Source organism: Capsicum annuum, chromosome 1 (assembly GCF_002878395.1).
Source record: "Capsicum annuum cultivar UCD-10X-F1 chromosome 1, UCD10Xv1.1, whole genome shotgun sequence".
Taxonomy (NCBI): Eukaryota; Viridiplantae; Streptophyta; class Magnoliopsida; order Solanales; family Solanaceae; genus Capsicum; species Capsicum annuum.
In genome coordinates this window covers 253,317,520-253,389,608 of record NC_061111.1, presented here as the reverse complement: position 1 = coordinate 253,389,608, position 72,089 = coordinate 253,317,520, and the positions used below count along the sequence as shown (strand labels likewise).

Sequence of the window (72,089 nt, the reverse complement as noted above, 5' to 3'; positions counted from 1 at the left end):
AGTATACAAGTCGTGATCGTCCGTAACTAGTGGTGCATTCTCAATCTCTCTTTTGGCATATGCACGTGCCTCATCTGGAGTCAAAGATGCTATATATCTCTGGAATATTAATATAGTAAAAAAAAAAAATAGTAAGACGGCAAATGAATTCGGTTATATTTTGTAAGGAATATATGCACAATGAAAGACTTACCAGCATATGGTTGGACGAGTTTCTAACAGGTGAAGAAGTAGAAATAACTTTATCTACTGCATTCACATGCTTCCTACGTTTCTGCTGTGTCGAAACTTGCTCTCGTCTTTCCAGAACTTGCAGTCTTTGACTCAGTCCGTCTGTAGAGTTGAGTGAAACAACTACAGGGACATGCCGACTAATGCTAAACCGGCTATCTGGACTCACTGGAAGTTCCATTAAGTTCTTTTCATGATTCGAACTTTGAGAAGATGAAACCTCCTAATATGGGAAGAGGATCCATTCAGTAAGAGGATAAGGAAGTGAAGAAATTTGAAACATTACCCTAAACACAGTCAAAATAGCACCAGTGAAAAACATTTTCTTCCAGTCAATTCTGAATAACAGAATAACAGTAGTATTTTTTTTGCAATAATTTCCTCATCGTCATCCTGCTGCAAAAAATAGAGATACTTCTGCACATCCATTTTCAGTCCCTTAGGCAGCGTAAAAAGTCCATTTCATATCTCCAATATGCTCCAAGGCTCAAACAGGGAGATCTGTGAACGAAAGTTTAATTTTAAACAAAATCTCAGCTGCTTTATTGATGTGAAGTAGTAACACGCTCAACCACGGACAAAGGTCAAATATGAATAAATTGTCAATGTAGATGCATGTCCCTTAAGCAAAAGGTCGGGGGTACGATCCCCGCCTCTGGCGAATGGAGCAAATTCTGTGGTCAATTCCCTACCACTTAAAACTTTGTTGTTAAACCACTAAGATTGAATTGTCTGTACATGTCGGAGAGCAGAACATAAGTGCTATGCTCTCCCGGCTCCAATTCAAGCAAGCGGCTGGCTACCTCACTTGCATATTCAATATCAGCACAAGATCGACAAGTACCAAGCAGAGTGCTCAAAACCATAGTATCAGAATCATAGAATTCGCCTAACAAAAGAATTCCAAACAATGGATCTTTTCCTCTTGCCTTGTTTTAACATAGTTGAAGCACTTTGTTCTCAAGAATCAGCATTAGCTTCCATCGATATCTCTACCTAAATCAACAATTACATATTCAAAATGTTCAACACTTTGAAATGAAAGAAGAAAAAGGAGCACATGAATAGTAGTTCATGAGCAAAATTAAGAACAAACAGGCAAAATTTTCTTCTTTCGAAACAAAAAATCCAACCACCCCTTCAACACTATCATCCCAGTAACAGAGAGTAAAAATCAGAACTCAATTGGCTGGAGAAGTTGATCGAACAGAATAGATTGAGAAGAAAAAGAGAAAAAAAAAAAAAACGAAAGAGAGACAGAAACAGATCAGGTGACTCACCGGAGAAGTTGACAGATGTTGGGAATTGTTGGCCGGAACTTGGCTGCTGTTGGCCGGAGCCTGGGTGGTATTGGCCGGAGTTTGGGTGGGCGTAGCCATTGCAATTGGGTGAAGGCTGAAGCTGCGTACTATTATCACCCTTTTTTGCAAATTGGGTTTTAGGGTTTATTTATCCATAAATTATCCATAGTTTGGGTGGATAATATGGGTCAGTGCATTTTAAATCCATTCTGAATGGATTGGATGGATATCCATTTTTTAAATCCATTTTGCCACTTCTATTCTCACGACTGTCGATTGTGAAAATCTTGGGAAATCCAAAAAAAAAAACAGGCAGTTCACAGTTTTATAGTAACAACAACAATAACATACTAAGCATATTCTCACAAAGTGGGGTCAGGGGAGGAAGCATATTCTCACAAAATGGGGTCAGGGAGGAAAAGTGTACGCAGTCTATCGATAAAGTAGAGAGGTTGTTTTCAAATTTCGAGGACAAAAATAGTATAATAAACATCATAAAACAAAAAACAAACAACAAAACGCGATAAAACCCAACAGGTCATACCAAAAACAAGACACCTACCGAGCAGTACTATAAACTACCTACCCGCAATCACAAATATCAACAACACACCACGAACTAGAAAGTACAAGAAACACGCATAGCACTACGACTACCGTACGGCTACAAACAAAGCATCCCACCCTACTAGCAAGGACGCATTCCCACCTATTACCCCCTCTACCCTAATATGTGCTCTCCACAGCTTCCTAATCACCTCTATATCATTTTCTAATCACATTACTTCAATATTTTTTCTCCTTCCATAGTCAACCTCTCACACCTTCGAATTGGGGCATCCACACATCACATGCCCAAACCATCTCAATCTTACTTTCCGCATCTTGTCTTCTACCGACGTTGCTCTCATCTCCTCTCGAATAATCTCATTTCTAATTATATCTCTCCTAGTAAGTCCACACATCCAATGCAACATCCTCATCTCCGTCACCTTCAATTTTTGGACGTGAGAGCTCTTGACTGGCCAACATTCTGCTCCATACAATATGTCGGCAGGACTGACACTCTGTTTAAGTTTAGGAGGCACCTTCTTATCACACAATACTCTAGAAGCAAGCCTCCATTTCAAAATTCGCTATTTTCCGACAGCTCATGTAGTTGGAATGTAGTCGAAAAATAGGGAGTTTCCGACTACTTTCCGACTGTTTAGTGATAGTCGGGAAAAACCTTGTCGGAAATATATTTCTGACTACTACTATCGAAAATTTTCGACTACCCTAGTTGCAAAAATGAAATTATAGAATTATATAAAAAAAATAATATTCTGACCAGTGTAGTCGGAAGTTTAATGAAATAATAAAAAATAATTACTTAATAATTATAAAGTTTCCGACTAATGTAGTCGGAATAGTAATTAATAATTATTTAATAAATAAAAATTATTTGACTACTTTAGTCGGAAGATTAATAAATAATAATTATTATATTATCATTTTCCGACTAAAGTAGTCGGAATATTTTATTTATTAAATAATTATTTCAAAATAGTAATCAATAATTATTTAATAAATAAAATATTTTCGACTATTTTAGTCGGAAGTTTAATAAATAATAATTATTATATTATCATTTTCCGATTAAAGTAGTCGGAATATTTTATTTATTAAATAATTATTTTGAAATAGTAATTAATAATTATTTAATAAATAAAACTTTTTCGACTAAAATAGCCGGAAGTTTAATAATGAATTATTTAATATATAATTTTTTCCGACTACTGTAGTTGAAAAAGGATAATATAATTATTTTCTCCGACAAATGTAGTCAGTAAATAATAAAATTATTTTGTTTTACTCCGACCACTGTAGTCGGAATATCTTCTCATTTTACAACCACTAAGAGCACACCTAATGCATTTCTCAAAAGTAAAATTTAAAAATTACAAATACAATAAAAAATTAAAAATTCAACCACTTTAAAATATCCAAAACAAACAAGTTAAATAGTTTAAACATTTCAAGACAAGTATAAGTCTAAACGTCACAATCCAAAACAAACACTAATTCTAATAGTTTAAGTCTACACATCACAATCATAAACAAGAACCAAAAACGACAATCTAATCATTTGATTCACTATCTTCCTCATCCTCAAATACTTGAGGCATATGCTTCTTGAATAGCGCCTCAAACTTGACAAATTTGGCATCACTAGTTGCACACTGCTGCGTCAACTCTTCAATTTTATTTTTCATCGCTTCCAATTCTTCCGCATTTTGCTAAATAAAAGCGGAGTTGGGCAACATTGGGAAAGAACTACTCGAGGATTGGTTAACTCCAAGCCCGTGGGTTTTACCCTTCTTTCGACCACCTACCACAGTTTTCAATTTTCTAGTCATATCAGCAGGCGATGGTTGGACCATGGTACCATCCTCTAAAGCAGGTTGAGTTTGACGACGCCAATCTTCAATGCTTTTTTGAAATCCTTCCAGAAAGAAAAATAATTGTCTTTATGTAAACAAGCTAAGTTGAATAATAAGAAAATAATATATATAAAAGTTAGTATCTTACATATGCAGCCTTAGCACGAGGTTCGACCCATTCTGCTCTTGTACTGTCCGACTTTTTCTTCTTATGCGTCTCTTTGAAGGATTTAGGTTTAGAAAGAGGTACATCTACTCCCCCATTTAGGAATTTCTGCAAAATTTTACCCATGACGAAACAAATTATTTTAAAAAATAGACCAACTTCGACTATAGCATGAAACAGTAGAAGAACACGTATTTACGGATTTATAAATAGTTTATCTTAAGTCTGCACAAGAATCAGCATATGGAAAAACATCAGTGGGTAAAGGAACTATCAGAGAATCCTTCAAACAGAAGTACATACATCCTGCTGGTGCTTCTGTTTCTCTGCATCAATTGGAGTATATGTACAATCGATTGTTCTGCACAAATCTACCGATATAATAGTGATCCTACTATTGGATCGAAACTTGACTGAATCTTGATTGATAACAAGTTACTAAACTAAATGCAGCTAAATTCATCTGTTTCATACACAATGAAAGAATGTGTATGAAACAGAAAACACAAAAGCAGTCAGCAACTTACATAGATGTCAAAGACAAATCATTAATGTGGTTTAACCTTACAAAAGTCATCATCAGGCAAGCTTTCAATCAAATTTACCCCTGCTAAGAAGAATCCTCGTTTGAAGGACTGTAGCGAACAATCCCAATGCAAATTCCCATAGTAAATGCCCTTAACTTTGCAGGGCGCGCCGCATACTTGGAGCAGGAGTAGGTGGAAATACTTTGCATATTAAAAGCTAAGGAACTTTGGAGCCAAATATTAAAATGTGCAATACGGAGCAGCACAGCAAGCACAATGTAGAACTTTAGAATGACCAAAAGTTATAACTTATTTCCACCACCAAATATAATTTCACAGTTCTAAAAGTAATGATACTAGCACAGATGAAAAAATATGAGTGCCATATGCTACTATAAGTAACAGGTTTCACTAATAAGTTATAACATGGCATAATACATAAACATGCCCTTTAACTTGGTATTTACCTAAGTCAAGCCAAGTATGCAAAGGACATTCTTAATAAGACAATGATGATGTGTGGATCTGCCATTCATACTCCAACATCATAGAAAAATGATTTCCACCTGCACAACTTCACATGTAGATGCTTTTGACTACATGAGCATTGTTGGTGCACTGTGCACTCTAATGTCTCTGAGTAACGTATCCTGATCTAACATATGTTGTCAACAAAGTGTTTCAATTATTCATACTCCAACAACTATACGTTGGCAAGGACTGAAACATATATACGATACCTACCTGGAACCATCAACTTTGGCATACGCGTTATGTCCAGATCTTTCTTGAATATTGTTGGAATCTTTGATACAGATTAGTTAGGGTGCGCTATTACTTGGACGTCTATTACAGGTCTGTATTATTGGGAGTTTACTTTATCTCCTGTTCATCTAACAAACAACATACTATAGCTTGATCGAGCGCTGAAGAAGAATATTATGCTTTAGCTTCTCTTGCAGCTGAAATAATACGGACTCTTCATTTACTGTGAAACCTTGGAGTATATATTGATTTTTCTCCTGTGTTGTAGTCTGATAACATCAGTGTGTCGCACCACACACACAATCCAATCTTCATGGCTCAAACAAAACATGTTGAACTAGACTACCACTTTGATCGTGAGGAGGTTTTTCCTAGGGCAATGATTACCAAATATATCCTGCCCTGAACATTTCTATTGCCGTGTAATAAAATAGTAAAAATGAGGATAATCAAAACAAAGGTAGAACCAAAGATGTTGTATCAAAGACAGGTCACATTGCAAAACAGTAGAATTTCTCAACAATAATCATTTTAGGCATTCAGATTTCTTAGCACCTGAGGAGAAAGACTTGTTGCTTAATTTGGAGAAAAGGAGTCACACTGAAGAGGGCATAGTTTAACAGAAAATACTTTTCTGTTGGAATGAAATAAAGGAGGAAATGGATAAAAGGGTTGAACAAGAATAGTACCAGTCTTCTTTGGTGGGTAGTGGAACTCATCGAAGCTCCGGTGTGCAGCAAGCCAGCCGTTTCAGACTCTTGATTTACCTTTGCCTGTTCCCTCTTCGCCTTATATTCAGGAGTGTCCCATAATATCAACAGCTTAGACCACACTTCTTCATTCAACCATTTAGGTTTTACCGGTTTCCGGGCCTCATTCAAGTGTTCTTTGATTGGTAGAGCTGCTTCCAACCGAAAAACATTACCTTTTGATGCCATTGATTTTCTTTACTAACCACCTGAAAAAGAAAGAACAACCAAATTTAAGAATAGTCATGTTTGTTTGAAAACAATGTTAACAGACTCTCCATAGTCATGTTTGTTTGATTCACCAGAACTTAGTAACTACCTTTAACATAAACCTTTTTTTTTTCACTTTTGAACCTTGCAACAAAATCAACACAGTACTACTTCTCATATTGCATGAAGCACCAGAACATTTACACATTACTAGAAATTCTAGTGTTATAATCACTGTTGGAACTGAAATAGGATCTCCTATTCGGAATTTCTAGTGTTATTACTTTCTAATGCTAACTAAGCCCTTCCTTAGCATCTCTATCATTTTAAAAAATCACTGGCATCTCCTTTTCTCCTAGAAGCAGCAAGCAAGAACAGAACCTCATGATCAGTTAAAAAGATATCCAGTAAATAGCTGAAACAACCCTGCAAGAGGTGTAAAAGTGAGGCAACCTTGTTGTGTTGTGGTATGTTGGTTGATAACAATTATAATGATTTAGGATAAATTTTCTTTTTAAGGAGTGACAAGTTCCTCATATCATTGTTCACTCATGTTATTTGGTGTATATGAAGAGATAAGACTGATGGTCAACAAACATGAAGTTGCACCAACAATAATAAGAAACTCATAGTGGTAATGAGGCATACATAAATCAACCTGTTATTGAGCCCCAGGCCATTAGATATTCACCCTCTACCCATTAATTATCAGACAGATGAAGCAACTGTCATAAATTCCTCATGCACGCACAACAAGTACACTCTCTCTTCCTCCTCATCCTCTTCTTTTCTTTACAACTAACCTGTTCGTCCGAGTTTTGGGGGCTTATGTGGATGATATGGCTTAGGTCCTATTAGCCTAGACTTACAAGTGCTACTATCAATAGCTAATACTGATGATGATAACTATCAAGAAGTTGCAAACCTAAGAAAATGCTTATAGACAAAAATGTTAAAGGTAAAGACACTTTACAGCTACACAAGACAGGAGAAAAGCTGACAACTCTAGATGTAGCATACTCTGCGGCCATTCACTTAATCCAAATACAGAAAGATAGCTGGACACCTCTCTAATTAGGAAGAGTGCAACTTTTATTTTTGGAGTTTTTGGCAATTTGCATTTGCACAGTTCATGGAATTATCACTCCCTTTTTTCCTTTCAACTAATGATGTAGTAAGGACAGTCACTATCATCCTTTTAGTCAGATTATTTAACTTGCATTATGTCCTTTATTTTTACTTTGTAAAACATTAGCCTGAGATAAGCTTAAATGGAGCATGCCGGTCCCTGAGGATTCATATAGACGACCCCAACTTGTTTGGATCCACGACGCAATTTTGTTGATTTGTCTGCATTATGCAATAAATAGTTCTGGTTGGATGCTTGCTTCAGTTGTAATGATTTGGTTCCTTTAAAAGGAGTTAAGGGCAACTATGCACCAAATCTGCAGCTACAAGTGAAAAGTTCATCAAAAGTATCTTATCCACACTCTAGTTACACAATGAAGGCTGTATTCTTATTTAAAAGATGGTGGCAACGGGGCAGTTACCAGCTGACTCTGTTGTTCCTCTTAGGGGTGGCAAACGGGTGGATTGTATTGGATGGAATTTGAATGGGTTAAATATGGATCGAGCAAAAATGGTTTGGATTGTAATCCGCTCATATAAATATGGATAAATATGGATTTGATCAAATATTAATTGGGTAAAAATGGTTCCAACCCACTTTATCATATCAATTTGACTTTTTTCTCGTTTCTTTTTTTTTTTAAAGTTTTTTCTTTTTAGTTTTTTTTTTCCTCTCTATTCTATATATAGACTCTTTTTTTCTTTTTTTTTTTTTTATTTTTTTTTTTTTTTCTCTCTTCTATTTCTACCTTTTGCTTCTCTTTCTTTTTTTTCTTTTCCTTTTTAGTCTCCTTTTTTACTAGTTTTTATTTTTTTTTATTTTTACTTCTTTCACTTTTTTTTCTTTTTTGGTTTTATTTTATATTTTATATTTTTTTCATTTTCAAATAACATGATTAAGTCGAGTACAAATTATGAATGATGACTGAGATATCATAACCATTCAGAATATTTGTATTCATCCTCATTTTTTTTTTCTTTTTCCTTTTCTCCTTTTTCATTATTTTTTTCTTTCTAATTTTTTTGTATTTTTTCTTTACTATTTTTCTCTCTCTTCTATCTCTAACTTCTACCTCTCTTTCTTCTTCTTTTTTCTTTATTGTTTTTTTTTATTTTTGATTTTCTTCTTTTTTTTATGATAACGAAAATATCATAAACGCATATTGATTTATATTCGTCCAACATTTATAATTTTTGTAAGTACACTCAAGTGGACTCCACCTAATGAATAGATACAGAGATAGTATTCAGAAAGATCTTGAAATTACATTCGTCAAACCAAATATCTTTAGCAATCGTAAGAAATACACAAATCAAGGTTTCTACGTACTTCCTGCCTTGCCTGACCTTGAGTTCCTCGCTTCGTTCCTTACTTTTGCTCTAGCGAGAACTCTAAGATCAGGGAGTTAGAAGTCGGATTTGAAGCTGGACTTTCCCATAAATCGAAGGATATGTGGATCCTCAGCCATATATGAAATGGAATAAAGATGGACCGAGCTTACTTAATACAATTGTATATTTGTATTTGTTTATTAGATTTCAAGCTCATATTTGTATTTATAGTTTGCACCGTCATATATATTTTATATAATTCGCACTTATATTTTATATATATTGATAAAAATTATATTTTATTGATATAAATTGAATAATACAAATAAAAATAATAAAATTATGCAAATACAATTGCTAAATTATACAAATACAAATGTTACATTTGTATCAAATGATACATGTTTATACAACTTGAACCATACGCATACTAATGATACTTGTTTATATACAAATATAAATGATAAATTTGATATACAAATACTAATGACACATTTGCATTGAATGATATATTGTATATTTATATATTTTAATCTCAAGAAAATATAATTAATTCATATACTTATTTGTATATAAATACAAATGATAAATTGTACATATTGACAACTAAACTATTCAAATACAAATAATAAATTTATTTGAAATATATAGTATGATACAAATAAATTTAAAGTAAAAAAATATGTAAAATATAAAATGCAATGACAAAAAAAAAAAGATGAGGAAAAGGATATAAAAAAAAGAATAAAAATGACAAAAATGACGAACCAAGAATGAAAAAGGTGGAAATGAAAATACAAAAAAAAAATGCGAAGAAAAAATAAATAAAATTAAAAAAAAATTGATGAAAAATAAGAAAGAAAAAAGTGTAAGAAACGAGTAAAAAATAAGTGAAAAAAATAAAAAAATGAAAAAGAAAAAAAGAAAGAAAAAATAGTAAAAGAAAGGAAAAAAAAAGAAATAAAAAATAGAAAAAATAATAATAAAGGGGAGAGACTATATATAGAGTATATTTAATTGATAAGAGATGCTATGAATTGTATAGGCTAAATGGAATAATTAGAAGCTTATATTTATTAACCCATGTAGGTCTCAAGCGAATACGAATGATAAAATAAGAATGAGAAAAGAGAAAATGAAAAAAAAAAATAAAGAAAAAGAAATAAAAATAAAAATAAAAAAATAGATGAAAAGATGAGAAAGAAAAAAAGAAATTATAAGAAACGAGTAAAAAAATAAAAAAAATGCAAAAGAAAAAAAGTAAATTAAAGGGAAAAATAAAAATAAAAAAGAAGAAAAGAAACTAGAAAAGAAGAAAAAAATAAAATTTAAAGTATAGGTGGGTGATCTCTATGTTTAAATGGGTACCCATATTTTACCCATTTTGTCTATATTTGTTTGAGCTTTTAAAATGAGTTGAAGTCCATATTTACCCATTTGAAATATGAGTGATCCAATTCAATAAATATAAGTTAAATGGACTCTTTTCACAAATATGAGCTGAAATTGTCATCCCTAACTGCAGTGGTCGAAAATATATATTTAATAATTTATTTATTTTATTATTATTTTTTCCGACTATAGTGGTCGGAAATATATATTTAATAATTTACTTATTTGATTATTTATATTTTCGACTACAGTGGTCGGAAATATATTGCTAATAATTTATTTAAATAATTATTTAATTTCTGTATATATATAAGGGTATGATTATATATTTAGTCATATATTTATTTAGCTATTAGTATTTCTGACTATAGTGGTCAGATATTGTAACGCCCCGAATCTAGTACCTGGAACACTACACGATGCTCATGACCCTGAAGGACCACAAGCTAACCCATGACTGATATCTGTACCTGTACTCTTCATAACATACCGTATATAATGCGGAAATGAAGGCTGAAAGGCCACAAGGTTCAAACTGAATAAAACGTCTGATAAAACAATGTCTGAAAATGGTATAACATTACCCAAAACTGATAAAAACTGTCTGACATGTTATAGTCTGAAAGCCTTTAACTATACTGAATAAGGAGTTGAAGGAACATGTCTCCAACTAACTCTAAAATACAGAAAATGAACTAAATGCGAAAATACTGAAATGATAAGTGTCCTCGAGTGATGAGGACTCACCATTAGTCTGTCTGCTAAAAATCTGGAATACTACTGCTGCTCTGGAGCTCGTGTCTCTGAACCTATGGCATATAAAAAACCATAGCGTGAATGCGTCAGTACGACTGAATGTACTGAGTATGCAAGTGAGGTAAACTGAATGCAAAGGGTTTGTATGCATGAACAATGCTAACTAACTGACTAATATGAACGTGAGAATACATACATGCATAAGTAACTGTAACTCAACTCGCGATGATACTGACTACTGAGTCTGAATACTCACAACATGAGTTTGTCAATACTAAGATACTAAATGACTGAGTTTACTGATGTTGATATCTGAGTCACTAATAAGTGAGGAACTGATATTGTATTACTGAATACTGAGAGACTGATACTATATTACTGATAAATGAATGATTGTTTCTGACATTTCTGATTATAAAGAACTGGTCTGATTGACTGTATCTGATAGTATTGAAACTGAATACTGATAACATGAGTTACTAATAACTGATATAATTGATATAACTATGATGATCGATATAACCGATATAACTGATACTGAGCGACTGTGTTTGACAATCTAATTTCTGATAGAACTATCTGAGTTCTATACTGAACTGAGTTGACTATATCTGACAGTCCTGAATCTGAAGAACTATCTGAGTTTTTTTACTGGAACTGAGACATTGAGAGGTAATCATCTAACCGAACTGCCCCGGAACTGAACTAGTGGGGTCCAACCTGTACCCTAGCTGGAAGGGTGTCAATACTGTGCCACATGTAAAGACAAACTGTGAGTAAACCCTTTTTTCTGTTTCGGGAGCTCTTTCCGTCTACCCCTACTGTTAGGAGAACTTGAATGAGATGTGTTAGCCCTATATGTAGGGACATCTCAACCTACGCTGGCTACGTAGTTATGGAACAGAAGGATTGCTTCTAAGGATCACACCCTCCACTAAATAACAAGTGAGTCCTCATCCTTGGGTTCACTCAGTGCTGAATCTTACTCCCAACTGAATAGATATTAAACTGATTAATTGAACAGAACTAATAAAAAAAGTATTATTTAGCTGAGCTGAACTGAGTTCACTGAGTTCCGTTGACTGACAGAAATATTACTGAGATTTGATGATAGACTGAGAGTATCGATATTATGGAGATTAATGGGAATACTGAGATTACTAAGTACCGAGATCACTGAGATTACTGAACTACTGATATTTATGAGATTTTTGAGATTATTGAGTTTTCCTGAGTCGCATGACTGACTGAGTTCTATGGATCATTGCTTGACTGAGAGTATCATGAAAACATGACACTAGCTCTAGGCACACAGCTATAGTTTTCGGATACAAGTACCCCAGGACTCGATAGAATGAAACTGACACAACTTGACACTCTTGAACATATGACTAGAGTTCACAATTCATCATATAATAGTTGGGGAATATTGCATGAGGCACTTGATTTCCATAATCTAATACATGGATAAGGGAGCACATAAGCATGACTTGTCTACATGCTTCTAATATCATGAACATTTCATCAAGCAAGCTTAATGCAAAATCAATAATATGGGAGTCATGTTAAACATAAGTAAATTTGCATGTATTTAGCATTTAAACCACAATTGGGCCATTATACATGATTTTTAGTATACTAGGCATTTTGTTAAACACCTTGCATGCACAATCTAGGGCATAGGTATGATCATCAATTAATTATAATATGATTCCACAATTTATCTCCATTGCATGGATTTCAATCCTATCCTAACATGGTTTCATGAAAACATGATAAAGATTAAATCTTGGGAGTCATGCAACCATCACAACATGAACACAATCCATTCACAACATAAATATCATGATATATAAGTTAAAAGTGGATTCTTGAACTTCATGGATTAAAGGGATCCATGAATAAAAATTATGCATACCTCAGTTCTTGATTTAATGAAGATTGATGGAGAGATTCTTGAAAATTGATGGTGGAATTTGCTTGAACTTGAATCCCCCAATTGAAATCCTTGCTTGTTCATGAGAGGATTTTGAGAGAAGTGACTATATTTTGGTGTAAATGAGGGTTAATTTCGTGTTTTAGACTTATATAAGGGTGGGAAGACACGGAGTGTAATGCTGAAAACTGGGCTAAAAGGCTATGGGAGGGGAGATGCCCTGCTTATACCCCCGGTCTATCCTGGGCGGCGCCTGCTTAAACCGGTGGTCTAAGCGAGGCTGTGCGGGCTCATAGCCTTTTGCTACTGGTTTGAAAAAACAAATGTGCCCTTACGCTATCCAAAAAATTCTAAAACTTACCCGAGGTGTACTACGACCTTGCCCCATCTCAACGCAACTTGAAAATCTAAAAACAAGAGTCAAAAAGGTCATCAAATAAATCCCCAAAGTTCGAAGGCTTAAAATAAGGCTAAGTCTCAAACACTTAGCTAAATTTTCTAAGTGTTGGGATCTCTTATGGAGCTTTACTAGATGAATTTGATAAGCGATTCTGTGGGGTCTGACAATATCTCCCCCTTGGGAATATTCGTCCTCGAATGAGGCTGACTGAGAAGGGAGAAAGATCAACTGAAGTATGTACAAGACATACACTACTGAAACATGATTTCTTAACTGATATGGCTGATAAGCTAAATATAAATCATACGGAACATGCATATCTGATGCATGGATAATTGATTCATGAATGTAGGACTAAGTGTTCTTATGAACTGAGTTTCTCAAAAATGAGAATGCATATCTGATGCACAACTGATAAGCTGAATCCATACATATCTGATGCATGATTATATAACTGAACTGATACATGGATGCATGACTGAAAGTACTGATAAGTTGATCATGCATATCTAATGCGTGAATACATGACCAAACTGACTCATGAACATACGACTGAACATGTAATGGTAAAGGTACCAAATTTGAACTGAAAACTGAGCATGGAATTGAATACCAAGTTGGTAATAGTAGTTTAATCATGGAACTGAGTAGGTTCAGGAAAAGCTGCTATGCAAACTGAAAAGTACTAATGAACCCATGTTTATACCAAAAGTATACATGTACGGGAATATGTGAACATGAACGATACTAGAACGTGATGCATGGATTGAATTTCGTGAATTGAACTGAGCCCTAAAATACATGGCTCACGACTGAGATTGGAACTTAAGGGTCAACCTATGAGTACCCCCTACTTGAAACTGGATTCATTACGTGAAGAGGGAATATGATGCTTATGTTATGAAAGTTCGGAGAATTATAGCGTATCTCCCCCTTGGGACACTAGGTCCCTCAAAGAATTCTGACTTGACTGAGTTACTGAGGAATGACTGGAGCGATGTACAAAGCACCTAGGATCTGAATCATGACTGATTATCTGAGATCTGAAACCAAAGCATGATACATAAACTGAGTTAAGCTTTATATCTACATGATTGGTTCATCTTAGAATGGTTTCATTCATGAGATTTTGGATAGTGCGAATAGATAGAAAGATGGGAAACCAAACTGTACGAACTTTTCTGACTGACTGCTAGACTGAAGTACTGAATGTTTAAACTAATTCCCTACTGGCTAACTCATCTGATCCGCTGACTGATTGATGGTTAAGTACTGGGTATGTAAGATTAGACGACACTGAGTTTGAATAATTGTACTGAGAATATAAAGTCTTTGTGAACATGAGAAAGGGACTAACTGAGTAGCATCAGATAGCTAAGCATGAATTCATCAAATACTGTATTATCTGAGAATGCAAGACCAGGCGGATAACATGATTCAAAAATATTTTGTAAGCTGAGGTACTGAAGCACTGATGGCATGCATGACTAATAACTACACGCCATGGTCAAGCAAACCTAAAATTGAACGGTGGTACTGATCTGATTTTGTAGCTGAGGCTGAGACTGACACTATGTCTATGACTGTAGTAGAGGCTTTATCTAAGTCTATAATTGAGACTCATACAGGAACTGAATGTTGGTCTCTGATAATTTAATATGATAGCTAAGGTTTAGGCTGATACTAAAGTACTGAATACTAAATCTGTGATTGAGTCCCGATATCCACTTGAGGAAAATTGACATATATCAAGAATTCAATGCTCAAATAAATACCATATCAAGCTCGACACTCGACTAAGGCCTGAGTAATGGAATACCAACATTATGGATTTATCAAAAGATTTAAACTGAGGGTTTACATGATGTAATCTGAGCTTGACTAATCACTAGAAGTGGAGCATGAGTTATGTGGGCTGAACATACGGTAAAACATGACATGAGTGTGTGAGTCAAGAGCTGCATGACCTGAGTCTGGGATTTTTGAGTTCACGGAACATGATTCGTGATACTGAATGAACTGGAACTCCTCATACTAAGAACTTGTAACACACATTATTCTATGAGAGGTGTGAGGACATAAGTTATGTTCATGGAACTGAAATGTGAAGCATGCGTAGGTAATGTGATGACTGGGGTACAAAATATTTGCACTGAGAAGAATAGGTCGGGAATCATCTTCCCATATTAATTTTCTACACATACTAGAACTAGAACTAGATTCTGAAGGCCTGACTTTCTGACCCTAAAGTTTAACTGCTATGCAGGGCTACAACAGAAAAGAAACTCATGAATATAATGAGACAAAAGAAAACAAACATGTAAATGGGAGGTCTTTAATATACCAGTGACTGCATCAGGACTTTTCTGATCCTGTCGGGACTGAAGTGTATTGAGTCCATTTGGGCATTTCCCTCTGTTAGAACTGGAATTAGCACCCTGCTGTTTCGAGTGACCGAACTGAGCTGAAGAATGACCATGCTGACTTCGAGGACCAGGTTTAGGACAATCTCGGACCTTGTGACCTGCTTCGCCATATTCGAAACACACATTACTGCCGACTCTACACCCACCCTTATGATACTTACCACAAGTCTGACAGAGGGGATGGGTAAGAACTCTACTCTCACTACCCTGGGCCTTGGAGCCTAGCATACTAGCTGAAGAGAAAACTGGGACTGAAGACTTCTGACTAAATTGAGGATGATTACCACCTCCTGACCTTGACTGATTGAAATTAAAGCTACCTATTCTAGCTCTCTTATTTTCTCTCTCTTTATTTTTAAGCTTTTGCTCCTCAATCTTTTGAGCATGGACCATCAACCTAGACAAGTCCATATCACTAATCAACATCGCAGTCCAACACTTCTTAACCACTCTACCTGATACCCTAGACACAAACTTATTTATTCAGGATCTGCTATCTGCTACTACATGGGGAGCATACCTGGCTAACTGAGTGAACTTAAGGAAGTATTCTTTTACGCTCATGGTACCTTGTCTGAGATTGATGAACTCTAACACTTTGGCCTCTTTCTGCTCTAGAGAAAAGAACCTATCTAAGAAAGTCGTAGCAAACTCTTCCCACTCTATGGGCTCTGTATCTGCACCCTGACTACCCTCCACTGGTTATACCATGTATGGGCTACATCTTGAAGCTGATAGGTGGCTAACTCTACACTTTCACTAGAAGTCACTCCCATTATGTATGTGACTTTCTGAACCTAGTCGAGGAACTCTAGTGGATCCTTTTCGGACTTAGAACTAGAGAATAGAGAAGGATTCATTCGGGTAAAGTCCCAAATCCTGGCTGCAGCAGAATTGGCCATTGGGTTGGCCGGAATAGTGGATGGTTGTTCATTTTGAGCTGCAACTGAACTGCCTAGAGTGGTGAATGCAGTCCTGAATTCTGCATGAGAGACGTGCTCATCTAGAGGATCTTTCTGGACTGGCAGAGGTGCTGAATAATTTCCATTTCCCCCTTTGTTAATCATTTTGGGAGGCATGATCTATAAACGAAGGGAAGAAGTCGATTAGATTAAGAGCTTAACTAGAGCTTATGCTTACTGGCACGACATGAATATTGAAAGAAGAGAACTATTCCTAGAACATCTCATAGCCTCCTGCACATAAGTGTGGTGTACAACAAACGTACAAGACTCTACTAGATGCGGCTTTTCAGACTTCCTAGGACACTGTTGAACCTTAGGCTCTACTACCAAGTTTGTAACGCCTCGAATCTGGTACCCGAAATACTACAGGGTGCTCATGACCCCGAAGGAGCACAAGCTAACCCATGACTGATATTTGTACCTGTACATTGCATAACATACTGTATATAATGTGGAAATAAAAGCTGAAAGGCCACAAGGTTCAAACTGAATAAAACATCTGATAAAACAATGTCTAAAAATGGTATAACATTACCCAAAACTGATAAAAACTGTCTGACATGTTATAGTCTGAAAGCCTCTAACTATACTGAATAAGGAGTTGAAGGAACATGTCTCCAACTAACTCCAAAATACTAAAAATGAACTAAATACGGAAATACTGAAATGATAAGTGTCCTTGAGTGATGAGGACTCACCACTAGTCTGTTTGCTGAAAATCTGGAATACTACTGTTGCTCTAGAGCTTTTGTCTTTGAACCTATGGTATATAAACACCATAGCGAGAATGCATCAGTACGACTGAATGTACTGAGTATGCAAGTGAGGTAGGATGAATGCAAAGGGTTTATATACATGAACAATGCTAACTGACTGACTAATATAAATATGAGAATATATGCATAAGTAATTGTAACTCAACTCGTGATGATACTGACTACTGAGTTTAAATAATCACAACATGAGTTTGCTAATACTAAGATACTGAATGACTGATTTTACTGATGTTGATATCTGAGTTACTAATAAGTGAGGAACTGGTACTGTATTACTGAATACTGAGAGGCTGATACTATATTACTGATAAAGAAATGAATGTTTCTGACAGTTCTGATTATGAAGAACTGGTCTGATTGACTATATTTGACAGTCCTGAAATTGAACACTGATAACATGAGTTACTAATAACTGATATAACTGTGATGATCGGTATAACCGATATAATTGATACTGAGTGACTGTGTTTGACAGTCTAAGTTCTGATGGAACTATCTGAGTTCCGTACCGATACTGGAACTAAGACTATGGGAGGTAATCATCCAACTGACATGCCCCGGAACTGAACTGGTGAGGTCCAACCTATACCCCAGCTGGAAGGGTGTCAATACCGTGCCACGGGTAAAGACAAACTGTGAGTAAACCTTTTTTATGTTTGGAGAGCTCTTTCCGTCTATCCTTGCTGTTAGGAGAACTCGAATGAGATGTATTAGCCCTATGTGTAGGGACATCTCAACCTACGCTGGCTACGTAGTTCTAGAACACAAGGATTGCTTTTAAGGATTACACCCTCCACTGAATAACAGGTGAGTCCCCATCCTTGGGTTCACTCAGTGCTGAATCCTACTCCCAACTTAATAGACACTAAACTAATTAACTGAACAGAACTGATACAAAAGGTATTGTTTAGCTGAGCTGAACTGAGTTCACTGAGTTTCGTTAACTGACGAAAATATTACTGAGATCTGATGACTGACTGAAAGTATTGAGATTATGGAGATTAATGGGAATACTGAGGTTACTGAGATTACTGAGTACCGAGATCACTGAGATTACTGAACTACTGAGATTTCTGAGATTACTGACCGTAAAAGAGCACAAAATATAATTTTTATATATTTGTTACAACTGAGAATAAATTATTGATATTCATCCTTACTTTAGGATTTAATCAATTTATTTTATATTTTTAATATTTTAATAATTTTTTCTATTCTTATCTATTTATTAGTTTACAAACATTTTCACACGTACATGACATCACATTTTTATAACATTTTTCAAATTAATTACATTTTTTTTATTTTCAACATTCTTTACATTTCTTTATAATTACAAATCAATTTCTATATTTTTACAGTCTGCGAAAGCTGAGTCAAACCAATTATTTCAATACAAGTGTAATGATAATTTGGTGCTTGTCACATTAATACAAATAGTATTTGTTGATATCCAATTTTGTCCATCCTTTCTATTAATTCATTTTTCTTGAGCTTTCAAATTAATAGTAAGTTGAATATTTTATATTTCACCGTTATTTTAATTTATTACTATTTTTTACCGTTCTTATTTATGCAATACTATTATTACTAATTCTAAAATACTAATGTGTTATCAATAATACTGTTATTATTTTATTTTATTTTATTTTTAAAATCGACCGTTGTTACTTTATTTATTTTTAGTATCATATCTATTAAAGTAGTCATGCATGCATTAAATTTTCGTAATTCTTAAATATTATTATTTAAAGTACATTAAGCTAGCTATTAAATTAGAAGCTCAAAATAGATCAATTTAAAATTGGAAAGGACGCAAATAATAAATTGATAGAAACATAGATATGACTAGTAATAATGTGAGGTTTAGACTTTAAAATAGCATGAAAGATCCGTTCTTATTTCTTTTAGAATAACCTTTTTTTTCAAACATTTTTAAGTCAAGAGAAAATTTTTCCTTTCTTTTCTTTATGTCATCTCAAGAAAAAAAAAAGGTATTTTTTAATTTGTTAAATACTGCATTTGTCAAAAGAGGATCTTTAATTATTTTTTTTTTGTATTGGTCAGCTTTTGCAACCATGTCCTAATTCAAGTTCCCACCTACCACAATAATAACACAACACAACCAAGCTTGGTTGACCTAGTGGTTAGCGATCGATTCCCGCCTTGTGCATGCAGCATCCAATTGGCCAGCGGCAAACCCTTAAATGGAGCTCAGATCCGTGGAGGATTAGTTCTTGTCCTGTCGGGCTGGGGGATACCTTGGGAAACCAACAAAAAAAACACAACACATACATTACACGCTCCACCCCCAACAGTTATATACAAACACTACATGTTCTCACATGAAGGACAGACACTTGGAAGGGAGACATTGATCAGATCTTCATTTCTTCTTACAAAACACACATAAACATACACTACAAAACACCAAGACTAACACACATGAAAAATAAATACACAGATGCCTATTACACAATTTTTTTTTTTCAATTTAAGCTTTTACTTTCTCTATAGGTCTAAAACATTAATAGTTTATCCGTTCTCCGACAGCCACATCGTCAGAGAACCAACGCCAACCACAAGCTACACGAGCTCCAATTGGCGACAGCCACCACATGCCATCAACCACCACCGCTATCACCAACACACAAAACACCACCATCAACCAGCCGCAACCCTCTTTCCTCCGACCAATGGGAAATTGACCAAATTTCCCTTGAAGACACGGAGGTGTAATGCTAAAAACTGGGCCAAAAGGCTATGGGAGGGGCGGCGCCCTGCTTAGACCCCCGGTCTATCTTGGGCAGCGCCCTGCTTAGACCGGTGGTCTAATCGAGGCTGCACGGGCTCATAGCCTTTTACTACTGGTTTGAAAATCCAAACGTGCCCTTATGCTATCCGAAAAATTTCAAAACTTACCCGAGGTGTACGATGACCTTGGTCCATCACAATGCAACTTGAAAATCCAAAAACGAAGGTCAGAAAGGTCGCCAAATAAATCTCTGAAGTTTGAAGGCTTAAAATGAGGCTAAGTCTCAAACACTTAGCTAAACTTTCTAAGTGTTGGGATCTCTCATGGAGCTTTACGAGCTGAATTTGATAAGCGATTTTGCGGGGTCTTATAGATATATATATATATATATATAATAATTTATTTATTTTATTATTTATATTTCTGACTACAGCAGTCAGAAATACATTGGTAATAATTTATTTAAATAATTATTTAATTTTTGTATAAGGGTCTGATTATATATTTATTAATATATTTATTTAATTATTTATATTCCGACAACAACAGTCGGAATATATATTTTCCAAAATTTACCGCCAAATATTCTGACTATTGTAGTTAAAAATAGTATTGGAAAAATATTTTATAAAAAAATAATAAAAAGTAAATATTCCGACAAAAGTAGTCGAAAATTTGCGACTACTTTTTTTCAGTCAGAACGTTTTGTTGGAAAATAGCAAATTTTTTATAGTGCCATAATAAGGTGAGTCAACATCCTTGTCAATCTTTCCATTCCTCTCTATCATAGTTCACGTATTTATAGCACATCAAGTATTTTCTCAACAAGAAAAACAAAAGTTATTTCTCTTTGTTTAACAACCGGTAAATTGGATGAACCCCCCCTCTATCACTGTCACGACCCAAATTGGGGCCTGACCGTGATGAGCATTTCGAACGATGGAGGCCCGAAACATCCCTATCTGTCTGGTAATCATGCACCTAATTCATATGATCAAAGTAATGCGGAAAAACACAATAATTCGGAAACATGGTCATAAATATGAATAGAAACAATAACGGGGAGATAAGGTTCCCTCAACATCAATTAACCTCTAAACAACTGTCTGCGGAAATATCTAACAAATGACTGAGTCAAGTAACCGTATATAAACTGGGACAAGGCCCCCAGTAGACCCAAAAACTGAATATAAGATAAAAGGACTGGAGGACATAAGACCTTCCGAAACATAGAAGGCTCACCACTTGTTTCTACAGCTCTGTCCAAAAGATCTACTGATTCTCTTGACCCCTAGATTGGGCCTCTGAACCTAAAAGGTTGGAGAGGGGAGGGGGTTAGCACAAAAGTACTGGCACGCAAAGATATCAAAACAAAACATAATATTTTTACAAAATATAGTTGAGAGTCATTATAAAGCAATTTCGTATCAAATCATTAGAAAGCACATGGGTGTAATGTAATAGTTTTTCTCAACAATAATGAAATGCAACTGAGCTAGGTGGAATACCCTACATAATTTACACCAACTATCTAACCTCGGTTGCCGCCGAGATTAGAGTATAGGTGAGGGAGAGACTCACAAGATCACATAGCATGGTGTCTCGACCCAATGGTAGTGCCCAAGATCACTTAACCCGTGCTCCTACCTATAGTCCCAATTTGGGAAGGACATGATGTCAAGTACACAAGATCACTTAGCCTGGTACCAATATTCCGTGACGGCAAACACATTTTCCAGCGATGAGCCCTTATATCTCAAACGCCTTCTTCAAGCATCCACCTTTCTCATGTAAAATCAATGCATTCAAATTTCATCTTATTCAATCACATATCGTATTCTGAAGGGTATCGTCATACCCGACTTGCAAGTCATCAATATTACATCCACATATGCATAATCATGCAAAAACCAAGGTGCTTCATCATTTACAAGTGGTGAACAATATTTATTTTAAATTCATACTCTCTTTTGTTAATCACAATACAATATGCAGTATCGAAACATTGTCATGGGAATTTGAAAATAATTTATCATTCATATTTATCAAACTTCCATGGAAAATCTCAAATCACATATACATGGTTTCAACCATTGAAGTATATAGGCAAACAATTCCCATGACATAAAGAAAATGACTTATAAATAATATTGAAAGCAAGTTATTAGCATTTGATTGAAAGCCCCCATTCAAAAGCATGCATGTTCATAAAAACTACACCCATGAAATTTTAGGATAACCCCACGTACCTCTATTTCCAAGGATAATAGATGTTTCTTGGAGCTTGCGGATTGGTGATTCCGAATATGTAATTATCTTTGAAAACCTATGGTCAAATCCTGAACTATTTGGGTTTTTATTTTGAAACATTAAAGAGAATATTTGAGCACTTTTGATGAATGAATATGTATTTTGGGGTCCTTGGAACTAAATCTCGTGTTTTAGGGCTAATTAAGGGTGGAAAAGGACCACTTTGTCCCCAACATGGAGTGTTTAAGTCACTAGAATTCTTTACATAGGCGTCGCCCATCCCATTGCCTATGTTCACATAGGCTCCACCTAGGCTATCACCTATGTTTACATAGGCACTGCCTAGGCTATCGCCTATGTTTACATAGGCGTCGCCTAGGCTATTGCCTATGCTTTCCAGTGGCCATGGGCGATTGGTTAGGCGACGCTTATCACTTTGAAAGGCCATAACTTCTTGATCGGGTGTCGGATTTTGTATCGTTGAAAAGCTAACTCAAATACCTATCATTTGACACATAATAGGCTTCCTAATTCGACATATACAGAGAGTTATGGTCGATGGAAGCTGACACACTTTACAACGTCCACTAAAACTTAGTCGATCAAAATAGTTTCAACTCGTCCTTGAATTGAAGGCCCTTTATGGTCTAAATTCAAGCTTGAGTGGATTCACATGCCACACAATAATTAACAGGCCTTATCGGCATAGGATTTTATGGCTTCGGGATTAACAACGCATCAAAATCATGGTCTATATTGTAGCCCGAATTGCGGGGCGTTACATTATCCCCCTCTTAGGATCATTCATCCCTGAATGATGATGCGGGACATAGACAGACATGATTTCAAGAATAATAAAGGACTAGGAAAGATAAGATAGGAATAGTACCTTCTGCTCCTCCTTCATCGAAGCAAACAAATTGGGATATCTAATTCTCATGTCATATTCTGACTCCTAAGTTGCTTCTTCGACTTTCTGATTCCTCCACAGTACCTTTACTGAGGCTATCTCTTTGCTCCTCAGCTTTCGAACTTGGCAATCTAAAATTTCAACGGGCTCTTCTTCGTAAGACAAGGAGTCTATCACTTTGACACCCTCTACTGGCAATACCATAGAATGATCTCCAATGCATTTCTTCAACATGGATACATGGAATACCAGATGAATCGAACCCAAACTTGCAGGGAATTCTAACTCATATGCAACTGTACCAATCTTTTTCAAAATCTAATATGGCCCTACATAACTAGGGCTTAATTTACCCCTTTTTCCAAACCGCATAACTCCTTTCATAGGAGAAACCTTGAGAAACACCTAATCACCAATTTCAAACTCTAGTTCTCTTCTCCGAACATCAGCATAGGACTTCTGATGACTCTGAGCAGTCTTGAGTCATTCTCTAATGATCTTCATTTTCTCTATCACCTGATGAACAAGATCAGGCCTATAAAACTGAGTATTACCCACTTTATACCATCCTATCGGAGACCTACATCTCTTCCTATACAAAGCCTCAAAAGGGGCCATCTTGATGCTGGCATGGTAGCTATTATAGTAAGCAAATTCAACCAGTGGCAGGTGATCTACCCAACTACCTTTGAAATCAATGACACATACCCTCAACATATTTTCGAGGGTTTGAATGGTACGCTCAGCTTGCCCATCCATCTGAGGGTGGAAAGCTGTGCTCAAATTCACTTGTGTACCTAAACCCTTCTGAAAAGATCTCCAGAACTGGGATGAAAACTCCGTACCTCTATCACATATAATGGACACGGGTGCCCCATGCAATCGAACTATCTCCTCAATGTAAATATTAGCATAAACCTCTCCCGAATAATTAGTCCTCACAGGTAAAAAGTGGGTTGACTTGGTCAATCGATCCACAATCACCCATATAGAATCATACTGATTTCGGGATCTCGGAAGTCCTGTAATGAAGTCCATGTTTATCATCTCCCACTTCTATAAAGGCAGGGCTATCTCTTGGGAAGTACCACCTGGCCTCATATGTTCTACCTTCATTTGTTGACAGTTCAAACACTTGGACACAAAATCAGCTACATCACGTTTCATGTTATTCCACCAATACAAGGTTTTTAGATAATGGTACATCTTAGTAGAGCGTGGGTGAATGACATACCTCAAAGTGTGCACCTCATTAAGGATTGTTTCTCGTAGCCCATCGACATTCGGAATGCACAACCTACCATGAAATCTCATAATACCATCACCACCAATTTCAAATGACATAACCTTTTGTTGACCCACATACTTCTTGATTTTCTTCAAGATAGGATCTTCAATCTGCTTCTCCTTAACTTCAGCACAAAGAGATGACTTAGCTAACTCATGAACAATCACCCCTCCATCTTTGGAATCTAAGAGTCGCTATCCCAGATTTACAATGTGGTAAATATCCTTTATCATCTCTTTCTTTCCTTCTTCTACATGAGAAAGGCTGCCCATAGACAACCTGCTGAGGGCGTCGGCTACGACATTTGCCTTACCCGGATGGTAATGCAGACTCATATTATAGTCTTTTAAAAGCTCCATCCAATACCTCTACCTGAGGTTTAATTCTTTCTGTGAGAAAACATACTATAAACTCTTATGGTCGGTATAAATATCAACATGCACTCCATAGAGACAGTGCCTCCAGATTCTAAGTACAAACACCACGGCTGCTAACTCCAAGTCATGAGTAGGGTAATTACGCTCATGCACCTTTAACTGCCTAGATGCATAAGCTATCACCTTACCACGTTGCATCAAAACACAACCAAGTACTACACGGGACGCATCATAATAAACCACAAAATCATCTACACCCTCGGGAAGGGTCAAAACAGGAGCAGTAGTCAGCTTGTCCTTCAACTTCTCAAAACTATTTTCACACAAGTCAGACCATGCAAACTTCATCTTTTTCTGAGTCAGTTTAGTAAGCGGAGCAGCTATGGAAGAAAAACTTTCTACAAACCTTCTGTAATACCCCGCCAAACCCAAGAAGCTCCGAATATCGGTTGGAGTCGTGGGTTTGGGCCATTTTCTCACTGCTTCAACTTTCTGAGGATCCACTCTTATCCCATCATTGGACACAATATGCCCCAGGAAGGCAATAACATCTAAACAGAATTCACACTTAGAAAATTTGGTATACAACTGATGATCCTTAAGGGTCTGAAGAATAATTCGAAGGTGATTGGAGTGATCCTCTTTACTCTTAGAATAGATCAGAATATCATCAATAAATACAATGACGAACAAGTCAAGAAACTGATGGAACACTTTATTCATACGATCCATGAAGGCTGCAGGGGCGTTAGTCAACCCGAAGGACATGACTAGAAATTTATAGTGACCATATCGGGTTCGAAAGTCTGTCTTGGGTATGTCTGACTCCCTAACTTTCAACTGATGATAACCCGAACAAAGGTCTATTTTTGAAAAACACTTGGCACCCTGAAGCTGGTCAAAAAGGTCATCAATCCTAGGAAGAGGATAGTTATTTTTAATCATGACCTTATTCAACTGACGATAGTCTATGCACATCCAAAAGGACCCATCCTTCTTTCGCATGAAGAGCACGGGTGCACCCCATGGGAAAACACTAGGACGAATAAAACCTTTGTCTAGGAGGTCTACAAGCTGTTCCTTTAACTTCTTTAGTTCCACGGGAGCCATTCTATATGGAGAAATAAAAATAGGATGAGTGTCTGGCAACACATCAATTCCAAAATCTATCTCCCTATCAGGGGCTATCCCTAGGAGATCTTCGGGAAAGACTTCTGGGAATTCATTCACTATAGGGAATGACTGCAGAGGAAGGTTTTCAACTTTTGAATTTTTTACTCAGATTAGTTGATACATATAACCTTTGGAGATAAGCTTTCGGGCTCTAAGATAAGAGATAAAGTGACCTCTAGGTTCCACAAAACTCCTTGCCCATACAATTGGTGTCTCATTCGGGAAAGAAAAAGTGACCTTTCGAGTTCTACAATCAAGGGTGGCATAATATGAATGGATCCAGTCCATCCCAAGGATGGCATCAAAATCTATCATATCTAGTTCTATAAGGTCTGCCATAGTTTCCCTACTATGAATAGACACGACACAATTTCTATATACCCTTCTAGCAATAACAGAATCACCTACATGAGTAGAAACAGAGAAGGGTTCTACAATAACTTCGAGTTCAAACCCAAAATCAACAGCCACATAAGGGGTCACATAAGATAAAGTAGACTCGGGATCAAGCAATACATAAAAATCACGAGAAAAGATTCATAACATACCGGTGACAACATCTAGTGAAGCTTTCGCCTCTTGGTGGTTAATCAAAGAATATAACTGGTTGCGACCGCTTCCGATAACTGAAGCGGCACCCTTAGGAAAAGGAACTGTGGAGGCGGCTTGGTACTTAGCCCCCTCTCCCCTTCCCCTCCCGCATTTACTCCAGCAGAAGGACAATCTCTCTGAAGGTGACCCACTTTGCCACAAGTATAGCAGTTTCTCCCCTCAAACCAGCACTTCCCTAGATGATTCCTTCTGCAAACCTTACACTATGGATAAATACGATACTGCTGGTCCACACTGCCCTGAGACTGTGTACCTAGAGCTTTGGACCCATGAGTAGTCTGAAAAATCTGAGTTTGTCTATCTGTCGGTGGTCTGAGTGCTGGGGCGCTGGCTGCTGACTGTGCATTATTCCAAAATTTCTTCTTCTTCGACCACTTATTACCCCAGTTACCACTCTGCAGCTGACTCTGGTGCTAGTTCGCAAATCTAGCTTTCTTATCCTGTCTGTCTTTCTCTCTAGATTCAGCAATCTTTTTCTTCTTCTCTTCCACCTACTACATATGAACAGTCAGTCCAGCAAAGTCTAACTCCTTATTCAACATAGCCCTCTGGCACTCAAGTACCAGGTTATCAGCAAGGCCAGATGCAAATTTCCTCATCTGGGCTCTTATATTACTAGTCAACTCTGGTGCATTGCGGGCTAGTTTATTAAACTTCAAAGTGTACTCCTGGACACTCATACTGCCCTGCTTCAGATTCATAAACTCTTCCGCTTTGGTATCCCTCAACTCCAGAGGAAAGAATCTATCAAGAAAAGCTTCCACAAATTTGCCCCAAACTGTGGGCTCAGCACTTTCACCTTTTGTATCTTCCCAGTCGGCATACCACTGATTTGGAATATCCTTGAGTTGATAAGTTTCTAGTTCCACCCCTTCAACCTCATCCATATGCATCACCTTAAAGATCTTTTCCATCTCATCCACGAACACCTGTGGATCTTCCTTCACATTGGTGCCGGTGAATTTAGGTGGGTTCATCTTTATGAAATATCCGACTCTAGTAGCCTCAGATGTAACAGATGCAGACCCAACACCTTCCGATCATTGAGCCTAGTTAGCTACTAACTGTGTCAACATATAAATGGACCATCTGAATTCTGCATTTGAAATATCTCCTTGAGCAGTTGGGGTACGATTGGCATTAGTCTGTGAAGCCCGAGGTGGACTGGTCGGGACTCCTGAAGTAGGGAAAAATTTTGGAGTGTGAGCCCTGCTATGGGTCCACATCCCATGGGTGGGACACACCTCATTTGCCTGAGCATTCTGATCGATGATACGACGTGGTGGCATAACTCTGTTTCTGAAACACAAGTGATCATTGATTAAGGGACAGTTCAGACTCTAAAGCAAACATTTCCTAAATGCTTAGCAGTCTCCTTCTTATAAGTGTGGCGCGCTACACACCCATAAAAAAGACTATACCTAACGCGATTTCGCAGACACCCTGGGACCATGAACCATGCTTTGATACCAAGCTTATCACGACCCGAATTGGGGCCTGGCCGTGATGAGCATTTCGAACCATGGAGGCCCGAAACATCCCTATCTGTCTGGTAATCATGTACCTAATTCATATGATCAAAGTAATGCAGAAAAACACAATAATTCAAAAACATGGTCATAAATATAAAAAGAAACAATAATGGGGAGATAAGGTTCCCTCAACATCAATTAACCTCTAAACAACTGTCTGCGAAAATCTCTAACAAATGACTGAGTCAAGTAACCGTACATAAACTAGGACAAGGCCCCCAGTAGACCTTAAAACTAAATATAAGATAAAAGGACTACAGGACATAAGACCTTCTGAAACATAAAAGGCTCACCACTTGTCTCTACAGCTCAGTGTGAAAGATCTATTGATTCTCTTGACCCCTAGACTGGGCCTCTGAACCTGAGAGGTTGGAGAAGGGAGGAGGTCAGCATAAAAGTACTGGAACATAGAACTATCAAAACAAAACATTAAATTTTTACAAAATATAGTTGAGAGTCATTATAAAGCAATTTCATATCAAATCATTAGAAAGCACATGGGTGTAATGAAATAATTTTTCTCAACAATAATGAAATGCAACTGAGCTAGGTGGAATACCCTATATACTTTACACCAACTATCTAACCTCGGCTGCCGCCGAGATTAGAGTATAAGTGAGGGAGAGATACACAAGATCACATAGCATGGTGTCTCGACCCAATGGTAGTGCCCAAGATCACTTAGCCCGGGCTCCTACCTATAGTCCCAATTTGGGAATGACATGAACTCAAGTACACAGGATCACTTAGCCTGGTACCAATATTTCGTGTCGGCAAACACGTTTTCTAGTGATGAGCCCTTATATCTCAAACGCCTTCTTCGGGCATCCACCTTTCTCATGTAAAATCAGTGTATTTAAATTTCATCTTATTCAATCACATATCGTATTCTGAAGGGTATCGTCATACCCGACTTGCAAGTCATCAATATCACATCCTCATATGCATAATCATGTAAAAACCAAGGTGCTTCATCATTTACAAGTGGTGAACAATATTTATTTCAAATTCATGCTCTCTTTTGTTGATCACAATACAATATGGAGTATTGAAACATTATCATGGGAATTTGAAAGTAATTTATTATTTATATTTATCAAACTTCCATGGAAAATCTCAAATCACATATGCATGGTTTCAACCATTGAAGTATATAGGCAAACATTTCCCGTGACATAAAGAAAATGACTTAGAAATCATATTGAAAGCAAGTTATTAGCATTTGATTGAAAAACCCCATTTAAAAGCATGCATGTTCATAAAAGCTACACCCATGAGATTTTTGGATAATAGATATTTCTTGAAGCTTGCGGAGTGGTGATTCCGAATATGTAATTATCTTTGAAAACCTACGGTCAAATCGTGAACTATTTGGGTTTTTATTTTGAAACCCTAAGGAGAACCTTTGAGCACTTTTGATGAATGAATATGTATTTTGGGGTCCTTGGAACTAAATCTCGTGTTTTAGGGCTAAGTAAGGGTGGAAAAGGACCACTTTGTCCCCAACACGGAGTGTTTAAGTCACTAGAATTCTTTACATAGGCGCCGGCCATCCCATTGCCTATGTTCACATAAGCTCTGCCTAAGCTATCGCCTATGTTTACCTAGGAGCTGCCTAGGCTATCGCCTATGTTTACATAGGCGCCGCCTAGGCTATTGCCTATGCTTTCCAGTGGCCATGGGCGATTGGTTAGGCGATGTTTATCACTTTGAAAGGCCATAACTTCTTGCTCAGGTGTTGGATTTTAGCCAAATTGGTATCGTTGGAAAGCTAACTCGAATACCTATCATTTGACATGTAGAAGGCTTTCTAATTTGACATATACAGAGATTTATGGTCAATGGAATCTGACACACTTTACAACGTCCACTAAAACTTAGTCGATCGAAATAGTTTCAACTCGTCCTTGAGTTGAAGGCCCTCTATGGTCTAAATTCAAGCTTGAGTGGATTCACATGCCACACAATAATTAACATGCCGTATCGTCATAGAATTTTATGGCTTCAGGATTAACAACTCATCGAAATCATGGGTTATATTGTAGCCCAAATTGCGGGGCGTTACAATCACTGATTGCCAATAAAATAAATTTTACACAGAAAGAAGTCAGACAAGATAAATCATAAGAATAATTGTTGCCAACCAATTAATAATTATGAAGTTTGCACTTAAAGTATTTGTTCTTACTACATAAGATTGACATAAGAAACTAGTCATTTAACCACAAGGGTTGTTGTGGTGGTTCAGCATCTCACACCTTAAGCAAAAGGTCAGGGGTTCGATCCCCACCTCTAGTGAATGGAAAAAACTCTGTGGACAGTTCCCTACCACTTAGTACGCTGACAATAGGAACAGAGGATTAATCTCATGGCTGCCGGCTGTGGGGATACCTTGGGAAACCTAAAAAAAAAAAAAAGAAACCCGTCATTTGAAACATTATGACATAAACAAACCAGAAGAAAGAAAGAAAATTATGGAGGGAATAAGGAAGGAATAAAAATTAAGGGAAAGACAATCTAAAGAAAATCTAGAAGCACTTGCACATTGGAAGAAAGGACTCTGGAAAATGACAACTAAGCAGCAAAAATTGTAATTAACTCAAGTCAATCACTGAAAAAACAAGAGATAAGCATCCAGTATCCCCCTCGAATTATGGCCAAAGTTGTTATGATACACTCCAACTTCACAGGTCAAAGGTGCCACGCCACGTCAGCTAGAAAGATTGACAAGAATATGCTAAAATTTAGTTTGGGGGTAATAGGCTTCCCATGAAGTTGGAGTGTGTCGTAGCAAATTTGGTCATATTCTCAGGGTACTAGATGTTTTACTCCAAAAACAACATATGTACCTACTGTTTACAATAATTTCATTGACATAGAAAAATAAAGAAAGGATAGCTTATTTATTGTGCCCTGAGAACAACAACAAAAAAAAAACCTGGTGTAATTCTATAGGATTGTGCCCAGAGAAAATATACAAATATAAGGTACCACCAACTAAAGAAGTTACCTTGCTTATCATACAATATGCAACCTTCGGTTTTTACACTTTCAACTTACAAATGAGCAAGAGCTAGCAACCCCTACAACAATAATTGTCCTCAATTCTAAGCAAATTGGGGTCAATTATTTGAATCCTCACTTATACATGTCACTACATTTAAGCTCATTTCAACCCAATATTATTAAGAAAAAAGGAAAGTATTGGAAGTTCTATATGCATAATACATAAACAGACTCTCAAACTTGACGTCAACTGGAAAGTAAGTCCTCCAACTTTGAGTACGCATATCTAGACACCTCAGTTCGTCTCCGCTTGGTCAATTGTACACTCCAACTTACAAAATGAACATTTAGACACCTCCGAAATTTATGTATCATGTCAGCATCGTATCTCGACAAAATATAGTTGGGACGAGTTAGAGTGTTTAGTTGCCAATTGAGGCAAAATTGAGATGCCTGGTTGTCTGGATGTGCACTCACAAAGTTGGAGTGCTTAATTTCGCATTGAGGCCAAGTTTTAGTGTCCGTTTATGTATTATGACTTCTATATATATTCCGTTGGCATACAAAACCAAAAACAATATATCAGTGTAATCCCACAAGTGGGGTTTGGGAAAGGTTGAGCATGCACAGACCTTACCCCTAACCTTGGGAGATAGAGAGGTTGTTTATGATAGACCTCCGCTCAATAAAAAGCATATCAAAGCAGATACTATAGAAAGCATGATAAAGCAAAGCATCTCTACTAGCAAATTCTACCGGCAGATTTTCAAAAAAAAAAAAAATAGTGACCCATGATTGTGCCTTAAAACTTTCTACCAAATTATCAAGAGAGAAAGACAAAACTCCTTCCATATGTAATCAAGAAGAGGTAACAACAACATATCCAGCATCAATCCCACACAGTGGGGTGTAGGGAGAGTAGAGTGTATGCAGATCTTACTCTACCTCAGAGGTAAAGAGGTTATTTCCGATAGACTCTGTGCAAGAAAAATAGTCTTAAAAAAGTAACAAATAGTAACAGTAGATAGTAACAAGACAGTAACTACAACAAAATAAAATGATAGTCGAAGTACAAGAAATAACATGTAGTAACAGAAATCAAAGGACAAGCAACAACAGTAGCAATACTCCAACTACTACCTACTAACCTTCTACGTTAATATATGCCCTCCCCAAACTTCTATCTAAAGTCATATCCTTGATAAGCTGAAACTGTGTCATGTCCAGTCTAATCATCTCCCCCAATAAGAGGTAAAAGATAAAATAAAGAAACAAAGTGTTGGCTAGATTGATGCTACCTCCAGCTTCTTAAGTACAAAAATTGTGCCAAACTAATGCTACAAGCTTCTAGAATCTTATAAAGATCAAATCTTTGGGGTTGTTTGGTTGGAAAATTGTTATCCTGCGATAACTAATACCGATATTAGTTATTCAGGGGTTACCCGGAATAACTTATCCCACCATGTATATGGGATAGTTATCCCATCACTATAGGAAAAATGATGGAATAAGTTATTCCACCATGGATTAATCCCTCCAACCAAACAAGGGATTTAAGTGATCTTTTACTTTATCCCGGGATAACTTATCACTTGAATTACTTATACCTCACACCAAACAACCCTAGTGTTTTCTGAATCCAAGAACCTCAAGGCTACTATATAGCAGATTGTTTCATCAACATTCATACAAAAATATAATGTAAAATCACTAAAAATTGAAATTATCAAACAAAAGGGTAATTAAAACTTCATATATATTACTCCCTATGTTCCAATTTATGCAACACAGTCAATGAAGTAAGGTTGAGCACCATGAGGTCTCATGTTCAATTCCCAACCGAGACAAACACTAGGTGATTTCTTTCCATCTGTTCTGGCGTTGTTGAATAGAGTTACCTGATAGCTGTTGCTGGTGGAAGGTGGCAGGTATCCGTGGAATTAGTCGAGGTGCACGCAAGCTGATTCAGACACCACGGTTATCAAAACAAAAAATTATGCGATACAGTTCAAATTTTGACATTTGATTTTGACAATAAATTTGAAATTATCACTGGAATTTGAAATTATCAAACAAAGGGTAATTAAAACTCCATATACATTGCTCTTTATTTCCAAATTATATGGTCACAATTCAAATTTCGAGAGTCATATAGTTTAATTTTGATAGTAAATTCGAACATGAAATTTTCAAAGTTTTGGTAACAAAATTTACATAAAATCAAGGAAGCTCTATTTTCCAATTTATGCAGCTCATTTCAAATTTCAAGAGTCAAACAGTTTAATATTGACCGTAAATTCCAACACTAAATCTTTAAATTATTTAAAATATACAATATTTAAAAACTAACTAAATAATACTGCAAGTCACAACAACATACTAAGTGAAATTCCATAAATGAAGTATGATAATTTGATAATTTAAAACATTAAAAAATATAGAGAAAATACCTAATTACTCCCCTAACTATGCCCAAAAAGGTTATGACACACTTCAACTTAAAGGGGGTCCTATTACCCTGAACTAATTAAAAATGTAATTTTGACACTCTTAGTGCCTACATGGCACACACGTGTACCTACATGGGCACTTAATATCTCCCAATTTGTTCTATATTCATTTCTTCTTCTTTTTTCAAAATTTTTTTATTCAATAATTACTTCTTCTCCTTTCACCACCAAAATCTCTACATTAGAAAATAAACAATGGTGTGTGTGAGAGAAAATTTTGTATGATTATGAACTTGACAATAGTGTGTGCGTTAGGGGTGGGTTGGGGTGGTGGTGGAGATGAAAGAATGATCTGTGTTTGCTCATATGAAGAAGAAAAAGAAGCAGCAAAGCAAGAAGCTGCCAAGTGTGTTACACACAGCGAAAAAGTATTTAAAATGTTGTTTTTTAATGGGTTCAAGGGTTCAGATAACAAACATGTAAGTAGGAGTATCCACTTTACAAACTGGACCAAGTACAAGGGTCCACCGAGCTATTTTGGCTCTAGAACTATGGCCAATGTTGCTATGACACACTCCAACTTTACGGGGTTCTATTACCCTTTCCCCAACCCCCGAACTCATTTTTAGCGTATTTTGTCACTTTTTTGCATTGACGTGGTACCTTCGTTGCATAAAATGGAGCCCGCTTCAAAGGCTCCACGTCGGCTAAAAAGTTTGAGAAAAATAAGCTAAAATTTAGTCAAAAGGCATCATAGATGTTTCTTTTTGGTAGGGACTTAAAGTTAATGTATGGTCAGACTTTAGCCCATAGTCTTCTAAAGATAACCTTCTTTGTTTTTTTCTGTTTATGTTTGTGTGGTTGTTGGTGTTCTGTAGTGGATGGGCACGTTCAATTATTAACAATCTTGTTACACGTAGGTGGAGTTCGAAGTTGAAGATTATTGTAACACCCCGCATTTTGGGGTGTTATAAAAACCATGATTTCGATGCATTGATAATCTCAAAGCCATAAATCCTATGCCAATATGGCATGTTAATTATTTGCGTAGTATGTCAATCCATTCAATCTTGAATTTAGACCATAGAGGTCCTTCAACTCAAGGTCGAGTTGAAACTATTTCGATCGATTAAGTTTTAATGGACGTTGTAATTTGTGCCAGCTTCTATCAACCATAAATCTCTATATATGTCGAATTAGAGAGCCTACTATGTGTCAAATGATAGATCTTCGAGTTAGCTTTCCAACGATAACAATTTTGCTAAAATCCGTCTCCCGAGCAAGAAGTTATGGCCTTTCAAAGTAGTAGGCGGCGCCTATATAAGACAGTGCCTATTTAAAGGTTTCAGATGACTTAAACACTCCGTTTTGGGGGGAAAATGGTCCTTTTCCACCCTTACTTAGCCCTAAACACGAAATTCAGTTCTTAAAGACTCCAAAATACACCTCCATTCATCAAAATTGTTCAAAAAACTCTTTCTAGGATTTCAAAATAAAAACCCAAGCAACTCAAGATTCAACCGTGGGTTTTAGAAACTAATTGCATATTTGGAATCCTCTCAAAGTAGGCTTCAAGAAGCATCTATCATATTCGCATATAGAGGTACGTGGAGTTATCTCAAAAATCTTATGGACTTTAAAAATTCATGTTTTCAAATGGGGGTTTTGAAGTACGAATATGATTATGTTTAAATGTTTTATGATATTGATTTGGCCCTTAGGCCTACTCCCAAAGTGATTTTCTATATGATATATGTATATGCATGTATTCCCAAAAGATGTTAACTTGAGAGCATGGATGGTATGGAATCCCTCTCTTGATGTGAATTTGTTTTAAATGTTCATATGATGTAAATTGTTTAAAAACATCTTGAAAAGCATGACATGAAATATTTTGAGAATTGATATGATTTTGACTTGAAAACGAGAGAGCTATTTGTGTTGAAACATGTTGAATACAATGGTTGAATGAGAAGAATGATGTGATATTGATGCCTTGCAAGTTGGGTATGAAGATACCCTACAGAATATGATATGTGATTGAATGAGATGAAATTTGAATGCATTGATTTTTCATGAGATAGGTGGATGCCCGAAGAAGGCGTTTGAGTGTAAGGGCTCATCACTGGAAACCGTGTCTGCCGACATGGGAATTCGGTACCCTTCTTTGTGATCTTGCATACCTTACTTTATGTCATTCCCAAATTGGGACTATGGTTAGGAGCTCTTCTTTGTGATCTTGTGCACTACCATTAGGTCGAGACACCTTGCTGTGTGATCTTGTGTGTCTTTTCCTCACTTATACTCTAATCTCGGCAGCAACCGAGATTTGACAGTTGGTGTAAATGTGATATGTAGGGTATTCCACCTAGCTTAGCTCATTGCATTGTTGTTGAAAACAATTACATCACACCCATGTGTTTTCAAGTGATTTGATATAAAATTGCTTTATAATGGCTCTCAACTATATTTTATAAAAATATTATGTTTTGTTTTGATATCTCTACGTACCAGTACTTTTGTATTGACCCCCTTCCTTCCCAGGTTCGGAGGTACAGTCTAGGGGTCCAGAAAATTAGTTGATTTCCTCAGACAAATTTGCAGAGTCACTTGGTGAGCCGCAGAGTCACTTGGTGAGCCTTCCATATTTCGGAAGGCTGATATCTGGCAGTTTCATTTATCATTTATTAGTTTTGGGTCTACTCGGGTCCTTGTCCCAGTTTTTAGATAGATATTTGTTTCAGTTCATGTAGTAGAGATTTCGCAGATAATTTTAGAGATGTTGATTGAGATTGTGGGACATTGTTTCCCCATTATTGTTCGCATATGATTCTTGACCATGTTTCTGTTATATTGTGTATCTTCCGCATTTCTTTTATCATATGAATTATGTGCATGATTACCAAACAGATAGGAGTGTTTCGGGCTTTATGGTTTGGAATACTCGTCACGGCCAGAGCCCTAGCTCGAGTCGTGATAAATTTTGTATCAAAGCAGGATTTATAGTCCCAAGGTGTCTGCAAAATTGCGTCGGGTAGAGTCTTATTTATGGGTGTGTAGCGCGCCACACTTATAAGCAGGAGGCTACCAGGCATTTAGGAATGTCTCTCTTTCTTTATGTTCTAGTTCTTGCAATAGAGTTAGAATGTTCCTCTTTCATACTTAAATTTGTGCTATGGTGTCGCCCATACGAAAGTAACAGTCATCCCAATTATTTTCTTACTCGGACATTCTCAGACATGTCTCATCATTGGGTCGATTCAAGTACAGAAGTTTAAAGTCTAAATGGTATGGTTCGTTCTGATCGAATCATATAAGATTTCTACAAGGACTTGAGAAGAGTTCGTTAGTGCTTCAGAGTGTGTTGGTTCTAGTGTGAACCTTGATTTTTATGAAATCGTGCTTTTCAGCCTGCAGTATTAAGTGTATTCAGTTCTTTTCAGAACTTATGTTGCCAATGTCATGCTTCAGAGGTAATAAGGTGTAGCAGAATGTTAGAACTGTATTTTCACCTGAATAGTAGTGTGTGTTAAAGTGTTGTTGTCATGATCTATTGGTAATGAAATTAGACCAAGAAGTTAGTGATGTGAAGTCACAGAGTAAGAAGTCAGAGTGAGGATGATTTACCCCTTTATAATGATAAACTAATTTGGTAGCTAGCAACATGTGTGGATGGTATGGTAGTCCATGGAGGAAGTGTTTAACTTAGATTTTTATCTATACAAAGTAAGATGTGTATTCTCAAATTATGGAATATTGTGTGACAAGTTTCTATCTCTTGAAAATATTTTATCATTGTGTTGACGAAACTAAAAAGTCTAGTGAAGTCGTGTGGGGCTCTTTCGATTCACTAGCATAGCTGTCTTGTCATCTATCTCATTTTCTTGTTCAAAATACAAAACCAAAGTCTAGTGAAGTCGTGTGAGGCCTGTTTCGATTCACTAGCAACTTGTTGTCCAACTTGTTGTTCTTTCGTTGGTTTAATATATGTATGGCTGAATCTGTTTGCATGAGATTGATTTGGTAAAGAGGTAATTCGTCCTTGTGAGTTAGTTTAGTATAAGGTAGAGAAGGAGTTGTTAGTCAGGGTGATTTGTTGGTTGCTTGAATGTGAAAATAGCTATATTAGCGAGTAAGTTATGATTATAGACTCATGGTTGTTTGAGGAATTTGAAGGCAGTCTAAATGTATGATTGAGTGAGTAAGTATGAGGTGAGAAATCCGTATAAGTAGAGAAGATTGTATGAGGTTATAATATCATATTAAGATTGATCATGTCTATTATATGACTTTACCCCTTGACCTTTTTTTCATTGGTAGTTGTAAACTAGTGCTATTTGTGAGAAGGTATGTAGTAGATTTTTGAGATATTTGGGTAGAATGTCCCAATTTGATGGATTAGTATATTTATATTATGTTGCATTCTTCATTGGTGGTAGATGATTGATACTAAACTATAGGCTTGAATTTAAATGGTGTGATGGTAAATAGTGGCAAGAGTTTGATGATGTATGTTTTGTGGGATTAAATTAGTAGGCTTGAGGTGCTGAAATAGTACATGCTAATGGATTATGATAAGGAAAACTGTTAGGTCATGATCGATTGTTGTTGTTATGAAGTTCTAGTGTACTAGTGTTTCTTGATGTTTATTTCATGGTTTCCAAGTGAGAATCATCCGTAAGGTTGGGTTGTAAAATCATTTTTAGCACTAGACATTAATTTTGAACAATTGAAGTTCATAAAGGTGGATGTCATGATTTCTTGATCAATGATGTTAGTTATATGAAAGTGATCTAATAGGCTTGAACGGTGTATGAAATGTCTTAAGTTTAAATTGATTCGTAATGAAGTATAATGTTGTAGGTATGATGTAGAAGTATGCCTAAGGTGACATGAGGTTGCGGCATTCTTTCTAAGGCTATTACTTGTTGTGCGTGGCTAGTGGTACCATTGAATTGTTAAGTGGAGAAAGATTAGTTGGATGGTATATGGTGATCTAAATATTCGTGTTAAGTGTTAGCATCCAAGCTTGAGTTTTGAAGGTTGAATCGATAGAAATAAGTATTGGTGGCTTTGGAAAGATAGAGTGTATCCCAGAAGGTAGTCATTCGGGTTAAGTCTACGATATGCATGTATTATCATTTTTTTTCTTCCAGATCCTAAAGTGCAGTAAGTGTAGTTCAGTTAGAATCTGGTAAGGGATCTCCCAAACTCTAGATGATGACTTGAAGCTAAGGGGGAGATGATAGAACGAATGACCAAGTAAGGCTCTCAGATTCTAGTTGTGATGTAGTATGGTTTAGAACATCAGAAAGTAAGGGTGAATCTTAAGCCATTCCTATCTCAGTATCTTTCAGTGATCCCAATACATACTCATGCCTTACATGTCAGTTCAATAATCGTAGTTCATGAGCATGCTTGTGATAGAGAATCATGTACTCTTCCTGTTCTAAAATAAAGAGTTCCAATTCATTCAGTAGTTGGAATTACATTCCATATGTTACAAACTCCAAATTGAGGTCATGCAGCTCATGAAATATATGTTTGTGCCCTATAGTATGCTCAGTCTCCATAACTCATGTTTTACGCCAAATGATTGGCGAGATTCAGCTTATAGCTATGAATACCCTAAATTCAGAGTGCTTTGATAAATCCCAAATGTTGATTTGATATTCCTCGTGCCTTAGTTAAGTGTTAAGTTTCATATAATACCCTTCTATTCTTCAAAAGCTTATGTTTTAGCCTTTTGTGACTCCTTCTTATGTGAGGATGGTTGTAAGGAGTAAATGTTTTCCTGTTGATAAAAAGCATAGTATGCTTGTTTTAGATAAGGCCTTAAGTGTTAAGTAAGTTTGGGGCCAAATCTTTGATATATGGATGGTTAGTGAGAATTTGTGTGTGTATGTTCTTGGGGTAGCGCATGGGAGTTATATTGATAGTGGTTTAGAGAATATGTGAAGTATGCCCTTATGGATGTTTGCCTTAGAGGTCATATGTGATTATAAAGATAGGCTTGAATGACATGTTGGGATTTAAGTGGAGGGACACAATATGCTCTAGTAAATCCATAGTAAGAGTTCAGAGCTGGTCATTGAAGTGGTAAGGCATGTTATGCTTAGGATGTGATCTTTAAAGGAGGTATAGAATGTGGCATCATATGGTGTAGAATAATAGCGTGGTGTAGCATGTTGTATTTTTGTGACTTAGAGTTAGGCTTGATCGTGGTGTAAGGATTAAGCTATTTTAGACATTAGTAAAAAAAAAGTATATTGTCAATGCTCATATGAGAATTTTAAGCTGAATTGAATGAATATGATATTTATAGGAATAGTATGGTTAAGGGATATTCGAGAAGTGTGCTAAGCTTGAAAGTAAGAAGTTGTATTGCCAAAGGTCTGGTAATTCTATCCTAATTTAGGAGTTATATGTCTATATTCCATACTACAGAGTGGTGTCATTGTGATGATTCCTTAGTGGGTGTCTTGTGTAATCCATACCCAAGATTTATGGCTCCCTATTACCGCTAGAATTTCTTTGGAGAATTGTGCTGAAGAGATACTCCAGTTAAGTATGAGGGTGTAGTATAATTCAGTCTGTATGGACAATAAGTCAGTTTAGCAGTCAGATTCTCATGACTTGTTTTCTCGTCTTTGCACTTATTCATGCTACTCGAAATCTCATACATGCTATTATTCCAAGGTAGAGTATACCAGTAGTTACGAATATAGCCTAATTCATGCATCATGCATTAAATTCAGATTCCAGATGTTCAGTTATGATTCAATTCGTAGGTTCCCTGTGCATCGCCTCAGTTTTCCGAGTATCTTAGTGAATTGAGTATTCATAGAGGGATATAGGATCCCAAGGGGGAGATACCCCATTCAGCTGCATGCATAGATTCTTATTACAAGCTTCGCACCAGTTATCATTGCGTATTCAGTCATACGTCATACGTCAGTTTAGTCAGATATGCATGCATTAGAAATGCATGTTATATAGAAAAGTTCAGCTTATCAGTGTATTCCGTTCCGCATTCATGAGAACAACTTAGTAACAAATCCATGTATCAGATATGCACGTTCAGTATAAGAATTTAGAACATCAGTAGTTCCAGTCTTATAGTCATGTTTCAGATCAGTGCATTCTTTCTTAGAGAAACATATCATGTCCGTGTTATTCCATACCTCTAAGCTTCAATATGTTCCTATCCATCATTCGAGGACGAATGATCCTAAGGGGGAGATAATGTAACACCCCGCATTTCGGGGTGTTATAAAAACCATGATTTCGATGCGTTGATAATCCCGAAGCCATAAATCCTATGCCAATATGACATGTTAATTATTTGCGTAGTATGTGAATCTATTCAAGCTTGAATTTAGACCATAGAGGTCCTTCAACTCAAGGACGAGTTGAAACTATTTCAATCGATTAAGTTTTAGTGGACGTTGTAATTTGTGTCAGCTTCTATCGACCATAACTCTCTGTATATGTCGAAATAGAGAGCCTACTATGTGTCAAATGATAGGTCTTCGAGTTAGCTTTCCAACGATACCAATTTTGCTAAAATCTGGCACCCGAGCAAGAAGTTATGGCCTTTTAAAGTAGTAGGCGGCGCCTATATAAACATAGGCGATAACATAGGTGGCACCTATGTAAACATAGGCGATAGCATAGGCAGCACCTATGTAAAGGTTTCAGGTGACTTCAACACTCCGTTTTTGGGGGGAAATGGTCCTTTTCCACCCTTACTTAGCCCTAAACACGAAATTCAGTTCCCAAAGACTCCAAAATACACCTTCATTCATCAAAATTGTTCAAGAACTCTCTGTAGGGTTTCAAAATAAAAACCCAAGCAACTCAAGATTCAATCGTGGGTTTTAGAAACTAATTGCATATTTGGAATCCTCTCAACTTAGTCTTCAAGAAGCACCTATCATATTTGCATAGAGGTACGTGGGGTTATCTCAAAAATCTCATGGGCTTTAAAAATTCATATTTTCAAATGGGGGTTTTGAAATTGCGAATATGATTATGTTTTAAACGTTTTATGATATTGATTTGGCCCTTAGGCCTACTCCCAAAGTGATTTGCTATATGATATATGTATATGTGTGTCTTCCCAAAAGATGTTAACTTGAGAGCATGAATGATATGGAATCCCTCTCTTAATGTGAATTTGTTTTAAATGTTCATATGATGTAAATTGTTTGAAAACATCTTGAAAAGCATGACATGAAATGTTTTGAGAATTGACATGATTTTGACTTCAAAATGAGAGAGCTATTTGTGTTGAAACATGTTGAATACAATGGTTGAATGAGAAGAATGAGTTGATATTGATGGCTTGCAAGTCGGGTATGACGATACCTTACAGAATATGATATGTGATTGAATGAGATAAAATTTGAATGCATTAATTTTTCATGAGATAGGTGGATGCCCAAAGAAGGCGTTTGAGTGTAAGGTCTCATCGCTGGAAACCGTGTTTGTCGACATGGGAATTCGGTACCCTTCTTTGTGATCTTGCGTACCTGACTTTATGTCATTCCCAAATTGGGACTATGGTTAGGAGCCCTGCTTTGTGATCTTGTGCACTACCATTGGGTCGAGACACCCTGATGTGTGATCTTGTGTGTCTTTCTCTCACTTATACTCTAATCTCGGCGGCAACCGAGGTTTGACAGTTGGTGTAAATGTGATATGTAGGGCATTCCACCCAACTCAGCTGCATTGCATTGTTGTTGAAAACAATTACATTACGCCCCTGTGTTTTCAAGTGATTTGATATGAAATTGCTTTATAATGGCTCTCAACTATATTTTATAAAAATATTATGTTTTGTTTTGATATCTCTGCGTACCAGTACTTTTGTATTGACCCCCTTCCCTCCCAGGTTCGGAGGCACAGTCTAGGGGTCCAAAAAATCAGTTGATTTCCTCAAACAGATTCGCAGAGTCACTTGGTGAGCCTTCTATATTTCGGAAGGCCTGATATCTGGCAGTTTCATTTATCATTATTAGTTTTGGGTCAACTGGGGACCTTGTCCCAATTTTCAGATAGATATTTGTTTCAATTCATGTAGTAGAGATTTCGCAGACGATTTTAGAGATGTTGATTGAGATTGTGGGACATTGTTTCCCCATTATTGTTCGCATATGATTCTTGGCCATATTTCCGTTATATTGTGTATCTTCCGCATTTCTTTTATCATATGAATTATGTGTATGACTACCAGACAGATAGGGGTGTTTCGGGCCTTATGGTTCGGAATACTTGTCACGGCCAGGGCCCCGGTTCGGGTTGTGACACTTATGGGTTCGAAATTTTAGTTCTTCTAAGTTGTTGAGACGTTCTAAATTGATTATTTGTACTTATTCAATGAATTTATGATGAGAAATACAGGATTTCGACCAAAGTTATTGAGTTTGACCTCTAGTAACACGACACGTGGCAAAGCTGTTTCTGAAAAACCACCATTAAAAAGTAATGACATGGATGAACTGTTTTGTAACTGCGATGGCATAAATGAGCCAAACTTTTAACGGATGGTATAAATGAGTCATTTCTGATAATTAGATGTCATATTTGAGTCTTTTCCCTTTAAACAATGGTCTCTCGTTTGTAAACTGTAAAATCGACAATTCGCGTCCAAAGTAAAACGACTGTTCTACTAGCCACTTCAACTAAGGTGTAGATTGTGATTGCCCTTAAATAGCATGAATTGGAGAAAGAAGCTTTGTTGTATTTTGGTTTTGATGATTTACAAACAAGAATTCAAGGGATCAGGTCCGCGCTGTTCTGATTTAACGCTGTTCTGATTTAACAATCGAAGGGAAGCGCGTACAGCTGTTTTGGCTACAAGTGCTGCAGCGGTGATGCAGCTGTCTTGCTGACACCTGGATCGATATTCGTTACAATTTCATTGGGTATGTTGTTGTTGTTGGCAAATTTATAACACAAGATTGGTCCAGGTGTTGGTTATACCTTATCTTATCAATCCTAACGAGACTCCTATCCAATTTAATTTACATATTTTTCTCGATTTATTTTCGAAAATAGAGAATCTTTCTGAGACATTAAAAGACACTCATGAGTGGTCCAAATTGTAAGTAAGCAGAGAAAGGCATTCCTGGGGACACTGAGATTTTTGTTGTCTTTCTGCATGGGTTCAATTATTGTCAATCATGTTGCATAAAGACGAATTCGAAATTCTAATTTTTTTAAGTTAATGAGCTCTAATTAATAATTTATACATTTTAATGAATTTATTAAGATAAATATAAAATTTAGACCAGAATTACTAAGTACGGCCGAACCCATTGCTTATACTCTAGCTCCTCCCCTGAGTGTTGCATAGTCATCTCTTTTAAAGATAAATACAAAAAGTAGTGCTTCTTATCTTATCTGTTGGTAGTGGCTTTCCTTTTCTTTTTTTTCTTCCAATATGTATATGCCACCTGGTTAATATAATAGGAAGGGAAAAGCGGAGAATATATCTCTTAACTTTACCATTTAAAGTAGTGACGCGTATATATACTCTCAATGTTTAACAAATACAGCATGTATTTACTCTAAAAGTTTCACATGGCTTCAAAAAAATATCTCACCATTTTCTTTAACACGGCCGCTACAGTGTTACTCCAATAATTGTCTTCGCCTTTTTCTTTACTTATTCTTTTAGTTCTCAGAATATTTAGGCACGCTTTGGTCCTTAAGTTATTGATCAAAAGGGATTTTTATTCCTTTAATGAATCAATAAAATTCTAACGGACAGAGAATTATCAATAAATTATGAAAAGTAAAAATATGACAACAAATTGATAAAGTAAGGATGATTATAAAGAATTGCAAAAAAAATAAGTGAAAATTGTATTTTGTGCTCGTTAATGATCAGAAAGCCTGAAAACGTTAATTTTAAGCATGGAGAGTCAAATTAGGTGTGAACGCTACTTATTCTATTTGCCATCTGTTTTACTACTTTTTAATTTGCTCTAAAAATTCTGCTATAAATAATGAAGAAAAGATCAGTCATATATAATACTATAATAAAAAAACACATTTTTTTTCTTTACCTTAAGAATTATTCAATGGACATACTTATTAATGCTGTTGGTGGCATTCTTGTTGAGGTGAGGAGGTTTATGTGTAGATGCATCTATCCTAAGATTGAAAATATCGTCCGTTTCTCATCAAAAATTGATAATCTAAGGGATGAAATGAAGGAGCTAACCAAGTTAAGAGATGAGAGAAGGTGGAAGGAGCTGAGGGAAAAGGCTATAAGCCAAAATCAGATGTTATCAAGTGGATCGAAGGTGTTCACGAGCTGGAGAAAGAATGGGAAACCATGCAAGAAAGCATTGCAGCGGCTGAGGCACTTGCATATAAATGGTGTCCAAAATGCAGCCTTCGCTCGGAAGTCTCCACTCAAGCAAAGAACATCCGGGACCAACAATGCAGACTTATACAGGTCGGAGAAAACTTTGGATCCAATCTGGTGGTAGAAATTTACCGGGTGAAAAAAGTTGAGTTCATCTACGGACCATCAATAGAAGGCCAGTCAACAGCAACAAGGAATCTCAATGAAATGCTACGACTATTAGAAGACGATAAGGTAACGTTGAAATTAATCCAAGATTTAATGCTAAATGTTTTACCAATCAATAATTGCTAACTTCATTAATTCATGTCTAGTTAGATTTTATAGTCAAAATGTGCTTTAGACAAAAGTAGATTTTTTTAATTATTATTATAAATGGGTGCTACTACCTCTTTTCTGTAATATCACATACCTCAGTGTATTTGAAATAAACTAATTTCTCGGTACATGCGTTGCACTTGTATACCGCGGTACGATTTTGTAAAGGCACAATATATATATAAACAGGATCTTTGACTTTACAACAAATTATAACTATGGCTTTTAACTTTGTCAGTGCACAAGTAGGCCCTTTAACTATACAAACGCCGAACAAAAAAACACTCCAATAGAGTTAGAATTGAAGTGTTTTTTTGTTCAACTTTTGTATAGTTAAAGGGCCTACTTGTGCATTGACAAAGTTAAAGGTCATAGTTATAACGTGTCTTTTTTATTAGGTGACAACGTCTGAGTGGATTACTAATCCACGTAGGAGCGATTGAGTTTAACGCATGTAAGTTGTAGCATTGGAGTATTTTTTCATTCAGCTTTTATATAGTTAAAGGGCCCTGGCAAACTTAAAGGGCATAGTTATAATTTGGTGTCAAGTTAAAAGTCTTGTTTATATATTATGCCTTTTGTAAAAAAAGAGTAAGATTTTTCATAATTCTGCAATTAAATTTAAATAAATCACCATTAATATTGAAAAAATATTATAATTATTTTCTATGAAGGTTACCTTCTTTATTTATATATCTTTTAAAAAATCACTACAATATGAAAATATGATAGCATAAAGTACAAATTTCATTAGACCAATAATAAATGGCATAATATATAAATATGATCCTAAACTTGACACGAAATTATAAAATTGACCTTAAACTTTGATAGTGCACAAGTGGGCCCTTTAACTATACAAAACTGAACAAATATGACCTCCGATCCTATATAGCAAAACGCGTGTTGTACACGCAAAACTGAGTGCGTCGGAGTAAGAATTGAAGGGTTTATTTGTTCAGATTTTGAATAGTTAAAGGTCTTATTTGTGCACTGTCAAAGTTTAAGGTCCTAAAAATGCCTTTGAAAACACTAGATGCTGCAATGGATGCGTGTATCTACTTGTTCTCATTCATCATCTATAAAGAATAAGCATCAACTATGTACATTGGTTCAGACAAGTATAAAGTGACTTTAAAAGCATAAAGATAACACATAAAGGCTCAACTCAATCAACAATGGAAAATGTGAGCTACACTACTGCTCCAACTAGCAGTTAGAAACATTTAATCAAACTCAAGATTCTTCTAACCTGGTTCAATTTAAATTAATACAAGCTCAAAGAATGAAACTGTATTCACAATTTAATTTAAATCCTTTCAGGTATACACCATCGGTGTGTGGGGCATGGGAGGAGTTGGGAAAACTACTTTGGTGAAGAATCTGAACAATGAGCTTCTAAAACTTGATGCATCAAGATCCAAGCTTTCTTTTGGTGCTGTGATATGGGTCACCGTGGCCAAACCGCCAACAGACATAAGAAAGGTTCAAGCACAAATTGCCAGTAGATTAAACCTACAGGTAGATAACGAGGAAAGTGTAGATAGCATTGCCGGCAAAATCTATAGAAGGCTCAAGGAAGAAACGAGTTTTCTTCTCATACTAGATGATGTTTGGGAAGCTATAGATTTGGATGATGTAGGTGTGCCCCAACCTGAAGGTCCCGCAAGAAGCAAGGTTATTATAACTTCTCGTCTTTTGGATGTTTGTAGGCAAATGAGAACAAACATCGAAATGAGAGTTACCACATTGAAGGAGGATGAATCTTGGCAACTGTTTGTCAAAAATGCGGGAGATGTTGCCAATCTGGAGCATATTCAACCATTGGCAAAGGAAATTGCAAGAGAGTGTGGTGGTTTACCTTTAGCCATCACTGTTGTTGGATCATCCATGAGAGGGAAGACTAGGGTCGAGCTCTGGGAAGGTGTTTTGAAATCACTTAGAATGTCGGAACCTCATAGCAAAGTTGTAGAAGATAACGTTTACAAGGTCATCAAGTGGAGTTATGATTCTTTAGAACGTCAGGATATTCAAAGTTGTTTTTTGTATTGCTCCTTATATCCAGCGGCTATTCCGCTAGATGATCTCATACATTGCTGGTGGGCTGAGGGCTTCCTCGGTGAACATGACACCTATGTGGAAGCCTACAACAGGGGAATCACAATAGTTGAGAGTCTAGAGGATGCCTGTTTGGTAGAAACCCATTGGCCGGTTTCAGTCAAGATGTGCGACGTCGTCCTTGATGTTGCTAGATGGATCGCTAATACCTCTGGGGATGAACATACTTCTGTTTTTCAAGCTGGAATTGGGTTGACTGAGATATCACGCATTAAAATAACAACTTCTGTCAAAAGAATATCTTTCATACACAACAAAATTGAATGTCTACCTGATTGCTTCATGGAATGCCCAGAGACGACATCTTTACTTTTGCAAGACAATGAACCTCTTGAGGTAATTCCCCATGAATTCTTGTTGGCATTCCCAGCTCTTAGAGTTCTGAATCTGAGTGGAACTAGTATTAGAGCGCTGCCTTCTTCCATCAATAGTTTATATCACCTACGAGCTCTAATACTACATAATTGCATCTGCTTGAAAGAGTTACCACCTATTGGTAATCTTTGCAATTTGCAAGTGCTCGATTCTGAAGGTACAGAGTTACGTTGTCTGCCTCAAGGACTGGACAAGTTGACAAATCTGAAGCTACTAAATATGTTGGATAGCTATCTTGGACCAACTTCTTTTGATGAGATATCATCTATTCACAAGCTGACTTCTCTTTTCATAACATTGGATAGCTCATCAATTTTCAATAGAGACTACAGCTGGATGAGTACATTGCAAAGGTTTCACATTGAAGTTGGGAATACTCCAACACATGTACGACTCAACAAGTCAAGAAGGATGATATGCATCTCCGAGTGTGAATTTTTTAGAAACGGAGAGCTCTCAACCATGTTGCAGTTTGCTTCAGATTTGTACTTGCACGAATGCATGGATCTCAGGAAGTTTATTGCATACAACAGTTTTGATGGATTAAAATCACTACACATAGAGATATATTCTTGTGATTTTGGACCGTCGGAAGAAGGAAGTGGACAGTTTGACCCTCTGCCAAATCTGGAACGTCTCAGCCTCATTTCTGTAGATAATTTAAAGAGTGTTTCTGATTTCAGTCAACTTCTTGGTCTAAGATTTTCTAAATTACGCCAACTAGAAATACAATTTTGTGCAAGTTTAACATATCTTTTTAATGTTGGTGGAGCTTTTTCTGTACCCAATCACTTGGAGGACATTTCAATTACCTCTTGTCCTCAGCTGGTAGAGTTGTCAGTGCAATGCAGTTCACCTCAGGCAGCACATGTCATCTCAGAAGTTCCAAGAATCCGTAAGTTATATTTGAAGAACTTACCAAAATTAGAAATGTTGGGGGAACCACGGAATATGTGGGAACACCTGGAGGAACGTGAGGTGATCAATTGTGGTCGAATCGAACACCAGAAGTTGCCTCTTTCTATTCCAGACACAAACATCAAAGGAATAAAAGGATTATCAGAATGGTGGAACCAACTGACAATTTCAGGTGACGAGCCAATTAACTTTCAGATTTCTCAATGCTTTAATATTTGATCATTTGTCATGCAGAATCCTTTCTTGCACAACTACTATGTGTCCATCCTTTCTCAATGCATAATTTGATAATTCAAATTATGATGTGTTCAGTTTGATGCAAAGTGTTTTCTAGTAAAAAAAAGTGATTTTCTTACTTATTTTCTTGTGTTTGGTACGTAAGCAAAAGAAAAAAAGTATTCTAAAAGCAGTTGAATAATTTTCCCTACTTCTCTTCTACAAGGGAAGTAATTTTCCTCCATTTTAAGGAATTTGTTTTTCTAAAGAAAATATTTTCCAAAATTTTTGACCAATCAAACATGTCGTAACTTTATATATGACCGAATCACAAAAGATTTACAAGCTAATCAAGTGGAATTTTGATTCTTCAGAATCTCATGATAGCGAAATATCTTCAGAGGAAAGAAGCAAACTTGCGACCAAAAGTAGTTGTTTCTTGTATTGCGCCTTATATCCAGCGGCTATTACAACAGAGGATCTCATAAACTGCTGGTGGGCCGAGGGGTTCCTTGGTGAACATGACTCGTATGACGAAGCCTACAACGAGGGAGTCGAAATGGTTGAAAGTCTAAAAGATGCTTGCATTCTTGAAGCCCATAAGAAGGATTTTCTCAAGATGCATGATGTGGTTCGTGATTTTGCTATATGGAAAGCTAATACCTCTGGGAATGAACTTGACTCTATTATTCAAACTGGAGTTGAGTTGGCCGAGATATCGCATATCAAAGCATCATCTTCTGTCAGGAGAATATCTTTGGTAAGTAATGAAATTGAATGTTTACCTGATTGCTTCACGAAATGCCCAGAGACAACATCTCTGCTTTTGCAAGACAATGAACCCCTCGAGAAAATACCCCATGAATTCCTTTTGGCATTTCCAGCTCTAAGAGTTCTGAATTTGAGTGATACTGGTATTGGAGCACTGCCTTCTTCCGTCAATAGTTTGTGTCAACTACGTGCTCTAGTACTACAAAGATGCCCCTGGTTGAAAGAGTTACCACCTATTGGTAAACTTTGCAATTTGCAATTGCTTGATTGCGATAATACAAGGTTATGTTGTCTGCCTCACGGAATGGACAAGTTGACAAATCTGAAGGTATTAAATCTGCCCATTGCTGAATTGAAGAACATCAGTAAAGGATTCTTCCTCAAATTGCCTAGCATTGAAATGTTAGATATGCTGGATAGAGAAATGACAAATCTGAGGCCATTAAGTCTTATTGATGAGATATCATCTCTACACAATCTGACTTCTCTTTTTATTAGAGTGGATAGCTCATCGATTTTCAACCGAGACCACACCTGGATGTCTAGATTGAAAAGATTTCACATTGAAGTTGGGAATACTCCAACGCGTGTACAAATAAACAAGTCAAGAAGGATGATAAGCGTCTCCAAGTGTGAAATCTTCAGTAATGGAGAGCTCTCAGGCATGTTGCAGTTTGCTTCAGATTTGTACTTGCACAAATGCATGGGTTTCAGGAAGTTGATTGCGTACAACAGATTTGATGGATTAAAATCACTACGCATAGAGAGATGTTCTTGTGATTTTGGACATCCAGGAGGAAGTCCACAGTTTGACCCTCTGCCAAATCTGGAACTTATCAGCCTCATTTCTGTAGATAATTTGAAGTGTGTTTCTGATTTCAGTAAACTTCTGGGTCTAAGATTGTCTAAATTACGTCAACTAGAAATACACTTCTGTGCAAGTTTAACATGTCTTTTTACTGTTGGTAGAGATTTTTCTTTACCCAAGCAGTTGGAAGACATTTCAATTACCTTTTGTCCTGAGCTGGTACAGTTGTTAGTGCAACGCAGTCCAACTAAGGCAACACACGTCAACTCAGAAACTCCAAGAGTTCAGAAGTTAGTGTTGAGAAACTTGCCAAAATTTGGATCGTTGGGTGAGCCGCAGAGTATGTGGGAACACCTGAAGGAGCACGAGGTGATCAATTGTGATGGAATCGAACACAAGAAGTTGCCTTCCTCTATTCAAACCACCAACGTTAAAGTAAAAAAAGGAGTCCTAGAGTGGTTTTACCTACGGACAGTTTCAGGTGATATGCCAATTAACTTTCACATTTCCTAGTTGTCGATGATATTATATTTGATTATTTGTTCTCTACTATGTATTGATCTTCACTTTTTGTGGCTTCATTCAGAGATCTAAAAGAAAGCAAAGGAAGGAACCAGAGAGACAGTGTTTGGAGCTAAAGTTAATCGGTCGAGTTTGCTGTGATGTATTTACTTTCAGATGTTAATTTTTTCCCGCCAATAACTGTTTCTTGTTTGTACCGTTCCTGCTTTTTGGTTCTAATATTTTGATTGCTTGATTGTACACTGAGTAATTTCTTGTTTCGACCAAGAAAGTTGAAGAACGTTTTCATACGACAGTAACTTCCCTATGACAAGTTCATATGAATAAGTGTAACATAATATAAGCTAAAGCCATTAAGGGAAAAATGCTAATGAAATATTTTCCAAATTATTTAACCAACCGAACATGAGAAAACGTTTTTATCCGTACCAAACGCACCCTATAGCTTATTTTCTCTTCTTTCTTATGTTATTGTACATGTGTCACCAATGGATTTGTCCTTTTTTCCATTTTAGCATGCTTGAAAATCACACTTCTGAAAATATTGAGTTAAGCATCCATTAACCCCACCTCCCCAAACTATGACCAAAGTTGCTACAACACACTCCAACTTCACGGGGGTTCTATTAGCCCTCTCCCTGAACTCATTTTTAGCGTATTTTTGTCACTTTTTTGTGCTGACTTGGTACTTTTATTGCATAAAATGGAGCCCACTTCAAAGGCACCACGTCAGCTAAAAAGGTTGACAAAAATAGCTAAAATTTAGTTCAGGGTAGTAATAGGATCCCGTAAAGTTCAAATTATTAACAAGGGAATCCTGTTGCACATAGTCCGAGCTAGAAGTTGAAGTTTATGGGTTCGAAATTTTAGTTCTTCTAAGTTGTTGAGACGTTCTAAATTGATTATTTGTACTTACTCAATGAATATATTAAGAGAAATGCAGGACCTCGACCAAAGTTATTGAGTTTGATCTCTAGTAACACGGCACATGGCAAAGCTCTTTTTAAAAAACCACCGTTAACAAGTAATGGCATGGATGAACTTGTTTTGATGATTTACAAACAAGAATTCAAGGAATCAGGTCCGTGCTGATTTAACAATCAAAGGGAAACGCATACAGCTCTAAGTTGTATTCCCTGTTTTGGCTAGTAGTGCTGCAGCGGTGATGTAGCTGTCTTGCTGACACCTGGATTAATATTCGTTAGAATTTCACTGAGTATGTTGTTGTTTTTGGCAAATTTATAACACGAGATTGGTTCAGGTGTTGGTTATACTTACCTTACCAATCCTAACGAGACACCTATCCAATTGAATTTACATATTTTTCTCGATTTATTTTTGCAAATAAAGAATCTTTCTGAGACATTAAAAGACACTCATGAGTGGTCCAAATTGAAAGTTGCTCCAATAATTCTGCCTTTCTTATGTTACTGTACAATGGACATGCTTTCTTCCTTTTTGGAAACCAAAAGTAGTGCTTCTTATCTTATCTCTTAGCTTTAAGATTTAGAGTTGATAGACCTCTCGTTAAACATGTGATGCATATATACCCTCAACTTTTAACAAAAATAATGTCATGTGACTTTAACAAAAACTCTCACCAAATATTGTCACCCCTGAACTCAATTCTAGCATATTTTTGTCATCCTTTTGGGATGGCTTGATACCTTTATTACATAAAATAACATCTATGTCAAGGGTGCCATGTCAGTTAAAAGGATTGACAAAAGGTATCATGTCAGCACAAAAGGGTGACAAAAATACGTTAAAATTAAGTTCAGGGTAATAGGTCCCCTGTGAAGTTGAAGTGTGTCGTAGCAAATTTGATCATAGTTCAGGGGTACCGGATGCTTTACTCAAAAAAAATATATATCACCCATTTTCTTTAACTCAGCCTCTACAGTGTTACTCCAATAATTGTCATTGCCTTTTTCTTTACTTACTCTTTTAGTTCTCAGAATTCTATATCAAACAAACAAGAATAAGTCAGTTTAGCTTTATTTGATCATCTTTTCATATCAGAATAATTCAATGGAAATAATAACTACTGTTGTATCTACTTGTGTTGTTGAGGTGGGGAGGTTTATGTGTAGATGCATTTATCCTAAGATTGAAAATGTTGTTTGTTTCTCATTAAATATTGATAATCTGAGAAAGGAAATGGAGCAGCTAACAGAGTTTAGAGATGATATCGAAGCGAAAGTGGAAGTAGCGGTGCGAGAAGGCTATAAGCCAAACCCAGATGTTATCAAGTGGATCAAAGATGTTCATGAGCTGGAGAAAGAATGGGAGTCTATGCAAGAAAGCATCACAGCGGCGAAGTCGCTTACATATAAATGCTGTCCAAAATGCAGCCTTCGCTCGGAAGTCTCCACTCAAGCACGGAACATCCGAGATCAACTTTGTAGGCTTAAAGAGGTCGGAGAAAACCATGGATCCAACTTGGTGATCGAAAATTACCAGATGAAAAAAGTTGAGCACATCCCGGGACCATCAATAGAAGGCCAGCCAGCTGCAACAAGGAATCTCAACGAGCTCCTACGACTATTGGAAGATGATAAGGTATTAATTGTTGAAATTAAATCTTAGATTAGTAATCCTAAATTTTAGAAAATTTGGTAAGTGGATATATATTATTAGACTTTATGTTTTGAGTTTAAAAAAGTAAATGAATGTTAATCCTATCCAGTTAATAAAGGTCATTTAACAAAAGATCCCCATTTGATGAGTCATACAATTTAGTATTATATAAGAAATTGTTCATAACTAGTTCAACTATTTTTAATTTGTCTTGTATTTTTAATTAGTGGAGACATAGGCTTTCCAATAAAATCTTAAAATCTCTTCTAAAAATACTTTAGAAAATTTGAAAAGCATATGCATTTTGTGGAATTCTAAGAAGCTAATATAACCATAGAATACATTTGTCACACTAAATTGTCTAAACGTTAATCGATTCAATATTATGCATTTTGTTTTATAACAGAACACAATGCATATGCAAAGAAATTAACAAACTTGAGATCAAGAGATTATAGTGATCAAAGCCTCCATCGCTCTTGTTTCACTAATTTTCTAAATTTCTCCTGTGTGTTCATTTCACTGGGTAAAGTTATTTGGATTTTGAATCCTTTCAGGTATGCATCATCGGTGTGTGGGGTACCGGAGGAGTTGGGAAAACTACATTGGTGAAGAATCTGAACAACGAGCTCTTAAAGAATGTGCCAAGTTCCAAACTGTCTTTTGGCGTTGTGATATGGGTTACAGTCCCCAAACCGCCAATAGACGTAAGAAAGATTCAAGAACAAATTGCCAGTAGATTAAACCTGAAGGTAGATAAAGAGGGAAGTGTAGAAAGCATTGCCAGCAAAATCTGTGAAAGGCTCGAGAAAGAAACGAGTTTTCTTCTCATATTGGATGACGTTTGGGAAGCTATAAATTTGGATTATGTAGGTGTGCCCCAACCTGAATATCCCGCAAGAAGCAAGGTCATTATAACTTCGCGTTTTTTGGATGTTTGTAAGCAAATGAGGACAGATGTCGAAATGAAGGTTTACACATTGGATAAGGATGAATCTTGGCAACTGTTTGCCAAAAATGTGGGAGATATTGTCAATCTGGAGCAAATCCATCCGTTGGCAAAGGAAATTGCAAGAGAGTGTGATGGTTTACCTTTAGCCATCACTGTTGTTGGATCATCCATGAGAGGGAAGACGAAGGTTGAGCTCTGGGAAGATGCTTTGAAATCACTTAGCATGTCTGAACCTCATAGCAAAGTTGTAGAAGATAAGGTTTACAAGGTCATCAAGTGGAGTTTTGATTCTTTAGAATCTCAGGATATTGAATTATCCTCAGAGCAAAGAAGGAAACATGTGAACAAAAAGAGAGGTGATATTCGAAGTTGTTTCTTATATTGCTCCTTATATCCAGCGGCTATTCCGACAGATGATCTCATACATTGCTGGTGGGGGGAGGGGATCCTCGGTGAACATGACATGTATGAAGAAGCCTACAACAGGGGAATCACGTTGATTGAGAGTCTAAAAGATGCCTGCTTGCTAGAAGCCAATGAGATGCATTATGTTAAGATGCATGACGTGGTTCGTGATGTTGCCATATGGATAGCTAGTACCTTTGGGAATGAACAGACTTTTGTTTTTCAAGCTGGAATTCGGTTGACTGAGATATCGTCTATTAAAATATCAGCTTCTGTCAAGAGAATATCCTTCGTAAGCAACAAAATTGAATGTCTACCTGATTGCTTTACGAAATGTCCAAAGACAACATCTTTACATTTGCAAGACAATAAACCCCTCTACAGAATACCCCCGGAATTCTTTTTGGCATTTCCAGATCTAAGAGTTCTGAATCTGAGGGGTAACACTAGTATTAGAGCACTGCCTTCTTCCATCAACAGTTTATGTCAACTACGTGCTCTAATACTAAAAAATTGCTCTAACTTGAAAAAGTTACCACCTGTTGCTAATCTTCACAATTTGCAAGTGCTTGATTGTTATAATACAGAGTTGCGTTGTCTGCCGCAAGGAATGGACAATTTGACAAATCTGAGGCTATTAAATATGACAAATTCGAGGCTATTAACTTTTCCTAGCGACGGTAATCTGTCGCGTAGCTGTCTTGGAGCGACCTCTTTTGATGAGATATCATCTCTACAGAATCTGACTTATCTTTCTATTAGAGTGGATAGCTCATCATGTTTCAATAGAGATTACACCTGGATGACTAGATTGAAAGGATTTCTCATTGAAGTTGGGGAAACTTTAATTTATGTACCATACAACAAGTCAATGAGGGCGATAAATGTCTACAAGTGTGAAATTTTCAGTAACGGAGAGCTCTCAGGCATGTTGCAGTTTGCTTCAGATTTGCACTTGCACGACTGCATGGGTCTCAGGAAGTTGATTTCATACAACACTTTTAATGGATTAAAATTACTAAATATATACTACTGTTTTTGTTCTTTCGAACCAGTGGAAGGAGGAAGTGGACAATTTGACCCTTTGCCAAATCTGGAATATCTCAACCTCTGTTATGTACATAATTTAAAGAGTGTTTCTGATTTCGGTCAATATTTGGGTCTAAGATTTTCTAAATTACGCCAACTGAATATCACTTATTGTCCCAGTTTAACATGTCTTTTCAACTATGGTGGAACTTGTTCTGTACCCAAGCACTTGGAAGAAATTATAGTTGACGATTGCCGTCAGCTGGTAGAGTTGTTTGTGCAATGCAGCTCAAGTGATCAGGCAACACTTGTCAACTCAGAAATTCCAAGAGTTCTGAAGTTAAGTTTGTACAAAGTTCCCCAACTAGGAACATTGGGGGAGCCACAGAGTATATGGGAACACTTGGAGGAACTCACAGTGAACAGTTGTGACGGATTAAGGAAGTTGCCTCTCTCTATTCAAACCTCGGAAAACATCAAAATAATAAAAGGAAAATCAGCATGGTGGAGCCAGCTGGAATGGGATGATGAAAACTTCAAGGAAAATTTAGAGCATTCTTACAAAGAATGGTATTACCCATGACAGAAGGATCAAAGTTGAGTTGTTTCCTCTGCATCTCAGGTGATGTGCCAATTAACTTTCATATTTTCAATTGTCGATGGTATTATATTTTATTATTTGTCCTCTAATATCCTCCTTTGCAGAGCTAATTTGGGCCTCTATCGTTCTTCTTAAAAAGGGTTTATAATGTTCATGGTTATTTCAACTATTGCTTTAATGTTTTGGATTAAAAGTATCTCATTGTTGATACTTTAACATAGTTTGTTAATACATATTACAGACATTCTTCATAATTACATTGTTATAATCAAGTCATTTATCTCCCTGGAAAAACATATGCTTTTACAAAAATATTTTTAGACATTGTTAATAACACTAGCATGATTGGGTTATCAATCAAATGTTAAACAAGTTTATTGGGCTTCAATTTTTGTCGTTTCATTCAGGGAAGAAAAAAGAAAAACTTATTGGAAGCTGCATTGAAGGATGTTCGTCTGAAGACATTTGGCAAAATCGAGCCAATTGATTGTACGCCGGAGATGTTTGCTATTGTAACTCTAGAGGGCCAGCATGGGGTGGAAGTAGTTCTTCAAGAAAGTTTTATAGATCACAGTGATCCTTATGTCCTTGTTAGTCCCTCCAAGTTGTAAGTAATAGGACCCCATTTTATGTAATAAAGGTGCCACGTCGGCACAAAAGGAAGACAAAAATACGCTAAAATTGAGTTCGGGGGTAATAGGACCCTGTGAAGTTGGAGTGTGTCGTAGCAACTTTGGCCATAGTTCGGGAGGGTACTAGGTAGATGCTTATCTCATTGTTTTACATGAAAGATGAACAGAGTCTTCTTTCTTTGATCTTTTTTATTAGTTTTCCGCTTAACTTTGCGCTGTATACTATGCTATGGTTTGTTAATATCACTTATTGTTTGTACTATTTGTGCTTTCTGATTCCGATATTTTGATTATTTGAAATCGGAGAGCGCCTATTACACATTTCTGACAATGGTTTCTCGTGTTGTAATAAGGTTCATCGTAAACAACTGAGAATTTACCGTAAAAGAAACTTCTCTACCTTAGTACCGTTATAGTTGCATATTTACAGCGTGCACACCCTATAGGTTACAGCGGATGACATATACACAAGACAAAAAGGGCATCCCGGTGCACTAAGCTCCCGCTATGTGCAGGGTTGGGGAAGGGCCCGATCGCAAGGATCTATTGTACGCAGCCTCACCTTATATTTCTGCAAGCGGCTGTTTTTACCAGTTACTTTGAGGCTCCCCTTCCAATGTATCAAATACTGATTGTGATGCTAACTGGCTTGACAATTCAAATCCGGATCATCGACTGTGTTGAAGTACAATGTGGAAAGTTTGTCATCAAATTTCGAAACCAGTTGATGGACAGACAATCCACAGTAACGCTTGCCCAGTCGAGCTAGAAAAATGTCAATTATTTTCTTGAACATGTCGTCTCCTTGGATTAACGGCTGCTCCACAAACTCAACCAGAGGCATCCACTGCATCAGAAAAAAGAAAAGGCAGCTCGTGTAAATGCAAAGTCGCATAAAGCTACTGACTTAGAGTCTAACTCAACCCCGAAAGCCAGCTCATGAGATGATGATTGTCCAAAAATATACGAGGAAACAACATCTTATTTTCGCAACCGATATGGGGTACTAATGCACTGACAATAGGACATGCAGGACCAACATTGTGAAACACAAGATTGGACTTAGATCTAACTCAACCATAGTCTTGCCGATTATCAATTCGTGCAATATGCGTACCTTAGCAGCCTGAATTTCTAGATCATCAGCCATGATCTGTTTCGACAGAGCTCTTAACAGGCAGACGAAGAACAAATCTGACTTTTCAAAGGCCACATTGTGAGCATGCCTGAATAAGGACATCGAAAAATGTTAATTCAATCAATGGCCTCTTGATCGTAAATTGTAAAATCAACAATAGCGTCCAAAGCTAAACAACTGCGATTGCCCTTTGACAAAGGTGTAGAGTGTGATTTCCCTAAGTAGCATGAGTTAGAGCAAGAAACTGAATTAAGCTTGAAATATCCTAAAGAGGACAGTAAAGTCTAGCAAAAAGTGGTTCTACTCAGTTTCTCGGACTCTCCAAAAATGTTGCCGCACCCGAGTCGGATCCTTCAAAAACACACTATTTTTGGAGGATCCGACATGCATCCATCGACATTTTTGAAGAGCCCAAACAACATAGGTTCTACATTCCGTGTCTGAGCAAAGTTGCTTGGGTAGTTATTTTATCAGCATTTCATGTTCTCATAAGATTTCTAATATAGCTCTTCCTATCGATAAAATTATGGTCGTTTGAAGAGGAAGAATTTTGTTACCTGAAAGCCATAACCTCCACAAATTCAGTATTAATCTGGAGAAAATAATGACAAAAGATGAAAAACAGCGTTTAGATAACGGTTGCTATCGTTATGAGTTGCTAGTTCAGGCAGGAGATACATTAAGTGAAAATTTCTTACCCCGGTTTCCTCCTTCACTTCTCTCACAACTCCTGTAAAGATCTCCTCGGACTGATGTTAACGCAAAAACTAAATGTAGTAAGTATGCAGATTTCATGTTTCAATATTTTGCGTTACAGGAACATACCTCAAGAATGAAACCGGTTGGTATTTTCCAGAGGCCTGAAAGAGCCGGTGCAAAATGTTTCTCTTGCACGACGAGCACCTAAAGCAGTAAGTTTATCAGTCTAAGAGACTACACAAAGGATTCAGAAGTTTGTGAATATTACTGCTATTAGAAGGGACTTGCAAACAGAAAAATATACACCTCATTTTTGTCGTTGATCACAAAACCTCCAACTCCGACTTGATGAGATGCATTCGAAGGAAGCATGGAGGGTTCCTCCGGAATCCAATAAGTCATCATGACATATCCTCTTTCTGCATGATGGTATTCAAATCCTTCCTACAAAATTTAGTGTGTGATTGTTACAGAATCTCGAAAACTATATGTTATTTTGTATAAGATACCGTAGTTGATCTTTTGAGTCGGTAAAGTTCCCCATTGATTGGGTAATGAACTGGCGGTTTATTTATATGGACTTGGGAAATCCTTTGCTCTTGAGTTTATCTCTTCGGGTTGAGTTGTGCCATTTGTCATATCTTTACATGATATCATGCACCAGTTCTATCGTCATGATTTTCATTGAGTCGAAGGGGTTCAACGTCTACTATATATACATAAAAACTATTTTTGACCATGTATGACCCCCCCTAGTTCAAAGGAGGCTCCGCCACTGACGACGCCTGATCCTCCACAAAACCGTGACCTCCTTATTACTCTTCGAGGTGCATGTACTTGAATATCCACATATATCACTGCTACTTTTGTTTACTTTGAATAGTGAGACTAGTAAATTATTCTCCATGTGTAATGGAGCCAATGTCTCACATTGGAAAAAAAGAATATGCTAAGGGGGCTCCACACATGGTTTGTTTCCTCGTTGGTCACGGCAGGCCCCCACGCATGGGACTCTCAATGAAAGCACCAAATGTTATAAACCAAACAGGAGAGTCCAACTCATAAAACCTATCTAATAGGTGAAGAACTCATTTGACTTATAACCCCCTTAGCATTTCTCTTTTTTATCAATGTGGGATATTGGTTCATTACACATATCTTGAGAATTACAATCACTATTAGCCACCATTCAACATCAGAAAAAGGAAATACCTTTACTGCAATAGGAACTAGATCACATTTTTCCAGTGGTAGTTTAAGCCAAACTCCCTTCTTCCCCTGCATCGCCAAGAGCCATCGATTACCAAAAGGCGTTTTATAAGTTTACTAGTAATATACCAAAAACTACTACACCTCATTCCTAAACAAGTTTGAGTTCCGGTTATATGAATTCGTCAGGCTATAAAAAGTACTAGAAGTTCTCCGTATTTCCTACTGGCATAAGTCTGTTATAGGACTGACTTGTACAAGCATAGGACCAGAAGTAAACATACTAACATGACAAACACACAATCTTCAACTATTGGTATCGATCGCCTATATGTTACTTCGTTGATTTTTCAAGTCAAATGCAATCGCTTTCTCTTGTTTATTAATCAACATCAAACCACAAACCATATCATGAAATTTTTAGACTAGACGATGAAAAGAACCTTCGCTTTCCAATGAGAGAGCGATGCGCGAAGCGCAAAGGTAAATTTGTCAGGATCGGATGGTAGTCTTTCTGGGTTGACGAGTACTCCTCCATATTCATCGTCAGAGGCATCGAGTACCCATGTATCTCGAAAATACAAACTTGTATGGTTCGCGCCATTTATCCGATAAGAGAAAGTATCCATTAAGAAGTTCCTCTTGCTTACTGATCTTGTTGTATCATAAGAAGTGCTTGAATAAGAAGCCTTCATCATAAACCTCCCTGAAGGTAAAACAGAAATCTTACAAAATTATAACTTTATGACAGATACAAACAGCAAAAACATTTCGAACCCAAGGGCTATGTTGCTCGGACTCTTCAAAAATGTCAGTGGGTGCATGTCGGATTCTCCAAAAGTAGTGTATTTTTAGAGAATCCGATACGGGTGCGGCATCAAAAGTGAAGTGTCCGCGCAACTTAGACCAAGGGTGTCGCCTAGTGGTCAACAAAGTGGATTGAGAAACATGAGGTTTATGGATCAAATCCTAGCAGACAGAGGCGGAGCCAGCCTAGTAATGGGGGTTCGGCCCTTCAACGGAAAATTATATTATTAGTACATGGTTAAAATGATTTTTATGTGTATACTGTAGATGTTGAACCTCCTTCGATGAGTTTTTCTTCCGATTTTGAACCCCACAGAAGAAATCCTGGCTCCGCCTCAGCTAGTGGAGATAAAAAAACACTAGGTGATTTCTTCGCATCATCAGTCTCTAGTCTTGGTGGACAGAATTAGTCGAGGTGTGCGCAAGATAGCCAGGACACCGTGGTTATAAAAAAAAAAAAGCAATATTTCCCATTTAGCAGCAGCAATGGTGTTATCTAAAATCACATTGATTGATAGATGATATTCTTCTTAAGGAAAACAGCTCAGATATGTCATCGAACTATTAGAAATGGCACTTCTGTGCCATCCGTTATAAGTCTGGCTCATCTATGCCACCGTCTTTAAAAGTTTGACTCATTTATGTCTGCCGTTACAGAAAGTTCCATTTGTGTCATTATTTTTGCCACATGGGGGTCTTATTAGAAGTCCACATCACCAAATCTAAATCAGATTCATTAATTGTGTCGTATTTTATTTTAGTGAGTCCAATTTTTAATTTTGGTCTTAAGTAATAGTGGTTGATTTGGATTCTATGATGTGGACCTCGAATAAGGGGCCACGTGACGAAAATGGTTTTGCAAACCCACCGTTACAAAATAATGGCGCAATAAGATTTTCTGCAACTGCAATGACATAACTGAGCTAAACTTTTAAAAGCGATTGATATATATCAGCCAAACTTATAACGGATGGCATAAACTTAAGATCGTCTTAACACAGAACAAAAGATTTTGTTAATTCTAACTTTTCATATTACATATATCTTTAGTTTAAAATCAAAAGATTCAAAAAATCTTTTTTATCTTTTTCGAACTTCGTGTCAAGTAAAAAACAGACAAACAAGTTGAAACGGAACTATCAGTAAAGTACCTCTATCTCTGCAAGAATAGAACTTGGGAGCCACATTAACACCAAACATCATGAGCTTTGAATCAAGAAATGAAGTAGAAAACTTCATCAACCCCTCCATACCAACTGATTTATTAATATAGAAGAAAATAATTCAAGATTCTGTAACAATGTGAATAACCAAAAATAATGTAATTCTTTTTTTGAGAAAAAGAAAATAATGCAAGATTCTGTCACAATGCTAAAAGCAAGAAAACTTCTTGGGTATTTCACTACCCAATGAAGATATTAAATAGTAGTAATATAGTTTTTGGCATTTAGAAAAAAAGAAAAAACTAAAATATCTATGATTAAAAAGGAGATATATTATGTCATGGAAAATATTGGCATAAAGTTAAACCAACAAAGCATGTGGTTGAAAATGCACAACAAACAAACAAACAACAACATGCAAAACCAACGAGGGTTGTGGTATAGTGGTGGGACTGCTCCACTCTTAACAAGAGGTTTCGGGTTCGAGCCCTAGGTATGGAGAAAATCCTGTTGTAGTGCTACCCGCATAATGGGCTTGCAACGCGCGATCCGAATTAATCAGAACTCCAATACAGATACCGGAAACCAGGTGAGAAACAAGAAAAAAATGCAAATGTATACAGGCTGTACCACTACTTTAAAGGTAGAGAATTTGTTTTCGATAGACCCTCAGCTCGAGAATAAGCATTACAAACTAATACAAATATAGAGAACAAAATGGTTGACAAAATGAACCTTATATGAAATATTATTGAAAATGACCAAAAACAAGATGAAAATTAGCTAAAAGAAAGATATTTTATGGGTGTAGAAAATGAAGTGAAAGAGACATGGAAAGAGGGAAATATACATATTTAAAATGATGAAATTGTGTGTCTGAGATCTACGTCAGTGATGGAGCTAGGATTTTCATTGAAAGGGTTCAGAAGTATATACACAAACTAGTCGAAGGAGGTGCAACATTTATTATATATGCATAAAAAAAAATTTAACCATGTAAAAATAATATAAAATAATATAATTTTTCGTCGAAAGGGGTTTAACATTTAGTATATCAGTCTCTCTATATATAGAACATTGGCGCTTTGTCACTTGGACTAGATAGCACTTTGGTATTGTAAGTGTATTGAACTAGATAGCACCTTGGGGTATTGTAAGTATATAGAACTAGATAGCACCTTGGTATTGTAAGTGACATATTTAATATTTACTACATCAGTCTCTCTATATATAGAAAATTGCTTAACAAAAAAAAAAACCTAAAAAAAATATGCTGCTGCCCAAGATCGAAGCCACGACCTACTACACACAAAAGTGGCGCTTTGCCACTTGCACTAAATAGCGCTTTGATATTATGGGTGACAGATTTAATATTTTAATATATCAGTCTATAGATATAGCTATAGAAAGTTTCCGTCGAAGTTTGCGGGTGGCGTGCCATCCCTATCGGCCTTAATAGATCCGCCCCTAGGTTCAGATGAACCTCAGAAGTAAAGGTAGCTCCGTCACTGATCTCCATACACTCTGCCCTTCTCATATATCATTTTGCGGGATTATATTGAGTATGCTATTGTTATTGTAACTTTGTTTGATTTTTTATTAAAATGAATTAAATAACTTATCTCACTTATGGAAGAAATGATTAACTTAACTATTAATCTTATATTATTTAGTTATACTAATACTTTGGATAAAACTATTAACTAATAAATCTCAAGCTTTTATGAAAGTCACACTAATTTAAAAATATTTTTAAAATATATTTTTCATTCACAATCAAACGAGACAAAATATTTTTCATGGAAATGACTTAAGTCGTATGAAAGATATTTATTTTCTCTACTTTTTGAATAAAAATATTATCTTTTGCCTTTTGAAAGAATATTTTTCAAAATATTTTAAACAAACGAAAATGAGAAAACTATACTCCTCCATACCTAATAAATCCTAAAAAACAAAATAAAACCAAATTATCTATCTGGCCTAGGCCATTGGGTCTCTGGAAGACAAAATAAAAAAGATATTCTTTTAGGTAAAATGTGTCATCATTCATTATACTTTAATAACATAAAATAAAATAAAATAAAATAAAATAAAATAAAATAAAATAAAATAGACAGGTAGGTCATGCTTCCTTATATTTTGATTAATTATCTTAATCATCAACTTTATTTATTTTGATTTCGCACTTGGTGTCTGATGTTCACATTGAAGTTCTGATTAATTCAAATCGCACACTGCAATATTTATCCTAGCAATAACGTTCGCAATAGAATTTTTTTCTATACACAGAGTTTGAACCCTAAATATTTAATTAACAATAAAGCAATTTTATCACTGCACCATAATTCATAATTCATATTGATATCATGAATTATTTTAGTTGTTGGAACACTATTATCGTATCCTCATAACAAAGGGGACATACAAATAACTTTAGGTGGAACTTCACTCAACAATAATATTATTATGATTTGACATAGTGATTCTCTTATTATCCAGTATCCCTATTCGCTTTAAAGTCAGATTAATTTAAATTATGCGCATGAAAATCTCATTTATAAATAAAGCACTTTCTTATGAAAGGCGAATTTATCTCACGTTCTTAAATATATATGAGACCTCTGTTAAGGATAAATGAATACTTATCATTTTATCGATCATTAGAGATATGTAATTTGAGATTTGAAGTCAATAAATTTTTAAAATGATCTAAAATTAAGAATAAAAGGACATTTAACGTCTTATCACAACCTTCACAGTGAAATACGAAGATTAATACATAATGTATATATAATCTAATTTTTAATGTAAAGTCAGACGTAAATTCTTCTTTTTTATATGCAAAAGCACTAAATTTTTTAATAATATTCAATTCAAATAACTCAATTATCATTATAATTTAATCTATTTTTACCTAATTCATATTTGATCCCATCTGGATAAGGCTGTACTGTTAGTCTCTCTTCATTTATATATTTTTTTATTTGTTTGTTTTTACATGAAAAAACAATTTATATTATTTAGGTTATAGTGAAGTCCACGTGGGAACACGTCAAGTTGGATATTTTATTAGGACAAAATATTTTTTTTTAGTGCACATATGATTCTATCCCACCAATAGTGGGAAAATCATCTAGCCCATCTTTGAGCATTATTTAAATTTTAACCAATATTAAAAAATATTTGAAATTTAATTTGATTATGCAAATTTCAGAGTATTCTTCATATGAAAAAAATATTTAAAAATGTTATGATTCGGAAAGATTAAGCAAACCACAAGTAAAAGATAATAAAAATAACACATAGATTTACGTGGAAATTCTTGCGGGAAAAATCACGGGCAGAGGCAGAGGAGGTTTCACTATAATGAAGAGAAAGTACAAAGTGGGAGACATAGTATCAATGACGTGTATTTTTTTAAACACCCAAAACACCTCACTAAATGCACTTATATAATACGTGCATACAAATAAGTCCTAGACCCGATCCCTACACTACTTCCACAGACCCCATTGAAAATCACACACGTGGGTCGCACCGCGAAATTTTCAAGGCCGGATCAACAAAATTCAGGTCACAACTTTAACAAAAAATTATTTAAAGTTTAAAGTAGTGGTAAGGTCGGCATACATTCTAGTCTTCCCAAATCTCACTTGTGGAATTTAACTAAACATATTATTGTTGTTTATCAAATATAGATTGGGGTGAAATGATTCGAGGTTCATCAAACTTACATGCATTCGGTGTATACATCAAACTAATATTTTTTATCATGGTTAAGTAACTAAATTAAGTAAAATACATAGTTAAGTAACATGAACTCTAAATGCAAATAAATGACATGCATGTATTGACTTGGTGTATATATCGGGTGCGTGTAAGTTTTAACCTGGTTGTTGTGTTGATCCTAGATTATGACAACAACGATAATATATCCGGTGTATTCTTGCAAGTAGGGTCTAAGATGGATAGGTAGTGTGTATGCAGAATTTACTCCTACCGTGGAAGATGTGTTGATGCTATCAGCTTGATACAACTAAGTTGTGCGGACTATTTATTTTTGATACCGCATTTACATCGAATTCTTCAAAAATATACTTTTTATGGACAATATAACTCACATTCGTTGATATTTTTGAAGAGTAGAAGAAACATTGGACTCACATACATGGTCTTGTCAGTACAAGAGCACAAATTCCAGAAAAATGTATATCTTATTCTTTCTCATTCCATTTTCTAAGTTTGTATGTTTATTTGGCTTTACATTATTTTTGTTTTTCTTATCTCAGAGCAGTGGCGGATCCAAAAATTTTCTTTAGGAGTTTAAAAAATAAAAATATAACTATGTGAATAAATTAATAAAATATAATTTCAAGAGACGTAATAATATATAGGAAAAAGAAAACAAGGGTTTTAAGATTTTTTGTTAATTTTATATTTTAACTTATTAAAAAGTTTTTTTTATATATATAGTAAGTGAGGTATGCATCTATTTTTTAATAGCTAATGGCTGTAGGCATCTTTTTTTTTTTATAGTTGTACAGAACTAAAGTAGCAGTTGTACAAAACAGTTTATTTATAAAAAAAAATGTAGCCTGGTAGGGATTGAACACGCGATAAGGGTTGTGGTAGCGTCCTAAGAAGCGGAGAAAGTACCACTAAGCTATCCAATAATCTTGTGTCAGGTGGTTCAAAATTAATATATGTACATAAATATAGATTTTCTACTTTATATATACGTCGTAATTTTTTGCCAAGGGGGTTTGGGTGAACCCCCTCGCTACCACGTCGGTCCGCCCCTGTCTCAGAGAGAGTGTTTTCATATCATTTCATTTATCCCTTTGTTGTAGTTACTATTCTGTTACTATCTGTCGGTTTTGTTACTGTCTGTTCTGGACTCCTTTGGACTATTTTCCCTTGAGCTAAGGTTTTATCGAAAACAGTCTCTCTACCTCTAAGGTAGGTGTTATGAAATCAAACAGGAATGGACAATACAGTAAACAAAAGAAAAACAAGATGAACACACAGATTTACGTAAAAATCCTTGACGGGAAAAACCACGGGCAGAGGAGTACAAGGAGGAGCCAAAAAATTCTCAATAACACACGAGAACCGTCATTTAACCAACCTTTTAAATCGTACTTATATAATATGTGCGCACAAGGAAACTCTAAGCTCAAAAACATACAGGTCCATACCCCCAAAAAAGTCTCAAACATGGGTCGCACCGCAATCTTTAGAGGGTTGGATCAACAAAATTCGAGTCACAAACTTTAACAGTAGGGATAAGGTCCGTACACTCTACGCTCCCCTGACTCCAACCTTGTGGGATTATACTGGGGTATGTTGTTGTTCATTGATGTAGCCCTTTTGATACTTTAATGTAGTTATCCAGCTATTTTTTTAACTTAGTTTTTTGTTTCCAAGAGATTAAATATGAGCTGTAACTTGTTTAATCAACTAATCCTTCACTAAAAATTATGTCTTTATAGCTTGTTTTACAACATTTTCACCAGCTTAGTCGAAGATTATACAGGAAGAGGTAAGCATATGCTCGGTTTCTCTTGCTTAGGTTCCGTACTATGTTGCTCGAATTCTTCAAAAATGTTAGTGGGCGAGTGTCGAATTCTCCAACAGTAGTGTATTTTTGGAGAATTCGACACAGATGCATACGACATTGAAAGTTAAAGAGTCCATGCAACTTAGGATATGTAGAGCAAGTAAGGGGTTAATATTCATGTGGATCGAATTAATTGATTATTTCATGTTTCTCGGGCATGTAATATTTTTCTAAATTATGTAAACATGCTTTTAGGATAATATATTTTGCTTGCGTACAGAAAACATGAAAATAAGTAAGAAATCGACTTACTTTTCTTGAAAACATTTTCCTTCATACCGAACACTCCCTTAATGATTTCTTCTAAACTTAGCATAACAACAACATACCCACTGAGATCCCACAAGTGAGGTCTGGTGAGGATTGATATACATAGATATTACACCTACCTTCGTGGAATAGATAGGTTATTTTTGATAGACCCTCATCTCGATTTTAAAAACAGTTTACAAGAAAACACCGTGGATTTTGTTGACCTGAATTAATATTCTTTCTCTTGAGTAGAGTGTCCATCGAAAACAACCTCTATAACTCCCAACGTAGGGGTAATCTGCATATATTGTACCCTCCCAGACCCCACTTATGGGACTACACGATATTGTTGTCTGTTTCAAATTTTCATTTCACTTCGCTTTACTTACAGATTGATCTTATGATGTCTGGCAATAAACCAGTCCAAGCAATTGTTGTTTCGGTACACAAAATATGTATGTTAGTTCACTAAACTTCAACACAAGTTCAAGTTTTTTTTTTTCAAGAACACTTTTGAAGTTTTCCAACACCTTCAACACAAGATCAAAATGACCTTTCAAAGAAGTGTGTTAATCTGTATTTTTTAAGAAAAATAGATGAAGCATGGCTTAACAACCCGACAGTAGCGGTACCTTAAACGAGGGGATTCTCTTCGAACTCACCCAATGGGAGATGATCACACAGAGTAGTTTAGGCAATGGTTCATTGAAAAGATGTATCTTTTCTGAATAGTCATATCTGTTCATTCGAAACATTGTATCATTAGGGGAGTGTTCGGTATGAAGGAAAATGTTTTCAAGAAAAGTAAGTCGATTTCTTACTTATTTTCATGTTTTTTGTACGCAAGCAAAATATATTATCCTAAAAGCATGTGTAAATAATTTAGAAAAATATTACATGCCCGAGAAACACGAAATAATCAATTAATTCGATCCACATGAATATTAACCCCTTACTTGCTATACATATCCTAAGTTGCATGGACTCTTTAACTTTCAATGTCGCATGCATGTGTGTCGAATTCTCCAAAAATACACTAGTCTGGTGTCTCTTCCGAGCATGCACGTTAATGGAGGAGAGCGAGCAACGACGACGGCGCAAGGTACCTCTTAGTTCTTGACTCACTTACTAAATGGAGATGTGTTTTTCAATATAAACACATGAAAGTTTCTTTCTCCCACCAATGTGGGAGAATTTAGTAGACTTTCCTCATTTTGAGCACACTTTTCATTTAAGTGTGGACTCACTTTTCCTCCACTATTTTTCCTCCATTTTCCATTCACACATTCAAGTAACATCGACAGCCTAGTTCATCAACTGTTGTTCTCTGTATACTAGATGCTATCCTTGTTTGTGATTGACGGTGATAGATAGATAGATCTCCACCTTAGCGATAGAAAATAGGATTGATCAAATTCTATTGAGTCTGCTTCATAGTGATCATTTATCAACGGATGATGACTCTCGCTAGGCAGAGAAAATAGGATTGATCAAATTTGAATTCTGTTACTGTTTGCTGTTTCTTGTACTTTGAGTGTATTGTTTGGTTGTAGTTTCCGTTCTTTTACTATCTGTTGTTTTTGTTATTATCTGTTGTTTCTTATACTTCTTTTTCGGAACTTCTTGGGCTTGTTTTTTCTTGAGCAGACTGTCGAGGGTCTATTGGTAACAACCTCTCTACCTCTTAGGTAGGGGTACGATCTGCGTACATCTACCTTTCCTAAACCCCACGTCGTGCGATTACACTGTATTGAATATCCACTAAATTGTGTATATTTTATTTTTGACACAATGCATAGACACTTTATCTTTATTTTCTTCACAGGCAGTTGAACGCCCAGTATCTCGTGGACACCCGATGCTGACATGGCACAATGTTGCTTTGCCATGTCATTGGCGGGTGCAACTTACGCATTAGACCTTCCGAACGAGTGTGTTTACGAGGCCAACTTAAACCAAGATAAGATGTTTAGATGGTCACAATAAAAGTTAGAGATGTTGAACGAAGGCCAAATTAAAGTGTCTATCTATGTATTTTGTCTTTATTTTTCACTTATTTTCCTCCATCTCCTATCAAGTTTTGTATGTATTTGTTAACCTGTGATCTTACCTTACTTGTTTTTTATTTGCTTTACTTGAGCCGAGGGTGTATTGGAAACTGTCTTTCCCAAGGTAGCGGCCAGGCTACAAACACACGACCCTTCCCAGACCCCACTTGTACGTTGGATTCCAAACTATATATGTTGGTGGTGGTGGTGGTCAAAAGCACATTTAAATTATCACTTTTCCGACCATTTCGCATTCAATTATTAGTTGTTCTCTTTTTCTACATGAATTATAACCATCTATGTATTATCAAAACACATCTCGAAATTGATTATGCCAAATATCTGTTATTCCTTTTTCCTACATGTACTATCAACTAGGTGTGTTTTAATACAAACTCAATTATCAATTCTTTTCTTTTTATGCTTGAACTATCACCAAATTAATTATCATCTATGTATTAAAATATACCTCGAAGCAGATAGGTCAACTATCAGTTATTCTTTTCTACTACATGTACTATAAGTTGATATCTTGAACTTTAATTTATTTCTAGATAAATGATATAAAATAATAAATTAATAATATAGTCTATAATTAGTTAGTTGAACCGAGTAAAAACTGAGAATTTTGAGAATAATTCTCAGTTTCCTTTTTTTCCATATATCATATATGTCATGCTTTGAAAATCAATTACGAAAAAATAATGATGTAATATATGGTACATTTTTATTAAAAAAGAACTTGGACAAATTAGTGGGCGTTTGGTCATGATAAAATATGTGAAATTTGAAAAGAATATTATTTTGAAAAAAAATAAATGAAAATAGTATTTCGACAAGAATATTGTTAGTGATTTGAAGTAAAAATTAATATGAAGACAGATATTTGGAGTTTTTTGAATTTCAAAAGTCAAGTTGAATTCCTGAAAATCGTAATAATTTTATGTCCAAATATGATTTTAAAACCCAATTTGAGACATAATATTTATGGTCAAACGAGTTCTTAATTAATTTATTAATTGTAGAATTTATATTTAATAAAATTCGTTGTACTTGATTCATTTTGAATTTTTTACTATCATTCAGCAACATCCAAGAAGTCTTCCTAAGTTTTGTTTACTCATATTTTTCTCCCAACAAAGCTTTGCTTATTTGAGGTTCGAGTTATCTAAATTCATGTCGAAAAGTTTTATATTTTATATAACTAAAGTTCATGTGCGATTTTTCTTGACTTTAACCATTTATATTTAAAGTTCATTCACATATGACTGAAGTCGAACAATAGTATTGAATTTTAGTAATATATAATTAAAATTCAGAAAAAGATAGATTGCAATCCAATCAGTTTTATCTAAACTTCAGGTATAAATGCAAGAATTTCACTTGCATTTAACTTTGAAGTTTGGTTGTGTGAGCCATGTGGAAATTTTTTTTAAAAAGACAGTTACAAATTAAATAACGATATCAAAATAGTTCGTCCTGTAAAAAAATTTGTAGCGTTCCTTGTGGGAAATAAACGAAGACTAGCGATAATTAATCGTATAAAATATGATATTTAGGTTGCAAAATCTCATAAATTTTGTATATTCAAATTTAAATTAAAGTAATTCAATTAATTACTTATTATTCTGTCACAATCTTTCGTGTTAGATAACTAACATCTTTATTGAATAATTTGGTGAAAAAAAA

General features: G+C 36.0%; 5 protein-coding genes across 24 annotated transcripts in view; 2 read left to right on the top strand and 3 right to left on the bottom strand.

The window, feature by feature from the left end:
* Nucleotides 1–1,805, bottom strand: part of LOC107851051 — a 17,932-nt gene extending 16,127 nt beyond the window's left edge. For 2 of the 18 annotated variants that reach the window (XM_047401900.1, XM_047401901.1), the window contains exons 1-4: nucleotides 1,512–1,794; nucleotides 541–1,227; nucleotides 194–454; nucleotides 1–99 (exon numbers count right to left, since the gene is read on the bottom strand). The exon at nucleotides 1–99 is cut by the window's left edge and continues 32 nt beyond it. In XM_047401900.1, the coding sequence (XP_047257856.1) occupies nucleotides 1–99; nucleotides 194–454; nucleotides 541–660 (480 nt within the window). In that variant the 5' untranslated portion in view covers nucleotides 661–1,227; nucleotides 1,512–1,794. Of the gene's footprint in view, nucleotides 100–193; nucleotides 1,228–1,511 lie in introns of all 18 variants that reach the window. The other 16 variants (XM_016696010.2, XM_047401931.1, XM_047401939.1 and 13 more) reach the window with 14 other exon arrangements.
* Nucleotides 1,806–3,498: 1,693 nt separating this feature from the next.
* Nucleotides 3,499–7,848, bottom strand: LOC107857400. 3 transcript variants are annotated; one of them, XM_047401899.1, is made up of 4 exons: nucleotides 7,346–7,848; nucleotides 6,103–6,371; nucleotides 4,104–4,229; nucleotides 3,499–4,017 (listed from the first exon to the last, which is right to left on the bottom strand). In XM_047401899.1, the coding sequence occupies exons 2-4, from the start codon at nucleotides 6,349–6,351 to the stop codon at nucleotides 3,967–3,969; spliced, it is 426 nt and encodes a 141-aa protein (XP_047257855.1). In that variant the 5' UTR covers nucleotides 6,352–6,371; nucleotides 7,346–7,848; the 3' UTR covers nucleotides 3,499–3,966. The 3 variants fall into 3 exon arrangements, with proteins under 3 accessions (XP_047257855.1, XP_016557767.1, XP_047257854.1); XM_016702281.2 differs by lacking the exon at nucleotides 7,346–7,848 and adding an exon at nucleotides 7,021–7,336; XM_047401898.1 differs by lacking the exon at nucleotides 7,346–7,848 and adding an exon at nucleotides 7,031–7,336.
* A 36,588-nt stretch (nucleotides 7,849–44,436) lies between these two features.
* On the top strand, nucleotides 44,437–51,502 carry LOC107863215 (disease resistance protein At4g27190-like). The gene is given in 5 exon segments (XM_047401895.1): nucleotides 44,437–45,083; nucleotides 45,086–45,450; nucleotides 46,858–49,117; nucleotides 49,536–51,221; nucleotides 51,327–51,502. Coding segments are annotated over 5 exon segments (4,551 nt in total). The 5' UTR covers nucleotides 44,437–44,851; the 3' UTR covers nucleotides 51,335–51,502.
* Nucleotides 51,503–52,750: 1,248 nt separating this feature from the next.
* On the top strand, nucleotides 52,751–57,723 carry LOC107863166 (disease resistance protein At4g27190). The gene is made up of 3 exons (XM_047401896.1): nucleotides 52,751–53,824; nucleotides 54,400–56,850; nucleotides 57,237–57,723. The coding sequence occupies exons 1-2, from the start codon at nucleotides 53,294–53,296 to the stop codon at nucleotides 56,809–56,811; spliced, it is 2,943 nt and encodes a 980-aa protein (XP_047257852.1). The 5' UTR covers nucleotides 52,751–53,293; the 3' UTR covers nucleotides 56,812–56,850; nucleotides 57,237–57,723.
* A 113-nt stretch (nucleotides 57,724–57,836) lies between these two features.
* Nucleotides 57,837–62,726, bottom strand: LOC107850859 (nudix hydrolase 8). Its single transcript, XM_016695652.2, has 9 exons — nucleotides 62,466–62,726; nucleotides 60,951–61,213; nucleotides 60,511–60,576; nucleotides 59,605–59,742; nucleotides 59,425–59,502; nucleotides 59,298–59,348; nucleotides 59,157–59,191; nucleotides 58,579–58,687; nucleotides 57,837–58,308 (listed from the first exon to the last, which is right to left on the bottom strand). Exons 1-9 carry the CDS (start codon nucleotides 62,563–62,565, stop codon nucleotides 58,102–58,104), a joined length of 1,047 nt encoding a protein of 348 aa, XP_016551138.1. The 5' UTR covers nucleotides 62,566–62,726; the 3' UTR covers nucleotides 57,837–58,101.
* Nucleotides 62,727–72,089: the final 9,363 nt, after the last annotated feature.

Coding starts and splice junctions, on each gene's coding strand:
- LOC107863166 (XM_047401896.1), top strand. CDS start 53,294: ATGGAAATAATAACTACTGTTGTATCTACTTGTGTTGTTGAGGTGGGG. Junction 53,825..54,399: donor GACTATTGGAAGATGATAAG/GTATTAATTGTT, acceptor GAATCCTTTCAG/GTATGCATCATCGGTGTGTG.
- LOC107857400 (XM_047401899.1), bottom strand. CDS start 6,351: ATGGCATCAAAAGGTAATGTTTTTCGGTTGGAAGCAGCTCTACCAATC. Junction 4,230..6,102: donor CTACCCACCAAAGAAGACTG/GTACTATTCTTG, acceptor AAAATTTTGCAG/AAATTCCTAAATGGGGGAGT. Junction 4,018..4,103: donor CTCGTGCTAAGGCTGCATAT/GTAAGATACTAA, acceptor TCTTTCTGGAAG/GATTTCAAAAAAGCATTGAA.
- LOC107850859 (XM_016695652.2), bottom strand. CDS start 62,565: ATGGAGGGGTTGATGAAGTTTTCTACTTCATTTCTTGATTCAAAGCTC. Junction 59,743..60,510: donor TAGTTCCTATTGCAGTAAAG/GTATTTCCTTTT, acceptor TAAATTTTGTAG/GAAGGATTTGAATACCATCA. Junction 59,503..59,604: donor TGATCAACGACAAAAATGAG/GTGTATATTTTT, acceptor TTACTGCTTTAG/GTGCTCGTCGTGCAAGAGAA.